Genomic DNA, 67,558 nt, shown 5'->3' on the forward strand with positions numbered 1-67,558 from the left:
CGTCTCCACTTTCTCCCTTGTGGCTGGACATGGCATCACTTCATTCTTCTTTGTGACTGACTGACACTGCCTTGCGTCTATGTGCCGCTTCCTCTGTATCCATTCGTCTGTGCTTCTACACTTCGGCTACTACCATGTCTTAGCTTTGTACCCATGAAACTGATTGATGTCATTTCAGGGGAGCTCTGAAGAGCTCTGGTACCATAGTCCTTTATATTAGCATGGAGAATAATTCAGCAAGAGCAAAGTGGCAGATAGGACGTGATTTATTAAACTAGGATGTTTGCGAGGTTTACAAGCAGGCAGGTGAGAAATACTGCCCCCTGAGAACTAGGCTACAGTTTATAATCAAAGGAAAAGTGGGCAGGGGAAGAAGACCTTCTTTGTCTTTCTTGAGAAGATGGCACATTTCCATCTCAGTTCCTTCCCCAAATAGGGCGGGAAGTTTACTTGTCCCTCCATATATGGTCAAGAAGGCTGAGCACTGAAGAACTGATGCTTTTGAACTGTGGTGTTGGAGAAGACTTGTGAGCCCCTTGGACAGCAAGGAGATGCAACCAGTCCATCCTAAAGGAAATCAGTCCTGAATAGTCATTGGAAGGACTGATGCTGAAGCTGAAACTCCAATACTTTGGCCATGTGATGCGAAGTACTCACTCATTGGAAAAGACCCTGATGCTGGTGAGAGGGTGACAGGCAGGAAGGCCAGGGGTCTCAAGCAGAGGAAATAGGCTGCAAGTGTCAGACATTTTTCTCTCTCTTAAGCGGCAGGAGGAAACAAACTATTTTTTTTCCTTCTCTATACAAAGTTAAAAGGAGGTTTCTCTTAAAATACTGTGTAGCCATAATGACACCTGATTTCACCTGAAGTTAACTATTCTCAAACCTTGAGTTAACCAATGCATTTTTCTTATGGAAATGTTTGTCTTAAGCTATGTTAATGTACTATGCATTTACCCCAGACTCTGTCTTCAAGTCGGTTCTGCCTAATGGCTCAGAACCTACTTGACAAACCAGTATGTTATACTCAGATATTGTTCCTCTAATCTATGTAAACTATTTGTATGGTAATCTGCCCTTCTACAAGATTCAAGTTAATCTTTTTATGGCCCGGGATGAATCCTCTGGTGCCAAGATTATCCCAAAATGCATCTTATGGATGAGAGGCCTGGTGCCATTCTGAGTTTTAAAACATTCCTTTCTTTCATAAACAGACTGCTAGTGACTATATAACACCCAGCTGAAGACTAGCACTCTTTCTGCCCCCTTCTGATGCCTATGTCAGAAGCTTTCTCTATCTCCTTTATACTTTAATAAAACTTTATTACACAAAAGCTCTGAGCGATCAAGCCTCATCTCTGGTCCTGGATTGAATTCTTCTCCTCCAGAGGCCAAGAATCCTGGAGTCTTTTCGTTCAGCAACAACCTTTCACTGGGAAAGATTGAAGGCAGGAGAAGAAGGGGATGACAGAGGATGAGATGGTTGGATGGCATCACCAACTCATGCTGGGAAAGATTGAAGGTGGGAGAAAGGGATGACAGAGGATGAGATGAAAAAATATTTTCAGGTCTCAGTATAAGGAGGGTTTTTCATTTTGAAAATTCACCTTCCCATAAATGATTTTTGTGTGTGTGTGAGTGCACAGCGCCTCTTTTGGGGGCCATTAATTTATTGGGCTCACTGGAAAGGATGTGGGTCTCATGCCACCATTATTTTATTGTTTTGGGGACATCTCCCATGCTTCTGTTGCAAGGTTTTGTTGCTAAGCAAGCCTGGTTTCTTGAGTAATCATTAACTTAAAGGAGTTTCCCATATTTTTTTTACTTATAATCCTTTAGTGGGATTAACTCTTTAATCAACTGTTTTGTCCATTCTGTCCCTCTCAGTTAGTGCTGTCGTGATCATTAGGGAGCAGTTGTCTTTTAAAATTCTGGTTACCTCCAGATCTATGCCCAGGTATGGGGTTGCAGAGTCATTTGACACTTCTGTGTTTAGTTTTTAAAAGAACCTCCCTACTGTTCCCCATAGCAAATGTACTAATTTACATTCCCACCACTGTGGGAGGGTTCACTTCTTTCAACACCCCCTGTGGCATTTATTGTTTTACATTTTTTGAGATGGCAATTCTGACTGGTGTGAGGTGATACGTTGTTCAACTTTTGATTTGCCTTTCTCTTAAGAGAGACACTTTCTTTTCCACTTCCCACGTGGCTCAGTGGGAACACACCTGCCAATGAAGGAGACACTAGTCCAACCCTGGGGTCAGGAAGAATCCCTCAAGGAAATGGCAACCCACTCCAGTGTTCTTGCCTGGAAAACCCTGTGGAGAGAGGAGCCTGGCAGGCTACAGTTCAAGAGATGGTAAAGAGTAGTGAAAACTTTGGGTAGTGAGCTGTGAATGCATCTGATATTTGTGACCTTCTGAGGAGAGGATTTCGATTTGGGGCCAGAGATGAGGCTTGATCATGCAGAGCTTTTGTGTAGCAAAGATTTATTAAAGTGTAAAAGGGATAGAGAAAGTTTCTGGTATAGACATCAGAAGGGGACAGAAAGATTGTCTCCTTGCTGATTTTTTAGCAAGGCATTTCATACTTGATAGCAAGCTGCTAATCATAGATAAAAGAAACACCTCAAGGCTGAGGGTTGCACAAGGCTCCTCTCCTAATAAGCGTTTTGATGCAGCATCAGCACAAAACAATTGACATGAGTCTTGAAGAAAGGCAGATTCCCAAGCAAATACATAGTATCATTAACATTGCTTAAGAGAAACATTTCCATGAGTAAGGCAAACACATTGGCTTGTTGAGCCATTAGCAGCTCAACCTTTTTCTCAAGGTTTGAGAAAAAATTGGTTTCAGGAGGAACCAATTTGAAGAAAAAGAGATTCCCAAGCAAATACATAGTGTCGTTAATGTAGCTTAAGAAAAGCATTTCCCTGAGTCAGATGCATTGTTTTGCTGAGCTCTTAGCAGCTCAGTTAGTTTCAGGCAGAACCAAATGTTGTCATGGCAACACAGGATTAAAGGCGCCTCCTTTAATCTTGTAAAGAGAAAAAAAAAAAAATGCCTGCCACTTGCAGTTTAGTTCCTTTTGGGGACCCTGACCTCCCTGAAGCCTACCTAATCCTTTCAGTGGGAAAGGATTTAGTGACTAAGGAACCAACAGCAAAGACTTAGGGATGGGGAGCACTTTTTCATGTGCTTTATGACACCTGTATGCCTTCTTTGGAGAAATGTCCATTTAGACCTTTGGTCCATTTTAAAAACTGGGTTGTTTGTTTATTGAGCTGTATGAGCTGTTTGTAAGTTTTGCAGACACATTCCCTATGGGTATCTTCATTTGCAAAAAGCTTTTTCCTATTCTGAGAGTTGTCATTTTCTTTCATTTATAGTTTCCTTTGAAAACTATAGTTTTAAAGTTTGTTAGGTTCCATTTGTTTATTTTTTATGATTCTGAGAGGTGGGTCAAAAAAGAACTTGCCGGGGTCCAGCCCCAGCTGATCCAGGGTATTCGAAGGAGAGACGGCTAGGCGACCTATTCAAATGTTAATTAGAGATAATAAAGAAGAATAGAATGAGGATAGCTCAGTAGGAAAATTCAGTGGAGAAAAGAAGCTGAGTGGCTTGGTTTACGCGGAAAATCAATATAACCCGTGACACCAGGTTAGCTCTGACCACGGAGGCCGCAGGCGCCCTCTCGAATAGCGGAAGGTGCCCCACCTTAGACACCTTCTCGAGTGGGTCTTAGAAGCCCAGGCAAATAAATGGTCGCAGAGGACATCCACGCTCCAGATGGACACTCAGCTGGAAGTTAAAGGGAAGAATGACATGGGGAGACCAAGCGTTGGTGAGCAAGGCCCATAGCTTTATTTTCAACAGGGGCTTTTATACCCTAAGTTACACATAGAGGACAATAGGGGATGCAAAATCAGCAGTCTTTGATGCTTATCAAAAACCAGGGTTTCTTTCCTGCAGATTTATCGTATACAAATGGTTTAGGTGATTTACATCATCTTCTGGCCAGAGGCCTATTAACATTTTATGACTCTTGACAAGGACTTATCAACAAAGACTTATTTTCTCTAAGAGTAATTATTTTAAGGTTTTGGCGCCATCCTCCGAAGATAAGATTACGTTCCTATAGGGTGGATGTGCAATGGGTTTACAAAGGAAAGAATTTACTACCTTAAGGGTCTAAAGTTACTAACACCAAGGCCACTACTTATTTTTTCTACATACCAACTATATTAATTAATGCACATTCAAGGATACAATTCAGGGGATGTGAAAACTTGGCAACAAACATTGGCTCATCAATGAAATCTTTTACTAGTTTTATTCTGACAGTTTCTAATTCTCTGAGAGGCTCTAAGCTATTTGAATATCTTAAGCTTCCCGTGCCTCTGGAGGCTGGGAGACTGTAAACAATCGTATGCATAGCTGTAGGTGTCCGGGTAAACTTGTCAGGCGAGTTAGAGAGCCATCTGAGGGGTTTGGATTTAAACACTCCTAATTGCCCAGGAACTTTATTAATTGGAGCTGTAAGTTAACTCTTTGACAGAGAGAGTGAGGTGGTGGTGGGGGACAGCCCCCAGTAAGGTCAGAGGTGAGAGCACAAAGCAATAAAGTAGGCAGACTCTGGTTTTTTGGGGGGTAGATGCTCGAGAATATCCGGGGGCACTCCCGAGGCTCGATCCCGCCTTTGCGTATGCCGAGCCCCCTTCCTCATGACCTTTGTCACGAGTGGCATGTCTCTCGCCGGCTCCCGGCAAGAACTTGCTGCAATTTATGTCAAAGCATGTTCTGCCTATATTTTCCTCAAGAATTTCACAGTATCTGTCCTTCCATTTTGATCTTTAATGTATTTAGGGTTTATTTTTGCATATAGTGTTAGGAAGTATCATAATTTCATTCTCATATCCATAGTTTAAGGAACCTCCACATTGTCTTCCAGAGTGGCTCTTCCCAATTTACATTCTCAGCATCAATGTGGAAGGGTTCCCTTTTTAGCAGCTGAGTACTTTTCTATTCTAAACTTGTACCACTTAGTCTTCATTTTTCAATCCATGGACATTTTGATGATTCTACGTCTTGTCTGTTGCAAATAGGGCTGCCCTGAAAATAGGGTTGCTCATGACATTTCGGGTTATGATTTCTCCAGAACTAATGAAGGGGTATGATTGCCAGATCATATGGTAATTCTCTGTTTAGTTTTAAAAGAACCTTCATATACTTATCAATAGTGGCTACACCATTTACATCCCAACCAGTAGTGTGGGAGGGTTCCCATTAACCCACAAGCTCTGCAGCGATTATTGTTGGTAGATTTTTCTGATGATGCCTTTCCGGCTGGTATGAGGTGATAGCTGCTGTAGTTTTGATTTGCATCTTCTACAAACAGCGACGTGGAGACTCTTTCATGTGTTTTGTATTTTACACACTGTGAGCGCCATTCATTTCCTCTACAAACAGCGACGTGGAGACTCTTTCACGTGTTTTGTATTTTACACACTGTGAGCGCCATTCATTTCCTCTACAAACAGCGACGTGGAGACTCTTTCACGTGTTTCGTATTTTACACACTGTGAGCGCCATTCATTTCCTCTACAAACAGCGACGTGGAGACTCTTTCACGTGTTTCGTATTTTACACACTGTGAGCGCCATTCATTTCCTCTACAAACAGCGACGTGGAGACTCTTTCACGTGTTTCGTATTTTACACACTGTGAGCGCCATTCATTTCCTCTACAAACAGCGACGTGGAGACTCTTTCACGTGTTTCGTATTTTACACACTGTGAGCGCCATTCATTTCCTCTACAAACAGCGACGTGGAGACTCTTTCACGTGTTTCGTATTTTACACACTGTGAGCGCCATTCATTTCCTCTACAAACAGCGACGTGGAGACTCTTTCACGTGTTTCGTATTTTACACACTGTGAGCGCCATTCATTTCCTCTACAAACAGCGACGTGGAGACTCTTTCACGTGTTTCGTATTTTACACACTGTGAGCGCCATTCATTTCCTCTACAAACAGCGACGTGGAGACTCTTTCACGTGTTTCGTATTTTACACACTGTGAGCGCCATTCATTTCCTCTACAAACAGCGACGTGGAGACTCTTTCACGTGTTTCGTATTTTACACACTGTGAGCGCCATTCATTTCCTCTACAAACAGCGACGTGGAGACTCTTTCACGTGTTTCGTATTTTACACACTGTGAGCGCCATTCATTTCCTCTACAAACAGCGACGTGGAGACTCTTTCACGTGTTTCGTATTTTACACACTGTGAGCGCCATTCATTTCCTCTACAAACAGCGACGTGGAGACTCTTTCACGTGTTTCGTATTTTACACACTGTGAGCGCCATTCATTTCCTCTACAAACAGCGACGTGGAGACTCTTTCACGTGTTTCGTATTTTACACACTGTGAGCGCCATTCATTTCCTCTACAAACAGCGACGTGGAGACTCTTTCACGTGTTTCGTATTTTACACACTGTGAGCGCCATTCATTTCCTCTACAAACAGCGACGTGGAGACTCTTTCACGTGTTTCGTATTTTACACACTGTGAGCGCCATTCATTTCCTCTACAAACAGCGACGTGGAGACTCTTTCACGTGTTTCGTATTTTACACACTGTGAGCGCCATTCATTTCCTCTACAAACAGCGACGTGGAGACTCTTTCACGTGTTTCGTATTTTACACACTGTGAGCGCCATTCATTTCCTCTACAAACAGCGACGTGGAGACTCTTTCACGTGTTTCGTATTTTACACACTGTGAGCGCCATTCATTTCCTCTACAAACAGCGACGTGGAGACTCTTTCACGTGTTTCGTATTTTACACACTGTGAGCGCCATTCATTTCCTCTACAAACAGCGACGTGGAGACTCTTTCACGTGTTTCGTATTTTACACACTGTGAGCGCCATTCATTTCCTCTACAAACAGCGACGTGGAGACTCTTTCACGTGTTTCGTATTTTACACACTGTGAGCGCCATTCATTTCCTCTACAAACAGCGACGTGGAGACTCTTTCACGTGTTTCGTATTTTACACACTGTGAGCGCCATTCATTTCCTCTACAAACAGCGACGTGGAGACTCTTTCACGTGTTTCGTATTTTACACACTGTGAGCGCCATTCATTTCCTCTACAAACAGCGACGTGGAGACTCTTTCACGTGTTTCGTATTTTACACACTGTGAGCGCCATTCATTTCCTCTACAAACAGCGACGTGGAGACTCTTTCACGTGTTTCGTATTTTACACACTGTGAGCGCCATTCATTTCCTCTACAAACAGCGACGTGGAGACTCTTTCACGTGTTTCGTATTTTACACACTGTGAGCACCATTCATTTCCTCTACAAACAGCGACGTGGAGACTCTTTCACGTGTTTCGTATTTTACACACTGTGAGCACCATTCATTTCCTCTACAAACAGCGACGTGGAGACTCTTTCACGTGTTTCGTATTTTACACACTGTGAGCACCATTCATTTCCTCTACAAACAGCGACGTGGAGACTCTTTCACGTGTTTCGTATTTTACACACTGTGAGCACCATTCATTTCCTCTACAAACAGCGACGTGGAGACTCTTTCACGTGTTTCGTATTTTACACACTGTGAGCACCATTCATTTCCTCTACAAACAGCGACGTGGAGACTCTTTCACGTGTTTCGTATTTTACACACTGTGAGCACCATTCATTTCCTCTACAAACAGCGACGTGGAGACTCTTTCACGTGTTTCGTATTTTACACACTGTGAGCACCATTCATTTCCTCTACAAACAGCGACGTGGAGACTCTTTCACGTGTTTCGTATTTTACACACTGTGAGCACCATTCATTTCCTCTACAAACAGCGACGTGGAGACTCTTTCACGTGTTTCGTATTTTACACACTGTGAGCACCATTCATTTCCTCTACAAACAGCGACGTGGAGACTCTTTCACGTGTTTCGTATTTTACACACTGTGAGCACCATTCATTTCCTCTACAAACAGCGACGTGGAGACTCTTTCACGTGTTTCGTATTTTACACACTGTGAGCACCATTCATTTCCTCTACAAACAGCGACGTGGAGACTCTTTCACGTGTTTCGTATTTTACACACTGTGAGCACCATTCATTTCCTCTACAAACAGCGACGTGGAGACTCTTTCACGTGTTTCGTATTTTACACACTGTGAGCACCATTCATTTCCTCTACAAACAGCGACGTGGAGACTCTTTCACGTGTTTCGTATTTTACACACTGTGAGCACCATTCATTTCCTCTACAAACAGCGACGTGGAGACTCTTTCACGTGTTTCGTATTTTACACACTGTGAGCACCATTCATTTCCTCTACAAACAGCGACGTGGAGACTCTTTCACGTGTTTCGTATTTTACACACTGTGAGCACCATTCATTTCCTCTACAAACAGCGACGTGGAGACTCTTTCACGTGTTTCGTATTTTACACACTGTGAGCACCATTCATTTCCTCTACAAACAGCGACGTGGAGACTCTTTCACGTGTTTCGTATTTTACACACTGTGAGCACCATTCATTTCCTCTACAAACAGCGACGTGGAGACTCTTTCACGTGTTTCGTATTTTACACACTGTGAGCACCATTCATTTCCTCTACAAACAGCGACGTGGAGACTCTTTCACGTGTTTCGTATTTTACACACTGTGAGCACCATTCATTTCCTCTACAAACAGCGACGTGGAGACTCTTTCACGTGTTTCGTATTTTACACACTGTGAGCACCATTCATTTCCTCTACAAACAGCGACGTGGAGACTCTTCACGTGTTTCGTATTTTACACACTGTGAGCACCATTCATTTCCTCTACAAACAGCGACGTGGAGACTCTTTCACGTGTTTCGTATTTTACACACTGTGAGCACCATTCATTTCCTCTACAAACAGCGACGTGGAGACTCTTTCACGTGTTTCGTATTTTACACACTGTGAGCACCATTCATTTCCTCTACAAACAGCGACGTGGAGACTCTTTCACGTGTTTCGTATTTTACACACTGTGAGCACCATTCATTTCCTCTACAAACAGCGACGTGGAGACTCTTTCACGTGTTTCGTATTTTACACACTGTGAGCACCATTCATTTCCTCTACAAACAGCGACGTGGAGACTCTTTCACGTGTTTCGTATTTTACACACTGTGAGCACCATTCATTTCCTCTACAAACAGCGACGTGGAGACTCTTTCATGTGTTTCGTATTTTACACACTGTGAGCACCATTCATTTCCTCTACAAACAGCGACGTGGAGACTCTTTTCATGTGTTTCGTATTTTACACACTGTGTGTACCATTCATTTCCTCTACAATCAGCGACGTGGAGAATCTTTCATGTGTTTTGTATTTTACACACTGTGAGCACCATTCATTTCCTCTACAATCAGCGACGTGGAGAATCTTTCATGTGTTTCGTATTTTACACACTGTGAGCACCATTCATTTCCTCTACAAACAGCGACGTGGAGAATCTTTCATGTGTTTCGTATTTTACACACTGTGAGCACCATTCATTTCCTCTACAAACAGCGACGTGGAGACTCTTTCACGTGTTTCGTATTTTACACACTGTGAGCACCATTCATTTCCTCTACAAACAGCGACGTGGAGACTCTTTCACGTGTTTCGTATTTTACACACTGTGAGCACCATTCATTTCCTCTACAAACAGCGACGTGGAGACTCTTTCACGTGTTTCGTATTTTACACACTGTGAGCACCATTCATTTCCTCTACAAACAGCGACGTGGAGAATCTTTCATGTGTTTCGTATTTTACACACTGTGAGCACCATTCATTTCCTCTACAAACAGCCACGTGGAGAATCTTTCATGTGTTTCGTATTTTACACACTGTGAGCACCATTCATTTCCTCTACAAACAGCCACGTGGAGACTCTTTCATGTGTTTCGTATTTTACACACTGTGAGCACCATTCATTTCCTCTACAAACAGCCACGTGGAGACTCTTTCATGTGTTTCGTATTTTACACACTGTGAGCACCATTCATTTCCTCTACAAACAGCCACGTGGAGACTCTTTCATGTGTTTCGTATTTTACACACTGTGAGCACCATTCATTTCCTCTACAAACAGCCACGTGGAGACTCTTTCATGTGTTTCGTATTTTACACACTGTGAGCACCATTCATTTCCTCTACAAACAGCCACGTGGAGACTCTTTCATGTGTTTTGTATTTTACACACTGTGAGCACCATTCATTTCCTCTACAAACAGCCACGTGGAGACTCTTTCATGTGTTTTGTATTTTACACACTGTGAGCACCATTCATTTCCTCTACAAATAGCCACGTGGAGAATCTTTCATGTGTTTTGTATTTTACACACTGTGAGCACCATTCATTTCCTCTACAAATAGCCACGTGGAGAATCTTTCATGTGTTTTGTATTTTACACACTGTGAGCACCATTCATTTCCTCTACAAATAGCCACGTGGAGAATCTTTCATGTGTTTTGTATTTTACACACTGTGAGCACCATTCATTTCCTCTACAAATAGCCACGTGGAGAATCTTTCATGTGTTTTGTATTTTACACACTGTGAGCACCATTCATTTCCTCTACAAATAGCCACGTGGAGAATCTTTCATGTGTTTTGTATTTTACACACTGTGAGCACCATTCATTTCCTCTACAAATAGCCACGTGGAGAATCTTTCATGTGTTTTGTATTTTACACACTGTGAGCACCATTCATTTCCTCTACAAATAGCCACGTGGAGAATCTTTCATGTGTTTTGTATTTTACACACTGTGAGCACCATTCATTTCCTCTACAAATAGCCACGTGGAGAATCTTTCATGTGTTTTGTATTTTACACACTGTGAGCACCATTCATTTCTTCTACAAATAGCCACGTGGAGAATCTTTCATGTGTTTTGTATTTTACACACTGTGAGTACCATTCATTTCCTCTACAAATAGCCACGTGGAGAATCTTTCATGTGTTTTGTATTTTACACACTGTGAGTACCATTCATTTCCTCTACAAATAGCCACGTGGAGAATCTTTCATGTGTTTTGTATTTTACACACTGTGAGCACCATTCATTTCCTCTACAAATAGCCACGTGGAGAATCTTTCATGTGTTTTGTATTTTACACACTGTGAGCACCATTCATTTCCTCTACAAACAGCGACGTGGAGAATCTTTCATGTGTTTCGTATTTTACACACTGTGAGTACCATTCATTTCCTCTACAAATAGTGACGTGGAGAATCTTTCATGTGTTTTGTATTTTACACACTGTGAGCACCATTCACCTCTTCAAACTGGCTTCTTGAAAGTTGACTCTGGCTTGAATTTTTTCTGATGTTTTATCTCAGGAGGTTTCATGACAGTAGACATGTGACTATTAAGAGCCCATCAGCATCATTTTAAAGTTGCTGTTATGAGAAATGGCCACGAGACTGAAACATTTCTTCAGGCAGATCACTTTCTTTTTTTGTGTGATTTAATTTATATTTTATTCTGTACTAGAGTTGATTCCCTGGAGAAGGGAATGGCAAACCACTCCAGTATTCTTGCCTTGAGAACCCCATGAACAGTATGAAAAGGCAAAAAGATAGGACACTGAAAGATGAACTCCCCAGATCGGTAGGTGACCAATATGCTACTGGAGAAGAGTGAAGAAATAGCTCCAGAAAGAATGAAGACATAGAGCCAAAGCGAAAATAACACCCAGCTGTGAATGTGACTGGTGATGAAAGCAAGGTCCAATGCTATAAAGAGCAATATTGCATAGGAACCTGGAATGTCAGGTCCATGAATCAGAGCAAATTGGAAGTGGTCAAACAGGAAATGGCAAGAACGAACGTTGACATTCTAGGAATCAGCGAACTAAAATGGACTGGAATGGGTGAATTTAACTCAGATGACCATTATATCTACTACTGTGGGCAGGAATCCCTTAGAAGAAATGGAGTAGCCATCATAATCAACAAAAGAGTCTGATATGCAGTACTTGGAGGCAGTCTCAAAAATGACAGAATGATCTCTGTTCATTTCAAAGGCAAACCATTCAATATCACGGTAATCTAAGTCTATGCCCTGACCAGTAATGCTAAAGAAGCTGAAGTTGAACGGTTCTATGAAGACTTAGAAGACCTTCTAGAATTAACACATATCCTTTTCGTTATAGGGGAATGGAATGCAAAAGTAGGAATTCAAGAAACACCGGGAGTAACAGGCAAATTTGGCTTTGGAGTACAGAATGAAGCAGGGCAAAAGCTAATAGAGTTCTGCCAAGAGAATGCACTGGTCATAGCGAACACTCTCTTCCAACAACACAAGAGAAGACTCTACACTTGGACATCACCAGATGGTCAACACCAAAATCAGATTGATTATATTCTGATAAACAGTGGAAACAGTGGCAGACTTTATTTTGGGGGGCGCCAAAATCACTACAGATGGTGACTGCAGGCATGAAATAAAAAGACTCTTACTCCTTGGAAGAAAAGTTATGAACTACCTAGACAGCATATTAAAAAGCAGAGGCATTACTTTGCCAACAAAGGTCTGTCTAGTCAAAGCTATGGTTTTTCCAGTAGTCATGTATGGATGTGAGAGTTGGACTATAAAGAAAGCTGACTGCCGAAAAATTGATGCTTTCGAACTGTGGTCTTGGAGAAGACTCTTGAGAGTCCCTTGGACAGCAAGGAGAACCAACCAGTCTATCCTAAAGGGAATCAGTCCTGAATGTTCATTGGAAGGACTGATGTTGAAGCTGAAATTCGACTACTTTGGTCACCTGATGCGAAGAGCTGACTCATTTGAAAAGACCCTGATGCTGGATAAGATTGAAGGCAGGAGGAGAAGGGGACGACAGAGGATGAGATGGTTGGATGGCATCACCGACTCAATGGACATGAGTTTGAGTAAACTCCAGGAGTTGGTGATGGACAGGGAGGCCTGGTGTGCTGTAGTCCATGGGGTTACAGAGTCGGACAAGGCTAGCAACTGAACAGAAACATGGGGACAGGATCATAAACAAGCAGACTGCCACCACGAGGGACAATTACATAAATCGCACTCCCACACACTGGCAACTGTGCAGCTGAGTGCAGAGAGGGAGCCTGTTGGTGTGTGAGGTGAGTGGTGAGTACCAGTTGGTAACCAGGGGGAGTGGCAGTATAGCTTTGTGGTTTGAATCTGTAGCAGCTTTCAATCCATTACAAGGGTTTGCTCACCTCATCACCAGCACAGGCTCAAGGGGTGGCTGTCAGAGTCCCCATGTCCCAGGGGCCGAAGCTGAGGTGCAGAGGGGCTGTGTGCTGAAACACCTTCTGGTGTGGGACACAGAGGAGTGATGCCAGGACCACGTCTGGGGCGAGCAGTGTCAATTGATCATTTTCACTCTGCAATCTTCCCTTCTGGGCTTCCGTGGTCACTCAGCTGGTAAAGAGTCCTCCTGCAATGCAGGAGACCCTGGTTTGATCCCTGGGTTGGGAAGATCCCCTGGAGAAGAGATAGGCTACCCATTCCAGTATTCTTGGACTTCCCTGGTGGCTCAGATAGTAAAGACTCTGCCTGCAATGCAGGAGACCTGGGTTCAATGCCTTGGTTGGGAAGATCCCCTGGAGGAGGACATGGCAACCCACTCCAGTATTACAGACTCAAATGTCAGAAGCAAGCCACCAAAAACAAGAATCAAACCTTTTTTGGTGGCTGCCTGTCACCCCCTCTGTCTAGAGCCCTGACGCCTTCTCTGCCCCAAGAGGAAACCTAGTCCTGGGAGAGCACGAGGCAGGGCAGGACAGGGCATCACCACAGGTGCTTCTGTGGCCTCACCAGGGCCCCTGCCCATCCTGTGGGCTTCACCTGGAACCTGAGAGGGCAGTGGGCTGACTAAGAGCAGGCAGGGGGTCCAGCTTAAGAGTGCCAGGGCCAGCCTTGCCATGCTCACCATGTGACCCCCTAATGGTAGCTGGCATACAGCACCTTCAGGCTCCTGGGAGCAAAGTGCAGCTCTGCTGGTGGGCCTGCTCTCCTCCTCCCACTCCCTTCTGACTGTGTGATGTGATGCTGGAGGCACAGCAGCCTCTGGGTACCAGGAGGGCACAACTCACGCCAAGGAAGACATGAGACGCTGAGCAGGACACAAGCAGCTCCCTTCCAGGTGTTGTCCCTGGGCCTCCTGGCAGGTGGTGGGGCCTTTTGTCTCTGGATTGTGTTACCTTGAGTGACCTTAAACTATTCCTGTTGATTCTTCCAAGCGTGTAGCCCAAAGCGTTCTGCTGAGGGAGTTGAGATCACACAGGTAAAACGTGTAACAGCACACAGGGAGCTCAGGACCGTAGAACTGACAGCTCTTCCTGGGCAGCCACGACCCTGAGCAGCGATGAGAGCCTTGCCCCTTCGTGGTCCCAGGGAGAAGGAAGCTGGTCTGCCTGCCGTCTGGTCCAAGCCGGTACTGGGAGGTCCCTGCCTACCCTGACCACTGAGTGGCCCAGGTGGGCCCACCCTCTCGGGCCCCACCGAGCCCCTGCTCCGCACCCATCTGGAGAGTCCTTCCAGGCTGCCGTGACGGGAATCTGTGGTGAGAACTCAGCAGAAAGGGTGTGAGGGCAGCTGGGACCTTCCTTCACTGAGGTCGTGACATGGCCAGGTACGCTGAGGTGATGCAGATGGCGAGGCCATTTCAGATGGTGGTATGTGCATAGGGCACGGGGGGCGGGGGGGCGGTGCAGGGGCTGACGGGTGGCAAGTCCAGAGAGGCGCCTCCTTGGAGGAAGGGGGAAGCTCAGATGGAACTGCGTCTGGGGCTGGAGCCCCAGCAGGGCCGGCTGGTGGCTGAGCAGGGCTCAGCTGGGGCTTGGCCACAGGAGGGGTGCGTCTGGTCTCTGGTAGAGTTTCTGCTCCCCAAGGACTTGGGTTATTGTCTGTCTGCTCACGGCTGTCCCCAGCCTGGAACACGACCTGGCCAGAGGCAGGTGCTAAGCAAATATCTGTGAATGAGTGGATGGTCTGAGCATGGAGATGCACAGGACAGGCGGCGGCAGGCTGCAGAGTGGGGGTTAAGTAGATTAGGAGGCAGAGACGGGAGAGAGGCATATAGGGTTTCTAAGTCTGGACTCCCAGCCCCCTTGGGCTCAGCGCCACCCAAGCCCGTCTGTTCCCCAGACACTCTGCTTTTTATGGTAAATTCCATCTGGCCTTCGCTCACCTGCGTGTCCTGCCCTGCATTACTTAAAGAGCAGCTCCAAGTCTGTTCCCACCATCTGTCCCTGAAGCCTCTTTATGCTTAAGCTGGGGGATCCTGAGGGTGCCCCCTGAGATGGGGCCCCTTCCCTGCCCAGGGATGGCTGCACCTTGTCTGTGCTGTGGACTCTGCTCTCTGCAGTTGTCTGCCTATTCAGGATTCTGCCTGACCCTGGGCCGGGAGTGTTCATGGGTAAGCGTGTCCCTGCTGATTCTAGCAATCCGCCAGGCTGAGTCCTGCTGGCCTGCATCGTGACACTGCCATTTACTGGTGACATGGAGGCCACCCTAGAGCACAGCTTACAACGTGTCCACTGGTCTCTGCTGGACCTCGCAGTTGGGCCAGTGGCCAGGTGGTCGGTGCTGTTGGTGCCTGTGGGCATGGCTGCCGTCACAAGCCTTCACCTCGGGGCTCAGCCGCTGAGCCCCCAGGATGTGCGCAGAGCGTGCTGCAGACTGGCACAGGGGGTCAGCACTGGGCCTCAGCCAGAGAGCGGAGGCACCAGACGTGGAGGCCTGCCGTCCATTAGAACATTTTCCGGCCTCCTGGACTCTGTTTTGTCCGACCTTCGAGGAACGGGCTGAGCTGCTGCGCTCATCCTGGCCCACCGTGCTCCAGAGGTGCCCTCACAGACCTCCCTGCATTGGGATCTGACCAGTACATTCCTGGTCCCAGCACCAAGCCAGGGCGTCCTGGGGCCCCTTCAGTTAAGGGGTCAGGGGAAGCAGAGGCACTTCGTCTTGAGCTGGAGGAGGAGTCGTGTGGGTAGAGTTCTCATTTCCTCCAGCGGCACTTGTGGCTTATGGTGCCCAGGGCTCACAGCCAGCCTGTGGGCTGCTGTGCAACCCCGTCTCTTGTTGGCCCCTCTTCTGACTGGTTGGTCCGTGTTCTGACTGCTTGGGACTCTGTGCTCCTGGGTTTAGTATCTGTTGTAATTGGGTAGGGTCTGTTCTTGTTTTTTTTTAATCAGTATTTTTTTTTTTTTGAAGTATAGTTTGTTTACAATGTGTTAATTTCTGCTGCATAGCTCAGGGATACACTTTTACATGTATATACATTCTTTTTTAAAATTACTCTTTTATAGTTTATCATTGGATACTGAATATTGTTCTCTGCTATGCAGCAGGACCTTGTTTATCCAGTCTACTTATAAAATCTACATCTGCTGACCCCAGCCTCCCACTCCATCCCTCCAACAACACCCCGCCCCCCTCCTTGAAGAGCCCCAGGCTGTTCTCTCTGTCCCTGAGTCTGTTTCTGTTTCATGTGTGTGTGCTCAGGTGCTCAGTTGTGTCTGACTCTTTGTGACCCCATGGACTGTAGCCCACCAGGCTCTTCTGTCCATGGGATTCTCCAGGCAAGAATTCACCACTGGGTGAGTGCAGGCTTGTGGTCACTCTGGCCTGTCACAGACCTCTCAGAGGCTGTCCGCTGAGTGAATGCATGCTTGTGGTCACTCTGGTCTGTTACAGACCTATCAGAGGCTGTCTGCTGTGTGAGTACAGGCTCATGGTTGCTTTGGTCTGTCACAGACTTCTCAGAGGCCATACACTGGGTTAATGCAGGCTCGTGGTCACTCTGACCTGTCACAGACCTCTCAGAGGCTGAGGCTCTCTGCTGTGTGAGTGCAGGCTCATGGCTGCTTTGGTCTGTCACAGGCCTCTCAGAGGCCATCTGCCAGGTGAATGTGGGCTTGTGGGCACTCTGCTGCACAGTCTCCGCGGGGCTGTCGAGAGGTGCTGTGTGGCTGCCCCAGTTGGGGGCCACTTATTGCACTCTTGCTGCCCCCAAGCTAGGTCTGGAGAAGGCTAACCCCAATGAGAAGCTACTTTCAGACTTCAGCTCATGTCCCAGGAGCTAGTCTTCCAGCCTAAGCAGGTCACTCCTGTGTTAGTGCTCACAGCTCACACTACCCAGATAGTGGGCCGGATCTGGGGACACATGTCCTCTGCTGCTAAAGTGACATTAGACTGTGCTCCCAGGGATGGACCACAATGGGTGATGGGAGAATGTCTGCCCTACCTGCTTGGAGGCACTGTGCCCCCAGCGCCTGCCTTTTCCCCACTCAGGTATGGAATGTGGGAGAGCAGGAGGGGGAATCTGGGTCCCCAGTGAGACCCAGACCCACTCAGTGAAGCTGGGCCTGGGTTGGGCTTGGAGGATGTGACTGAGAGTTTGATGGACAGGACACCACATTTAGAGGGCCTCCTGCAGTGTAGGTTTCAGGGTTATATAGCAACTAAGTACAGAGCATGGTGGCTGAGCTGATGGCTATGGATCCTGCAGACTGAACGCTGATCCCTGAACATTGGAAGTTGTCTGGAGTCACAGGACGTGCTTACTCTTTCTGCTGAGATAATCTCAATGGGGACCCAGGTTCCCCCTCCTACTCTCTAGAAGCCATCAAACTGAAACCACTTCTCATGGTGAACCCTGAGGAAACTCAGGAAGGAAAAGAATACCTGCTTTCCAGCAGCCATCAAAGTGCAGCCACTCCCCACTGTGAGCCCCGAGGAAACTCGGGGAGGAGAAAACCTTCCCTCTAGAAGCCACTTCTCCTGGTGAGCCGTGAGGGAAGGAGAAGAATACCTGCTTTCTAGCAGCCATCAGACTGTAGCCACTCCCCACAGTGATCCCTGAGGAAACTCGGTAAGGAGAAGACAGGATGCTGGCCCCAGATGGTGAGGTGTGTATCAAAGGGGATGATGACAGTGAGATGGCTGGCGCATCTTCCCACACGCAGGGAAGTGCTGAATTCCATAACTTGAGGTGCTGCTTCCCGGTTTTGAAGTCCTAGAAGATTCTTACTGAATAACACATAACTCTCAACACCTAGATTATAAATATTTTTATGTCTACACATATGAAGTAGAGACTTTCCAAAGAGCAACAAAAGATAAATCTCAACATTCAGAACACTGGCCCAGTGGTGGGCACTCCCCAAAAGATGCAACTAGTGGAGCAATTAGAACAATCAGGTCCCCCTTTTCCATAAGATTGTGGAATGGACACCGACAGTGCGAAACTGGTACAGGGAAGAACAAAATATGACTGCATGTTGGATGTTTTACTTTAACCTTTGCTTCCTGTTGGTTTGTTTGCTACAGGGATACTGTCCATACATAATGGCCTGCTTCAGGAAACCCTGCCCCTCTGCCTTTGCCCAGGACCTGTCCACCTGTGGGTGGCTACAGGAAGGGAGCAAGTAACACGTCTCCGCCTGAGGCTGGCCATTCCAGGAGATATTTTCCAGATTAAAGGCCTTTTCACTTTATTTCCTCACCTCCCAGCTCTGTGTTCTATAAAAGACACTGGCATCCAGACCCTGAAAAGATGGTTTATTCGAGTTATTAGTCTGTTATCTTCTCAGTCTGCCGGCTTTCCAAGTAAAGTTGTATTCCTTGCCTCAGCACCTTGCCTCTGATTTATTGGCCTGTTGTGAGGCAAGCAGAGTGAGCTTGGACTTGGTAACAATCCCACATGCCTTGCAGTCAAAAAATCAAAACATAAAATGGAAGCAGTATTGTAACAAATTCAATAAAGACTCTGAAAATGGACCATATCAAAAAGATCTGAAACCAAAAACCAAAAGGAACTCAGTGGTTGTCTGAAAAAAAAAAGGAGTTAGTGCCCCTCTTGCCTGTACCCCCTGAAGCCACACTGGACAGTTAGGCTCTGTCCATTCAGGACACCCTCTCCAGACCCCAGGTGGAGGTGCTCTGCCCCTAGTGCCCACCTGGGTGTCAGGAGGTAGAAGAGACACAACCTAGGGGGTCTCTTTTCTGGTCCAGGGGAGCGTCACACCAGCCACCATGTCTCCCTGCCCTAATAAATAAGGAGGGTTGTCGGCACCTAGGCGAGTGATGTTTGGGCACCTCGACTGCCTTGTCCATGTGATTTGATGTGAAGACAACACAGGAGGAGAACCAGCCAAGAATGATCCAGTCAGCAGTAAAGCCCTCTTCACAGGGACCCTGTGAGACCCAAGAACTTGCTCTGCCCACCCTGCTCTGACTTTTGGGGACTGGCCTTTGTCATTCTCTGGGCAGGAAGTGGGAAGGACAACCTGATCTCTCTTCCACCTCCTGAGACCCAGGTGGGCACTGGGGACAGCAGCACCTCCACCTGGAGTCCAGAGAGGGTGTCCTGAATGCACAGGGCCTAACCGTTCAGTGAGGCCGGCCCTTGTGCACAGTGCACTGCCCTGCGGCAGGGTCTTGGGTTTCCTGGCATCCAGCTCACCCTTCGTCAACCCCAGCTTGGTGTCTTGGGAGCCCCTCACTGGCAGGTACCCAGGAGGTGAAAGCTGCATGCCCAGTGAGAAGGAGGAGAAGCCAGTGGGGCAGGGGTCCAGCATGGAGTGTCCAAGGCCCCTCTGCTCCCCCAAGAACACCCAGCCCCACCTGCCGTGGCCTTTCTCCTCTTCAGTATGTGTCTTTGTGGCTGATGTTGCCAAACACCTTCCTCTGGAAGAGAAAGCTCCATGACTGTGGAAGTGGTGGAGGTGAGGAGGCGCTGTAAACCTAATCCCAGGAAGCTTGAGGACTAACTTCCCTGAGCCCTGAACATACTGCCTGTTAGATCTGTACCAACCGAGGCCAAGATCCAGAGAGATTCTCTGTGGAAACACTTTTCATGTCCAACAAGAGGACCAACTGAGGTCAAGATCTGGGCACGTTCTCTGTGGAAACACGTTTCGTTTCCAACAAGAGAAACAACTGAGGCTGAGATCCAGGCAGATTCTCTGTGGAAACACTTCATGTCCAACAAGAGAACCAACTAGGCCAAGATATGGGCAGATTCTCTGTGGAAACACTTTTCTGTCCAACAAGAGAGGATTTGTTAACCCACAGTCGAGCCCCGAGACGTGGGATGTGCTGTAACTGTGGAAACTGCAGGGAAGGTGTTTGAGGAGAGGCTTTTTCCCGGGTGCCTCCCCTGAGGCCCCTGGAGTTACTGGACCCAGAGGGGGAGCACTCGCACTTTTCTCCTCACTGCAGGCCAGACCGTGCCCCCAACCTCACAGCCCTGCTCCCCTGCCTCCCTGAGCTCAACAGAAGCCCCCCTCAATCATGAGGCCAAAGCGTAGTCTTCTTGGTGAGCAGAGCAGAGGCCGGTGGGAAGAGGGGTGGAGGCTGAAAGTTTTCGTAGAAGAAAAACACACTTGTGTCTTCCCGTGTGTGGTGGCCAGTTGCTGCAGTAATTGGTGTTCCCTACACATTTATGGGTGGGTTTTAGTTTCTGTATTTTCTAAATTTCTTTTTTTTCTTAAACAGCTGCATATTATGAGAAAATTTTTGCAATCAACCACGAGAACTTGCAAAATAAGATCTTTGTTTTCTTTTCTTTCTCTAAAATGTTTCAGTTTTCTATGGTGACAGATGAACAGCCTCCTACCTTTGAATATTCATTTAATTGGCTGCGCTGGGTCTTAGCTGTGGCATGCAGGGTCTTCAGTTGCAGCATGTGGGATCTAGTGCCCTGACCAGGGATTGAACCCGCCCCCCCTGTGTTGGGAGCTCAGAGTCTTAGCTTCTGCACCAGCAGGGAATGCTGCAACCTCCTACTTAAAAAAAGATTATTTACTTTTGGCTGTGCTGGGTCTTCGCTGCCATGCGGGCTTTTCTCTGGTTGTAGGGCGTGGGGGCTGCTCTCTCGTTTCTGTGCGGAACTTCTCACTGTGGTGGCTGCTCTGGTTGGAAGCACAGGCCCTGGGCGCCTGGGCTGCAGTAGCTGTGCACGGCTTAGTTGCTCCACTGCACGTGGGGTCTTCCCAGATCAGGGATTGAACCCGTGTCTCCTGCATTGGCAGGTGGATTCTTAACCACAACACCACCAAGGAAGTCATTCCCCTCCCCTCTTCCTGCCAACATCCCACTTTAAAAAAAGACTAAAAATAATCTGTTTAGTAAATTTTCAGGAGTCTGAGCTCTGAGGTCAGCGTCTGTGGTGTCATTCTCCCAAAGGCATTTTGGCTTCAGATACTGGTTGGGCTCATGAGTCTGGTGACCAGGGCGGGTCTGACAGCTGAAGGCAGGCTTGGCCTCTGGAGCTCTGCCCTCACTGACTCACCCAGGGTCCCTGAGTCCTGGGAGCCAAGCAGAGCCGTGTGCAGGCGGGACTGGTACAGCCGTGGGGCCGCTGCGGTCAGAGTGGAGTATGCAGCAGAGGCAGCTGCCTGTCCATCCCCGTGACTGCTGCACTCCTGTGCCTGTGCAGGGCAGTCACGGTGTCAGGTGAGGCCTGGCCACCATCGCGGGGACAGGATGGGATCTCAGACAGCTCACATCCGCACTCCCCCAACTCCACCTCAGATCGTGGCTTGTGGCTGCTGGCAGCTCCCTGGGCTGGGCGGCTATGTAAAACACCAGCCCTGTTACTCAAGGTCAGCTGAGACCCCCAGCTCTGGGGTCACACACCATATCTGTTGCCTTGTAGGTCGTCCTACTTCTGTGAGGGAGGAGCTTGCAGGGTGTGGGTGATGGGGAATTTTGGAGTGTTGTGGGCTGGCCCACGAGTCAGCTTTTTGAGGGGAGGAGAGGGGAGGGAGGAGAGGGGAGGGAGGGGAAAGAGAAGCTTTGACCTGCTCAGCCTTCCAGGGGATTCCAGGCTCAGCTCTGGTGGGAGGTGCAGGTGAGGAGCTCCTGCAAGTTTCTGGGTCCCCACTGTTTTTCAGATGAAGCCCCTCTGCCTGCACCACCCCTAACTCTCCGTCCCATGGCCCCTGCCTAAAGCCACAGAAGATGTGGAGTTTATGTGGCTTCCCTTCATGGATTGCAGCCTAACAGGCTCCTCCGTCCATGGGATTTTCCAAGCAAGAGTACTGGAGTGGGGTGCCATTGCCTTCTCTCTAGGAAAACCAAGCCACAGACAAACGTGTTCCTTTAAGAAAGCATGAAAGAAACAAGAAAATAACAGTGGGTGGTTATTACTGACACGGTTCATGTAGAGACACTTTGGAAGCCTGGCACAGGGAGGGGACTGAGGGCCGTTGCCCCCAGCCCTGGAGTTTGCACCCTCCCCCACCGCCCCGTGGCCCACTCTCCCCTTGGTGTCTTCTGGTGACCGGGCAGACTTCAGCCTCCTGAACCCCTTCTGGAAGGATCAGGACAGGGCAGAGGTCATTCACAGGGGGCAGGGTGTGTCGGAGCTCAGTTCTGGGTCTAAGCAAGCATGGCATCCTGATGCGGTCCCCACCTTCACTTACCGGGGGAGGACTTTGTGTCCACCTTGTCCCCACGTGCAGCCTGGTCACCCCGGGACCCGTGCTGTGTGCATCTTCTCTGCTCACAGCACATCCCATGGTCCATCAGACTTCACTCATAAAAGGGAAATGTAAGGATGAAATATTCCCTAGTTAAGAATTTCAAGGTTGCAACAGCATTGACCAGAGCACGTGGGCACAGGTGTGAGGCCCGTGCATAGAGAAGCTGTGGTGTGGGCTTCGAGGACCCTCTGTGTGGGGGTGGGATGGGGGCCGGACAGGGATTTCCTGCACACACTGCTCCAGGCTCTGTTCTCAGGAGGGTGGACGACTGTCGGCCCTGCCTGTCTGTGGAGGGGCTCTGGGGCTGCCCAGCTCAGCAGGAACGGCAGTGGTGGGAAAAGAGGTCGCCCTCCCTTAGCACTTCTGACCTCACACCCCCTCATCAGGGCAGCCGAGTGCCTAAACGGCCCCTTCCCTGTCTAGCTCTGAAGACCTGGATGGTGTGGGGGCTGAAGGACACACAGAAAACAAAATTCTGTAAAGCAATTATCCTTCTATTAAAAAATTAAAAAAGATTAAAGAAAAAACCATACAGAACAGCAGAGGCGGGGCTTGCATTCTCAGCCAGCCTCTGCCAAATTCCGCCTGTGCTTATGAAAAGACCAAGATTCTAGTGCTCCGACCCTCTATCACAGATGAGAATAGAGACTCAGACAGGTTGAGCATCTTGCCCCAGGTCACATAGCTGCTGAGGGCAGGGCTGAGAACTGGACCCCTGTGGTCGAATCTGGAGTCCAGATGCTGTGATGACCCTGAGGGAGTGGCAAAGACCAGGTGGCCCACGCTGAGCCAGGCACGCACACGCACACACACTCACGTGCACGAGGCCTTCACTTTGAGGCTACAGAAGTCAGAGGAAGACAGAGGGCAACCAGGAGAGGCCAAAGGAGAGTTGAGGTCTATAAGGAGGAGAGACCACACTTTCCAGGAGGCCAGGGAATTCTCTTCCCTGGTGAGTCTGTCTCAAACTCTAGATTCCTCTCCCTGGACCCAGGAACTGACTGTCCAGTGACCTAACTGAGTTGGCTCCAGAATTATGCCTTCCCAGGGCTTCAGCTACCACTGGACCCCACTGCTGTCAGTAATAAGGGGGAAATGAGTACATAGTCTGGGGTTCAGATTTGTTTAGAGACAAAATTTATTAGGAGTACAAAAAACCACGAAGGCAGTTGGCATGAATATCTCCAGAACACTTAAGAGACCCTCTGCTGTTTATCTACCTCCTCTCCTGTCATGAAAGTGGAAGGTCTATCTAATCAAGTAATTCTGTGCTTATTACACTCTTTCTTTAAAATATTTATTTATGTATTTATTTATTCAGCTGTGCTGTGTCTTAGTTGCAGCATGTGGGAGCTAGTTCCCCAATCAGGTATTGAACATGGGTCCCTGAATTGGTGTCTTGGCCCCTGGACCACCTGGGGAGTCTCTCCTCATACTCTTGGTGACTGTAACAGGTCACAGACCTCCTCTGAGGCCCCCCTTAGAGCTGAGGCATGGGGTGGCTGCAGTAATTCTCCTGTGACTAAAATGTAGTTTGTTGGTCATGATTCACTCACACTCCCTGCAAACATAGGGCTTCTCCCCTGTGTGTGTCCTCTGGTGTCTGATGAGGACTGACTTCCGACTGAAGCTTCGCCCACACTCCCCGCAAACATAGGGCTTCTCCCCTGTGTGTGTCCTCTGGTGTGTGATGAGGACTGACTTCCGACTGAAGCTTCGCCCACACTCCCCGCAAACATAGGGCTTCTCCCCTGTGTGTGTCCTCTGGTGTCTGATGAGGACTGTCTTATGACTGAAGCTTCGCCCACACTCCCCGCAAACATAGGGCTTCTCCCCTGTGTGTGTCCTCTGGTGTGTGATGAGGACTGACTTCCGACTGAAGCTTCGCCCACACTCCCCGCAAACATAGGGCTTCTCCCCTGTGTGTGTCCTCTGGTGTGTGATGAGGACTGACTTCCGACTGAAGCTTCGCCCACACTCCCCGCAAACATAGGGCTTCTCCCCTGTGTGTGTCCTCTGGTGTGTGATGAGGACTGACTTCTGACTGAAGCTTTGCCCACACTCCCCACAAACATAGGGCTTCTCCCCTGTGTGTGTCCTCTGGTGTGTGATGAGGACTGACTTCTGACTGAAGCTTTGCCCACACTCCCCGCAAACATAGGGCTTCTCCCCTGTGTGTGTCCTCTGGTGTCTGATGAGGACTGACTTCCAACTGAAGCTTCGCCCACACTCCCCACAAACATAGGGCTTCTCCCCTGTGTGTGTCCTCTGGTTTGTGATGAGACTTGACCTATCCTTGGATCCTTGCCCACACTCTCCGTACTTGACTTTTATAATCCCTGAGACCCCTGCCCCCATGAATAATTTGCCTGTGTCTTCTGGATTCGGTTTCTGGCTTGTGCTGGGCTCTTCTGTGATTCTCTCATGTACCCCAGAAGCCCCCATTTGTCCTCTGGGTGAGTAGGAGGAGGCCCTTGAAATCCTCTTCAGCATTATGCTTTTCAGCAAAGGTTGGGGCCTGTCCTTGACCTCATGACCCTCAGGTTTGTCACTTGGGCTGTGTGGATCGGAATATCGCTGCTGCTGATTTTGATTGCCTGGGCAGGGATCCTCTGATTGGAGGTGGTCTCTTGCAGATGGTCTCAGGAGGGTCTGAGAGGGGTGATTGTGTTGGACATGTTGGCTGAGGAGCTTCTGACTGGCGAAGGCCAGAGAGCAGGAGGCACATGGGTGGATCTTGGGCTTCGGTTCTGCTGAAAGAGGAAGCTTTTGGTCAGGTAGCGGGTTTGCCACGATAAGGCCGCCCCACTGATCATCTAAGTGTTGATGGTGCACGATTTGTCTCCCATCAAGTGTGTCTTTACAGTCCACTTCTCCATTCCATTCTTATTCTCTACATCTACAGAAATCCAGGAAGCTTGTGTCAAGGGCCTTTTCTACATATCACCCAGACTGGGGACCTTCCAGCAGCATCAGAGGCATCGTCTCTCCTGATAGAGGTGGATCTATAGGAACCTTTCCCTGCGTGTAAGTATCTGAAAAGTCATGTCACAGTGGCCATGTGACACTGAGAGATAAGACTTGATGACTTAAGGGGAATCCTCCTGAGCGGCTCCCTGGGAGGGGAAAGGGTCTATTAAGTTAGGGGCACCTGGCCTGGAGCTCTCTGCATGTGGGAGGCAGCACAGGGGGTGGTTAGAGCAGGTTTGAGTACAGCTGAATTTATGGCTCCTTGTTCAAAGAGCAGCCTTTGTGTCGATCTCTGCAGGAAGTGGGTTTCAGACTGGGTGAGACCGAGCGGCCCAGATCCCACTGACTACAGGTCTCTGGCTCCTGCTGCCACAATTGGTTCATAAATTGCTCCTCTCTCCGTTTTCCATAAATCATAAAGTAAAGGCATGTCCTTTCTCCAGCCTCACCAGTATTCACACTTCATTTATTTCACTCAGTCTTAGCCCATTTAACATGCACTAGGAATCCCTGTTTAAAAATACATCTCCAGCCAGACTCCTCACACCCTCACTCCCAAGCATCTTTAGCCAGCCCACTCTCCCCTCATGTCTGGCAATGAACTGACCTCTGAGGGGACTCCCCGCTGCTGTCTCTTCCCAAAAATGAACCAAAGCATTGTCTTAGCACAGAGAACATGCCATTTGCAGCTGAAAGCCTCATGGTTGTTCTGTGTCACCCAAGAAGACCCCTGGGGCCTGCACATGGACATGGGCCCTGAGGCTTCTGTGTCCCATCCAGCCTCCTTCCTCTCCCTCTGTGCTTCCTCCTGCCACCACTGGCATGGCCTCTATTCCTGGCCCTGGGGCTGCGGCACTGGCTGCTCCCCTGCCTGGAATCCTTTCCCACAGGTGTTATCTCTGCAGAGACCCTGCCCCACCATCCTGCAGCACACCCCACCCTCTGCTCACGCTGATTGGAGGCACTTTTCCTGCACTGGTTTTCCTCAGAGCACCAGCCCCCATCTGGTATGAAGCCCATGCTGCCCCAGGGCAGTGGTTCTGTCTGTTTTGGTGCATGGAGCCCTGTCTGGCACAGAGCATGAACTCACATGACAACAAACTGAAACAGTAACTGAATGCAAATCACTGCACATGTGTCACTTAGAAATGGGAGGAAATGAGGAAGAAACAGGTAAGGGGAGAGAGCTGGTAGGTGCTAGAAAACTTGCTTTTTGCTTCTAAACCTTTCAGCAGAAGGTGATGTTACATATTTTTTTGCATGAAATATTAAAAATTAGCGCTAACATTTTTAATATAAAATTTTTTTCTAACAGTCATATGAAATGAATCAAATTCTGAGGCATTTTAATTGCAACTGGACTGACTTTGGACTGGATTGTACTCTGCTTCGGAGTTGGACCAGGGAGGCTCCCCAGGATGGGGTGGGGCGCTGGAAGAGGGGTGGCGCTCACCTCTTGGGGCCGCGAGCTTGCTTTTCCTGCTGCTTTCCCGCTTGATGCCGAGGTCCTGGCCATACTCATCCCCGTACCAGACCAGCAGCTCACAGCCCGGCCTGACTACCTGGCAGGTTCGGTAGAAGATCTGCCCATGATACTGCAAGGCCACCAGATTCTGCTCCTCGTCGTCCCGGGCACAGTTCACATACCTGGGGTTGAGGCCAGAAAGGGAAAGAAACCACAGGTGATGAGTCCCCTCCACTGTCGGGCCATGCCCAGCTCCTTGCCTTCAGGCTCTGAGGCCACCATGGCTCCCACCACCCTTCATGGGGATGGACCTTCTGTTCACACATTCGACCAGGCCGTGTGAATTCCCATTTCCAGATCCTGTTTTCAGTCCTCTTCCTGGCTGGAATGCTTTTCTCTCCTTTCCTAATTAGCCATTTTATAGAGCCCAGTTCCAGACTCGTCTCCACCTGGACTGTCCGTGAGGCTGGTGACGTCCAGCTCCTCTAAACTCTGAATTAAGTTCTCTTTCATTCCACAGGACTTGGTGCTCCTCTGCTAGCATGCAGCCCTCAGCACTCACCCCAGCCTGCCTTCTCTCCCAAGGCTTTCCTCCAATCTCCCCACGTGTATCCAGGGTAATATTCACTTGCCCACCCCCTCCCATGGAAACTTGGAGAGTGCTCTGACATAGCTTGAGACCCAGAACAGTGATAGTTTATTCACTTTCTGCCTGCCCTGATGAAAGGAGCGGCCCTCAGAGAACGGCCCTGCTCATGGCCATCCTGCCCCCCATTCCTTCTGAGGCCTCAGGGTCCACTTCTCACTGGAACCGAGCCTGGGGAGGTTGTTGCCTGCATAGACTCAAGGTCTCCCATGTTAGGTTATCCTGGTGCTGTGCAGTTACTCAAAGATAGAAAAATTAAGGTTACTGTTCCTGAAATCAATTGGCTAATGTCTGTCTGCAGTTGTTCTCCAAAAGGACATGGGACGTGTGATCTGCCTCAGTAATGAAGTTCATGGTCTAAACTGGAACATAAAATGCTTGGTAAGTGTCAATTAAGTGAGTTAAAGTGACCCTGGTGAATCTAGACTCAAGTTGTTTTCAAGTCCCCCAGTTTTGTTCAGCATATAGATCTGAATTTTGAGGGCACTATATTTTGAGGGCACAATATATGCTATATTTTTATTTCCTTCTTTCTAATGTCTTTTGAAATGAAAGACCATGATATGGAGGGAAAAGAGGGAAGAAGATGTGAAAGCTATTGAAGGGGATGGGTTGAGAAGGAAAGGGGTGTGGGCTTGAGGGAAGAGCAACATCTACAAACTGCAGACTCACTGCACTCACCTCATCCAGTTGGCCAAAGACGTGTCCTTTCCATCCACATACTCATAGCAGTTTCTCCCTTTGGTGATCTGAGTGTCAGAAAAGAGATACAAGCTTTCCTCTCTCTTTTATTTTTTTTGATAGGAAGTAATAGAAGAACTATTTCCCTCTGCAGTCATTGGTGCTCTTCAGCCTGCATGGATTCAACTGCCAGTCGGACCAAATGGTAAGCTGCTGAATCATCATTCAAAGTCTGAGTCTCTTGGTTCACTGAAGGCAAGGGCTCCACAAGGGAGGAGTCACCTCTGTGTGTCTGTACCACTGTCTCCCACCTGTCCTCTGACCTTTAGATAGAAGTCCTGCCTGTCTGTACACTGTGGTCCCACCTCTCCTCTGACCTTTAGATGTTCATGCCCAGTGCACACAGTACACAGGGCTGCCCGTGTCATTGCTGACCGTGTCATCACCATGTGCATTCTTGCATGTAGACATGAAGCACCCCTCACCACACACAAGCAATTCAAGGCCAGAGAACAGGGAAACAGGGGTGTTTCTCACCAGCCAGGAGTATCCACTGTTGGCGGCCTCTTCATCGTCTGTGATCTGGCCCTCATAGGGGCCAAAGTGCAGGCCCAGCGGCAGATCAGACACCTCGTTCCACACTCCAAGCCCAGCCTCAGGGATGCTTGACTCTCTGATACTTAACCCAGGGGGCAGAGTGAGGGCTGAGCGGTTGGCATGCCCCTTTTCCGCTGCACAGTCCTTTACAAAGGTTGGGGGCCCGTGGGCAGCACAGCTGTCGATGAAGAAGTTCTGACACTCCTCACAATCTGGAGGTGAGAGCAACAGGGATGAGGGGAGGTACAGTGATGTTGCTGGTCATAAAGACCTTCAGAAAGAACTGGGGCACTCACGGCACGTGGCCTTGATCCTGCACCCCAAGTCATAGAGGAAGGGGATGATTGGGGGGCCAAATGGTGAGGTGAAGTTATTGGACCAAGGCCTTGTAGCCCCTTCTCCACAAGTGGGCCAGTGGGGGCACTCACAGAGGTAGTCATCATCCTGTGGCTCGCCGACCTCTTGGTACACATGCCCCTTTCTTTCTCGTAGACTGTACCTCTTCACTCCAGTCTCCTTTCTTCTGAGTTCTAAGATGGAGAACAGAAGCTAAGCAAGGCTGGTGGGGTTTGGAGAGTTAGTCCCTGTTTTATTGGAAAGTGTGAGATCTCCTACCTGTTCATTTATACACTTTGTTAAAACTAGTTTACATGTATTTTTTAAACTTTTACTTTTGTAATTTTATGTTTTAATGTTACATTATTTATTTCTTGGCCAAGCTGCATGGCTTGTGGGATCTTAGTTCCCCGACCAGGAATGGAACCTGCACCCCCTGCAGTGGAAGCATGGAGTCTTAACCACTTAACCACCAGGATATTCCTTTTATATACCTTGTTTCTTCTCCCTTTAACTCCTGGTTCAGGAGACTGAGGCTCCTCACTGACCACAGATGCCCAGTTCAGTGTTAGCTTCCTGCACTTCCCATTAGTAGGATTAACTTCCCACCTTCTTACTTAGGAAATAGTTCACTGACACATGTACTCAGAAAACATACGTTGAGAGCATATGACATGTAAGGCATTGAGCAGAGGTCTGGGCATAAACACTAACGAGGCATGGTCCCTATCATCACAGCTGGATTTATTGAACTACTTTTAGCTCAAAAAAGTGTCAGCACTTTTGCATTTAATGTAAAGCTTTCAAACACTGTATGAGTTATGTATCCTTATCTTCACTTTACAGATGAGCAATCAGGACCTCAGAAAACATATAAGAGTTTCCCAAGGCCCTAGTGCTAACTTCATGTCTCAGATCAGTCCAGCTTAAACCCAAGCCTACCCAAAGTCCACGCCACACACATAGTCCATACTTACTAGCTTTTCTATAGGGATTAGAGGAACTAATTAGAGGAACTCCCCAAATTTTCTCTTACCGACTTTTTGTCTGGGGTGCTGTCCAGGGGTCCTTGCTTTTCTGGGAGGGGGCACCGGTTTCTGAGCCTGCTTGGAGCCACTTGTCTTCAGCAATTTTGCTGCTCCCGGCAATTCCTTCAAACTAGATTCCTTACTTAATGGTGCTCTGGACATTGCCTTCCACATGAATAAAAGACAACATGAATTTCTTTAGTTCTTTAGGACTTTATGAAGTGTTTTCACATGCATGACTTTAGCTAATACTTTGACAATTCTTGGAAATACCTGGTGGAGGAGGGGTCTGAACACTGGAGTGTAAAATAAGGACCTAAGTGGGTAGTGAATCAAAACTAGAATTCATATCTTAAGGTTCTTTCCCTTCAACTTTCTACAGAAAAGTGAGAGCAAGGCAAGGAGAATAGCTGGAGGTCAGGTAAAGAAGGGGGTAAGGGCTCATAGAGAAATCCGGGGGGTTTTCTATTAATTAGTGGCCCTTTGATGGACGAGGAAGTATGGAAAATTACAGAGGGGACAAAACACATCTGGAAGATAAGGTGACAAAGCAGTGAGATTGAAAAGAGAAAAGACAATCGGCAGAAACACATTTAGACAATAAAGAAAATGAGCTGAAAGTTGCAGGTTGCCATGTCCTCTTAGAGACAATGTTTGGAATTAAAGTAGCTGACCTCATCAATTCTGCTTGAACAAGGCTGTATGACTAGCTGGTTCTCCTCAGTTTCCTGATCCATAAATTGGTATACATGCTAATTCTTAATGTTACAGTGGACATGAAATTTAATAACATTTCAACAAATCACTGTGTGAGCTATTTAAAACAGTATGAATGTGAGTGTACATCCCTGCCATCAATTTATCCCTTCAACTGTCTCTATATTTGAAGTCTAGCTCACAGATACTATCTTCAGCATTCTTTGATCTTCTTACTCTTAGATGAATGTTTAAATGTGGAGTCACTCATTCACAAAACATTCAGGGGGCCCTCAGGGGCTTTAAGCTGGGCCTGGACTTCTGAGAATTAATGGGTATGGGCTAGGCTCTCAAGGCTCACAACACAGGGCAGGCTAAACAAATGATTCCAAACATGAGAGTTGCCTAATCATAGCTCAGGGGAAGGACTTGTTACTTCCTCCTGCAAGAATGAGCATTTGAAATGATGCCCAGATGATGAATTTCTACTCAAAAGTGGGTAACCTATGTGAAGTCCTTCAGTTATTTTCTTATTTGTTGCTTTTCAGTCATAAACCTGAGGCTTGTCAGGGTTGCGAGTTGCTTCCTCTTATTGGACTGGGAGGCTCTGAAGTAGGGATCCTGTCACTTTCATCATCCTGGACTGTCCACTCTACACACTGCCCAGCAAGTCCTTAAGCTTCCCTTAGTCAGATGTCTTAGCATATCCCTCCCTAGCACAGCACAAAAGAACTGAGGTTGAAAACATCTCTCAGATGAATGATATAAAGATGTATGAATAAACTTCATAGAACTATGGAAGTTTTAATCATTTTGTAAGGAGTTTAGAAGAAGTGCTTTGGATTAGATTGCACTACCAGTGATACTGTGATCTCAGGCATATAATCAATCATTTTTTTTACCTCAGTTTTGTGATCTATAATGGTGATAGCTATATACCTACTTATAGGTACTGTGGGATTGTTTTAAGGTTTAAGTAAGTTTATTCACATAAAATGCTTAAAGTCTGAAATATTGTGAAAATAATGTAACAACATAACAGCCTACTATTGTTCTTGTTCTTACTAACTATAAAGATGGTAATGATATCAGACATTGTGCTAAAGATTCAGGACAGGAAGGCAGCAGTCTCCAGGATCTCTGTGTTTTCTCCTATTCTCACCTGTGACTGGATCCATGAGGAGGATATTTTGGCAACAGGATTTGGGAAATACTCACATTCTGGTGTTTATTGTGCTCCACTCTGAAGGCCATCGAAGAAAGTTTACCTAAAAAATGATGGGAATCAGTGTTTTGGTTGGTAAATGTTTCCAAACTCTGGGCATTCTAATTAAAGACACATAATTCTGAGCCAGAGAGTGACAAGGACAAGGATTACCAAAGGAGGAATGGAAAATAATTTCTGTATCATCAACTCCTATGCTTCCACTGGGAGCATTACATAATTTTATTAAAAAAAATATGAAACTTCATCTGTGCCTCATCTGATGTCCATAAAGTATCTAATAAATTTACTAGCCTTTCATGGCAAAAATACTCAACAAAATAGAAATAGAAGGAAGTGACTGTAATATAATAAAGGTCATATAGGAAAAGTCTACCTCTAACATCATAGTCATCAGTTAAAAGCTGAAAACTTCTCTAAGAGCCAGAAAAAAAGGCAAGGATGCCCATTCTCAACATTTCTATTCACCATAATGTTAGAAGTCCTAGCCAGGGCATTAAGTTAGAAAAGGAAACAAAAGGCTTCTATTTGGAAAGAAACAAGTAAAATTAAGTCTGTTCACAGAGGACATGATTTTATGTACAGAAAAATCTTTAAAATTCCACACATACACAAAAACCTACACAGAAAGTTGCATGGTACAAAATCAATATTCAAATATCTTTCCATGCATGAATGATAACCATTCCAAAAAGGAAAATAAGAAAACAATCTTATTTATTTTTCATTTTTTAAAAACTATAGTCAAGATCTAAATTTAAATTAAAAAAATATTTATTTTTATTTATTTATTTGTGCCAGGTCTTTGTTGCAGCATGTGGGATCTAGTTCCCTGACCAGGGACTGAACCCAAGTTCTCTGCATTGGGAGTGTGGAGGCTTAGCCTCTGGACCACCAGAGAAGTCCCAATAATGTTATTTGTAATAGCATCAAAAAGAATGAAATACTTGGGAGTAAACTTGAGGAGATGAAAGACTTATACATTGAAAACTACAAAGTATTGCTGAAAGGAATCTGACACAAGTAAATAGAAAAGCATCTCATGTTTATGGATTTGGAGACTTAATATTATTAAGCTGTTCATACTACCCAAAGCAAGTTAAAGATTCAATGCAATTCCTATTAAAATCCCAATGGAATTTTTTTCTGATATATAAAATCCATCCTACAGTTAATACCGAATCTCAGAGGACCCCAAATAGGCAAAACAATCTTAGAAAGAACAGCAAAGCTGGAGGCCTCTGATTTCAGAATATATTACAAAGTTACAGGAACCAAAAGAGTATAGTTTTGGCATAAAATTTGTGCTTAGTTGCTCAGTCTTGCTGACTCTTCGTGACCTTTTGGACTGTAGCCCACCAGGCTCTTCTGTCCAGGGAATTTCTCAGGCAAGAATACTGGACGGGGTTGCCATTTCCTTCTCCAGGGGCTGTCCTTTTTTTTTTTTTTTTTAATTTTATTTTATTTTCCAGGGGCTGTTCTTAACCCATGGATTGAACCTGCATCTCCTGTGTCTCCTGCATTGAAGGCAGATTCTTCACTTGCTGAGCCACTGAGGAAGCCCGTTAGCATAAAGACAGACATGTCAATCAATGGAACAGAATAGACAACCAGAAATAAACAGAAATACATTCTTGGATACATGGTCTAATGATCTTCATCAAGGGTGTCAAGACAATGGGGAAAGTTTAATCCCTATAACGAATGGTGCTGGGGAAACAAAATATCCATATGCAAAATAACAAAGATCTTACATCATGAGGAAAAATCAACTCAGAATGGATTCAAGACCTAAATGCAAGACTTGACAAGACTCTTAGAGGAAAACAAGGGTGAAGCTTCATGATACTGAATCAGCAATGATTTCTTAGATATGGTACCAAGTACACAAGTATTAGTAACAAATTAAAAATACACAAATGAGATTACATCAATCTTAAAATCTTTGTGCAGCAAAGGACACAGTGAACGGAGTGAAAAGGCCACCTATGGGACTGTAGAAAATATTTGTAAAATATGTATCTGATAAGGGGTTAATAAGCATACACCAATATGAAGCCTACCTATAAGTCAGGAAAAGAACCTGATTGACCATGATGGCACTCTGATATCAAACTTTCATGCTTCAGCATTGTAAGAAAACAAATTTCTGTGGTTTAAGGCATGCAGTCTGTTTTGTTATGGCAGTCTGAGCTGACTAACACAGTGGGAGAAGGAATTCAATAGACATTTCTCCAAAGTAGGTACACAAATGGCCAAAAAATATATGAAAAGATGCTCAACATTACTAATCAACAAGGAAATACAAATTGAAACCTTCTGTGATGGGCAATATAAATAAGAAGACAATAGCAAGTTTGGTAAGGATATGGAGAAATAGGAACCCTTATACACTATTGTTGGAAATGTAAAATGTTGCAACCTTCATAGAAAACAGTATGGAGTTTCTTCAGAAAATTAGAACTGCTGTATGATCTAGCAATCCAACTCAAGAGTCTATTTCCATAAAAAATTGAAAGGAAGATCTTTAATAAATAGTGTGCACATCTATGGTCATTGCAGCATTATTCCCATTTGGTGAGATGTGGAAGAATCTAAATGTTCATTGGTGGATAAACAGATAAAGATTATATATAAGATATATCTTATATTTGTTATATACACAGGCACACATGGGAATGTTTTTAAGCCTTAAAAAAGAATTCTGTCATATGCTACATCAGGGATGGGCCTTGATGATATGCTAAGTGAAATGAACCAATCCAAAAAAGACAAATATTGCCTGATTCCACTTCTATGAGGTATCTAAGTTAATCAAACCCATGGAAACAGAAAATATAATCATGGTTGCCAAGGGCTATGAGGAGGAAGGATTGGAGAATTGTTCCTTAGTGGGTGAGGGCTTCAATCACGCAAGATGGAAAAGTTCTACAGATTTGTTGTATAGCAATGTGTATATATATCCCCAGTGGCTCAGCGGTAAAGAATCCGCCTGCAATGCAGGAGATGCAACAGATGCAGGTTCGATCCCTGGGTTGGGAAGATTACCTGGAGCAGGAAATGGCAACCCACTCCAGTATTCTTGCCTGGAGAACCCCATGGACAGAGGAGCCTGGTGGGCTACAGTCCTTGGGTATGCAAAGAGTCAGACATGATGGAGCAATTAACACTATGGCCACTAACACTAATGTGTACATAGTTAGCAAGAGAGTACTATACACTCAGAAATTCTTAAGGTAAATAATGATGTGCAGAGGTATGGTGGACCGTGGCATATGTATTCCCTATGAAGAATCTCTCTTCATGTCAAAACCTTTGCAGACAACCAAATGTTTGATTTTCATGTCCCTTTCACTAGTTTTAATAACCTAAGGGAACAGAGGGACTTCCCTGGTGGCACAGTGGATGAGAATCTGCCTGCCAATGCAGAGGACACAGGTTCGATCCCCGGTCCAGGAAGATTTCACTTTCTTCCGGGCCACTAAGCCTGTGTGTCACAAACTGCTGAGCCTGCATGTGCTCTGAATGAGAAGCCACTCACGCAACCAGAGAAAGCCCAGCACAGCCACGAAGACCTCATTGCAACCAGAGAAAGCCCAGCACAGCCACGAAGACCTCATTGCAACCAGAGAAAGCCCATGCACAGCCACGAAGACCCAGTGCAGCCAAAACTAAATAAATAATTTTTAAAAATCTCGGAGAACAGAAATCTATAGATGGAGAATCATAGAACTATCTAAATTGTTTGCTCCAGTCTAGGCAGATTAACTCCTCTAAGCTATCTGAGCAGCAGAAGAGGAAGTGAGCTGCTCACTTCTATTTTATAATGAGTGTACTTCATTTTATTTACCTGATGCTGTCTCTGGTCAGTGAAATGTGGGAAAGATCAGGGAGAATAAATAGTTCTCTCAAACCCTTTCCCAGAATTAAAACAAAGAATTAATTTCATCTTAGGGTAAGAAGATCGTGTGTTGTTTTATATACCTACATAAATAATGTATCTTGACATAATATGTTAATCATTTCCTCTTCTAAGAGATTTTATCCAATAACCAATTATGAGATTAGTATTAAATCTCTTTGGTGAATTTATTTCTAAGGTTTCTTTAACTGCCTTTCATTAAGAATGTTTAGCAAAAATAATTCTTTTTAAAAAGAATGATAAATTTTAAACATAAAACTTTTGAGAATTACACTGGAAAACCTATACATTCATCTTCATTCAGGCTTATGTCAATATTCAGCCACAACCACTTTGGAATGCTGAAAATTATGTTTTCTTTGCTAATGGCTGAGATATAGTTGAGACCTAAGCCCAGACTGGTTTCAGGAAGACACCTCTAAATCCTCCTGGCCCCTCACCTTGCTGCCTTGGTGTCCATTCTTCATCAGAATCCTCAGTGTCATCTACCTGGAGTTTGATGACCTGCCTGCGGTGATGCATGAATGCTGGTCGAGTGGCTCTGAAACCTGGAAAGAAGCAAAATATATGTTATAAGAAGGAGGAACAAAGCACAGAAGCAATGGAAAGTGTCACAAAGTTAGGGAAATCAGTAGGATGGGCTGGGAAAATCTAGAAAAAGGCAAGAGGTGAGCTCTGCACTGCAGGGTCAATCTCCCTTTAGTACAAAACAATAAATATTTCCTCCAGGTTAGTCTCCACACAAAAGGGAACTGTAAGCAAATGAAGCCACCTAAGAGAGGGCCAAGTGAACACCAAGGGTGAAGACCTGTTCCATGTTTCCAGGCTCACAGGCACCCAGCACTTCCTGTTACCTATAGCAATCAGCGCTTCGTAGTTCCTTTTCACATTCCTATATCGAATTTTTTCCCATTCTCCCATCTCTTCCCATTCTTCCTTGGAGAAGTATACAGAGATGTCTTTGAAAGCATCTTTGGCCTAAGGAAAATAATAGATTTCATCAGTGATTTACTAATATAAGTCAGACCTTAGAGCTGGGTCTTCTCCACCTTTTGTGCAGGGAGTAGCCTGAAGCTACTGGATGGTCTCTGTGAGACAGGGATGAAGACTTTCCTTCCCTACTGTGTCCTGCTTAACTGAACACACACTGAGCATTTTCCTAACTCTCCCTGGACACAAAGCAGTTGACAATGCTAGTGTCCTGTTTTGTCCCACTCCACCCCACCATCTCATACGGGACCAGGCATTCCCATCCTGTGTACGGGTCATAGAGAAGTTCACTCAGCTAACCAGGCAAGCCGTCTGTGGTCCTTCAGGGACCAGCGCCATGTCCTTCCTATAGAGCTGGCTTAGAGCCCAGCTTTGCCGCCTCTGCCTCTCACCTTGGGCTTCCACTCTGTTCTCCCAGCATCTCCCTCAGTGCTCTCCTCTGGAGACCTGTTTGGCCTCATGGCCATTGGAGTGCTCAAGGCCAAGGTGCCTGTGGAAGAAGAAGGTGCTGAGATAGCCCAGAACACTGTCCAGAGCCTGGTCTGTCTTCCTTGGGTGGAGTGTCCAGGGCAAGAAGGTGAGGGGAATGTCGGGGTGAGGGTATTGGTGGGATGGACAGATCCCGACTAGCTATGACAGACAAGCCTAATGTGAACTAGAGTTGGTTTCTTTGGTTTCCCTACAATTCAGCCCCTCCGAGGAAAGGCACTGGGTGGGACATTCTGTGGGTGACGGAGGGATTCCTGAGGAGACCTGGAAGCCCCTAACTGCTGGACTGGGGTCTGGCTGAAATCAGGGCTCTGTTCCAGTGCTGCTGCTAAGTCGTTTCAGTCGTGTTCGACTCTGTGCGACCCCATAGATGGCAGCCCACCAGGCTCCCCTGTCCCTGGGATTCTCCAGGCAAGAACACTGGAGTGGGTTTCCATTTCCTTCTCCAATGCATGAACGGGAAAAGGGAAAGTGACGCGACTCCTAGCAACCCCATGGACTGCAGTCCACCAGGCTCCTCCGTCCATGGGATTTTCCAGGCAAGAGTACTGGAGTGGGTTGCCATTGCCTTCTCCACTGTTCCAGTGCAGGAGAGGGAATATTTCTCCAAGAAGGGTTTTGAGGATCTCATCCTGGGGACTCAGAAAAATCTGGGCATAACGTGGGTTCTACGTCTAAGGGACAGGTCACTCGGCTTGAGGAGATCTGGGTCACACGGGCTGAAGGAACTGGGGTCTTCAGACAGAGGGGACTGGGGATCTTTTGGCTGATGTAGAATGCGCAGGGTGAGAGAGCTTGGGATCTTGGAGGCTGATGAAATCGGGGGTTTCTTATTAAGGTGCTTTAGGTCTCTGACAGGCAGGACAGTGGGGGTCTTGAGGATGAAGAGTTTTAAGAGCTCCTAGGCTGAGGTATTCAGGGTCTCCGAGGTTAAGGAAATTTGGTCTATCTGCGGGTGCTATTTTTAGGGTCCCTCAGGCTGAGGGGAACTGGGGTTACTCTAGGTATTTGAGGGTCGCAGCACTAGGGGGTTTGGTGTTTCTGAGGGTGAAGGGACTTGTAGTCCCTGAAGCTGACGAGACGCAAGCTTCCTTCAGATTAGGACTCAGGTTCCTCAAAGCTGACGGGATTTCGGGCCTCCCACCCTGGAATTTGAAGCCGTCAGGCTAAGGGTTTATGAGGGTTGCGCAGGGTGTGTTCCCATCAGTCTCCTCGCTGTCCCGCGGCGCTGCCCAACTCCGCCTGGGGCCCGCTAGCACCACAGGGACGTCCAGTCCTCTTGCGCTGAGGCGAAGCGAAGGGCGAGCCGCCGGCCTGTACCCTGTCAGGCACAAGCGACCAATCGGCGTTGCGGCAGAGGCAGTCTGGCCAATAGGCGCTGGGAGGGTGCGGAGCGCAATGGAGGCCCCGCCCCACCGCTCGGGGATTGGCTGCTCTGGGGGCGTGTCTGTCAAGAAGCCTCAAGTGCGCAGGTGCATCTCCGCCGTTTTCTTTGCTTGTTTTCAGGCATGGCCTCTTAGGCCTGGATCCTCAAGTGGGCAGGTTGTCCTCAGGCTCGATGTTTCCTTCCAGTGCCCTCAACTGGAATCTCGGCTCCACCAGACTGTAGTCGTGCTCCTGGACTTTCTCCTAGGCCCACCTGTGCTCTCCCTTGTCAAATCGAGTTTTGGCAAGAACTCTATGCGATGAGTAGTGCATTATTCAGGGGAAAACGGTGTAATTAAAGTCTGATGAGACACAGGATAAACAACATATGGTCAAAGATTTAAATGCAAGGCATGGAATAAGTATGTTAGAAAAAACTTGGAGGATTTTAAACCTCAAAGTAGCAGTGGCACTGATGAGTCATCTGTATATTTAATGTAGGTATTAAAAGCCTTCAGAAATGAGGCATAAATAAAACCTCAAAGCCTTGCAAGTATTTTCTGTAAAATGAGGCATCGAACTGGAGGAAAAAGGATCCACAGAGCTCAGTTTGCTTGACACCTACTGGCTTCACAAGATAAAACAGGGACACTGTTTCTGGCCCTTAGCTAGATTTGTTCACAGAAAAATAACGTGATTTCCATGTATTGGAAACAAGACAACTGACTGTAGAATTAGTATCAAGTGGTGGTTGGGAGTCTGGGTGGAGAAATGTTACCAGGAAAGTGAGTTTACCTTTTCATGGGTGTTGAGCCAGAAGATACAACCCAGACAAAGCTCATGGGAAGGAAAAGTGTATTAGTTGCACAACTATGGAGAACACCATCGAGCTTTCCAGAGGAGTATCTCTCTCTAAACCACAAAGTTGGGGAAGCTTTAATCTATGGGTACAGGCATGTTCAGGCTTTCATGGTGGCTCAGACGGTAAACAGTCTGCCTATGCCAGAAGACCCAGGTTCAATCCCTAAGTGGGGAAGATCCCCAGAGGAGGGCCTGGCAGTCCACTCCAGTATTCTTGCCTGGAGAATCCCATGGACAGAGGAGCCTGATGGTCCATGGGGTTGCAAAGAGTCAGACACGAGTAAGTGGCTAACAGATTAACTTTACAGGCATGATCATTAAGGCTCTTGGGCTGTGGCAGACTCCAAGCTTCCGTTGATTGAAGTCTTTAGAGTCAGAACCAGTCACCATCAGCATCCCTTACATTCCAGCTGGTCTGGTATAGATTTAGATATCTATTCTTGATATAGATATCTATTCTTCTTCATATTCTTTCCCCTTATCAGTTCAGTTCAGTCGCTCAGTTGTGTCTGACTCTGTGATTCCATACTGCAATACACCAGCCTTCTCTGTCCATCACTAACTCCCAGAGCTTGCTCAACTCATGTCCATTGAATCGGAGATGCCATCAACCATCTCATCCTCTGTCATCCCCTTCTCCTCCCACCTTCAATCTTTCCCAGCATCAGGGTCTTTTCAAATGAGTCAGTTCTTCACATCAGGTGGCCAAAGTATTGGAGCTTCAGCTTCAGCATCAGTCCTTCCAATGAATATTCAGGACTGATTTCCTCTAGGACTGACTGGTTGGATCTCTTTGCAGTCCAAGGGACTCTCAAGGTCTTCTCCAACACCACAGTTCAAAAGCATCAATTCTTTGGCACTCAGCTTTCTTCATGGCCCAACTCTCACAACCATACATGACTACTGGAAAAACCATAGCTTTGACTAGATGGACCTTTGTTGGCAAAGTAATGTCTCTGCTTTTTAATATGCTGTCTAGGTTGGTCATAACTTTCCTTCCAAGAAGCAAGTGTCTTTTAATTTCATGGCTGCAGTCATCATCTGCAGTGATTTTGGAGCCCAAGAAAATAAAGTCTGTAACGGTTTCAATTGTTTCCCCATCTATTTGCCATGAAGTGATGGAACTGAATGCCATGATCTTTGTTTTCTGAACGTTGAGCTTTAAGTCAGCTTTTTAACTCTCCTCTTTCACTGTCATCAAGAGTCTCTTAGTTCTGCTTCAGTTTCTGCCGTAAGGGTGGTGTCATCTGCATATCTGAGGTTATTGATATTTCTCCTGGCAATCTTGATTCCAGCTTGTGCTTCATTCAGCCTGACATTTCCCATGATGTACTCTGCACATAAGTTATGTAAACACGGTGACAATATACAGCCTTGATGTACTCTTTTCTCAATTTAGAACTAGTCCGTTGTTTCATATCTAGTTGTAACTGTTGCTTCTTGACCCTCATACAGATTTCTCAGGAGGCAGGCTAGGTGATCTGGTATTCCCATCTTTTGGGAATTTTCCAACAGTTTGTTGTGATCCACAGTCAAAGGCTTTGGCGTAGTCAATAAAACAGAAGTAGATGTTTTTCTGGACTCTCTTGCTTTTTCTATGACCCACTGGATGTTGGCAATTTGATCTCTGGTTCCTCTGCCTTTTCTAAATCCAGCTTGAACATCTGGAAGTTCTTGGTTCACGTATGTTGAAACCTCGCTTGGAGAATTTTGAGCATTACTTTGCTAGCATGTGAGATGAGCGCAATTGTGCAATAGTTTGAACATTCTTTGGCAGTGCTTTTCTTTGGAATTGGAATGAAAACTGACCTTTTCCAGTCCTGTAGCCACTGCTGAGTTTTCCAAATTTTCTGGCATATTGAGTGCAGCATTTTAAGAGCATCATCTTTTAGGACTTGAAATAGCTCAGTTGGAATTCCACTTGCTTTGTTTGTAGTGATGCTTCCTAAGGCCCATTTGACATCACATTTGAGGATGTCTGGCTCTAGGTGAGTGAAAACACCATCGTGATTATCTGGGTCATTAAGCTCTCTTTTGTATAGTTCTGTGTATTCTTGCCACCTCTTCTTAATATCTATTGCTTCAGAAATGGTCCATACCTTTTGTGTCCTTTACTGTGCCCATCTTTGCATGAAATGTTCCCTTGGTATCTTTAATTTTCTTAAAGAGATCTCTATTCTTTCCCATTCTATTGTTTCCCTCTATTTTTTTTTTCCACATTGTTCACTTAAGAGATTTTTCTTATATCTCCTTGGTATTCTTTGGAACCTTGCATTCAGATGGGTATATCTTTTTCCTTTTCTCCTTTGCCTTTAGCTTCTCTTCTTTTCTCAGCTATTTGTAAGGCCTCCTCAGACAACCCTTTTGCCTTTCTGCATTTCATTTTGATGGATGGTTTTGATCATGGCCTCCTGTACAATGTTAGGAACCTCCATCCATAGCTCTTCAGGCACTTTGTTTATCAGATCTAATCCCTTGAATCTATTTGTCACTTCCACTGTATAATCATAAGGGATTTGATTTATGTCATACCTGAATGGCAGGTATAACATACTTTCTTCAATTGAAGTCTGAATTTTGCAATAAAGACGTCATGATATGAGCCACAGTCAGCTCCTGGTCTTGTTTCTGCTGACTGTATAGAGCCTCTCCATCTTTGGCTACAAAGAACATAATCATCTGCTTTTGGTATTGAACTTCTTGTGATATCCATGTGTAGAGTCTTCTCTCAGGTTGTTGAAAGATAGTGTTTGCTATGACCAGTGCATTTTCTTTGCAAAACTCTGTTAACCTTTGCCCTGCTTCATTTTGTACTCCAAGGCCAAACTTGCCGGTTACTCCAGGTATCTCTTGACTTCCTACTTTAAAAAAAAAATTAATTTATTTTAACTGGAGGCGGATTACTTTACAATATTGTGGTGGTTTTTGCCATACGTTGACATGAGTCAGTCATGGGTGTACATGTGTCCCCCTGTCCCAAAGCCCCCTCCCACTTCCCTCCCCATCCCATCCCTCTGGGTTGTCCCAGTACACCAGCTTTGAGTGCCCTGTTTCATGCATCAAACTTGGACTGGTCATCTAGTTCACACATGGTAATATACATATTTCAATGCTATTCTGTCATATCATCTCACCCTCATCTTCTCCCACAGAGTCCAAAAGTCTGTTCTTTACATCTGTGTCTCTTTTTCTCTTGTCTATAGGGTCATCGTTATGATGTTTCTAAATTCCATATATATGTGTAAATATACTGTATTGGTGTTTTTCTTTCTGACTTACTTCACTCTGAATGACAGGCTCCAGTTTCATCCACCTCATTGGAACGGACTCAAATGTGTTCTTTTTCATAGCTGAGTAATATTCCATTGTGTATATGTATTACAACTTTCTCATCCATTCATCTGCCTATGGACATCTAGGTTGCTTCCTGTCCTGCTAAGTCACTTCAGTCATGTCCGACTCTGCGCGACCCCATAGACGACAGCCCACCAGGCTCCCCCGTCCCTGGGATTCTCCAGGCAAGAACACTGGAGTGGGTTGCCATTTCCTTCTCCAGTACGTGAAAGTGAAGTCGTGTCTGACTCCTAGTAACCCCATGGACTGCAGCCTACCAGGCTCCTCTGTCTGTGGGATTTGCCAGGCAGGAGTACTGGAGTGGGTTGCCATTGCCTTCTCCTGTCCTGCTTCCTGTCCTAGCTATTGTAAACAGTGTTTCAATGAACATTGGTGTACGGGTGTCTCTTTCAATTCTGGTTTCCTTGGTGTGTATGCCCAGCGGTGGGATTGCTGGGTCATATGGCAATTTTATTTCCAGTTTTTTAAGGAATTTCCACAGTGTTCTCCATAGTGGCTGTACTAGTTTACATTCCCACCAACAGTGTAAGAGGGTTCCCTTTACTCAACACCATCTCCAGCATTTACTGTTTGTAGAATTTTAGATGGCAGCCATTCTGACTGGCGTGAGATGGTACGTCATGGTGGTTTTAATTTGCATTTCTCTGATAATGAGTCATGTTGAGCATCTTTTCATGTGTTTGTTAGCCATCTGTTTGTTTTATTTAGAGAAATGTCTGTTTAGTTCTTTGGCCCATTTTTTGGTTGGGTCATTTATTTTTCTGGTATTGAGCTGCATGAGCTGCTTGTATATTTTGGAGACTGAGTCTTTGTCAGTTGTTTAATTTGCTATTATTTTCTCCCATTCTGTGTTTTCACCTTGCTTATAGTTTCCTTCATTGTGTAAAAGCTTTTAAGTTTAATTAGGTCTTGTTTGTTTATTTTTGCTTTTATTTCCATTACTCTGGGAGGTGGGTCATAGAGGATCTTGCTGTGATTTACATCAGAGAGTGTTCTGCCTATGTTTTCCTCTAGGAGTTTTATAATTTCTGGTCTTAAATTTAGATCTTTAATCCATTTTGAGTTTACTTTTGTGTATGGTCTTAGAAAGTGTTCTAGTTTCATTCTTTTACAGGTAGTTGACCAGTTTTCCCAGCACCACTTGTTAAAGAGATTGTCTTTTCTCCATTGTATATTTTTGCCTCCTTTGTCAAAGATAAGGTGTCCATAGGTTCGTGGATTCATCTCTGGGCTTTCTACTTTGTTATGTTGATCTATATTTCTGTACTTGTGCCAGTACCATACTGTCCTGATGACTGTAGCTTTGTAGTATAGTCTGATTCACTTCCTGCTTTTGAATTCCAGTCCCCTATGATGAAAACCACATCTTATTTTGGTATTAGTTCTAGAAGGTCTTGTAAGTCCTCATAGAACCATTCAACTTCAGCTTCTTTGGGATTAGTGGTTGGGGCATAGACTGGGATTATTCTGATATTGAATGGTTTGCCTTGGAGACAAAGAGAGATCATTCTGTCATTTTTTAGATTGCACCCAAATACTGCATTTTGGACTCTTGTTGACTATGAGGGCTACTCCGTTTTTTCTAAGGGATTCTTGCCCATAGCAGTAGATGTAATGATCATCTGAATTAAATTCTCCCACTCCAGTCCATTTTAGTTCACTGATTCCTAAAATGTCAATGTTCACTCTTGCCATCTCCTATTTGACCACATCCAATATCCTGTGATCATGAACCTAATATTCCAGGCTCTATGAGAGTTGGACTGTGAAGAAAGCTGAGCACCGAAGAATTGATGCTTTTGAACTGTGGTGTTGGAGCAGACTCTTGAGAGTCCCTTAGACTGCAAGGAGATCCAACCAGTCCATTCTGAAGGAGATCAGCCCTGGGATTTTTTGGAAGGAATGATGCTAAAGCTGAAACTCCAGTACTTTGGCCACCTCATGTGAAGAGTTGACTCATTGGAAAAGACTCTGATGCTGGGAGGGATTGGGGGCAGGAAGAGAAGGGGACGACAGAGGATGAGATGGCTGGAAGGCATCACTGACTCGATGGATGTGAGTCTGAGTGAACTCCGGGAGTTGGTGATGGACAGGGAGGCCTGGCGTGCTGCGATTCATGGGGTTGCAGAGTCAGACACGACTGAGTGACTGAACTGAACTGATGCAATATTGTTCTTTACTGCATCAGACTTTACTTCCATCACCAGTCACATCCACAACTGGGCACTATTTTCACTTTTGCTCCATCTCTTCTTTCTTTCTGGAGTTATTTCTCCATTATTCTCCAGTAGCATAATAGTTGGGCACTGTTGACCTGGGGAGTTCATCTCTCAGTGTCATATCTTTTTGCCTTTTCATACTGTTCATGGGGTTCTCAAGGCAAGAATACTGAAGTGGTTTTACAATACTGAAGTGGTCCCTTCTCCAGTGGACCATGTGTTGTCAGAACTCTCCACCATGAGCCTTTCGACTTAGGAGGCCCTACACAGCATGGCTCATTGTTTCATTGAGTTCAACAAAGCTGTAGTCCATGTGATCAGTTTGGTTAGTTTTCTGTGATTGTGGTTTTCATTCTGCCTGCCCTCTTATGAATAAGGATAAGAGAGTTATGGAAGCTTCCAGATGGGAGACAATGACTGTGGGGAAAACTGGGTTTTGTTCTGATGGGCGGGCCGTGCTCAGTAATCTTTAATATAATTTTCTATTGATGGGGGAGGCTGTGTTCCCTCCCTGTTGTTTTGCCTGAGGCCAAAGTGTTGACCCACACTTCCACCAGAGACTCCTGGACTCTCACAGGGAAGTCTAACTCAGTCACTTGTGGGGAGACTGCTCCTTTTTCCTGGCTCCTGGTGCACACAGGTTTTGTGTGTGCACAAAAGCCAAGAGCCAACAGCCAAGAGCCTGTTTCCCAAGTCCTGTGGAAGTTTTGTAATGAAATACCACTGGCCTCCAACGTCTAATTTCCTGGAGGTTCTCAGCCCCTTTGTCAGATCCCCAGGTTGGGAAATCTGTTGTGGGTGCTAGAACTTTCTTAACAGTGCAAGAATTTCTTTGGTATAATTGTTCTGCAGTTTGTGGGTTGTCTGCTTGGTGTCTCTGTGATGGGTCTAGTGGCAACTTCCTCCAAGAGGGCTTATGTCACATGCTGTGTGACCCAGGTCTGCTGCAGCCAGAGCCCCTGTCCATGTGGCAGCCCACTGCTGACACTTGCCTCTGCAGGAGACACTCAAACACTCAAAGGCAGGTCTGGTCAGTCTCTGTGGGGCCCCTGTGTCCTGGTGCACACAAGTTTTGTTTGAGCCCTCCAAGGGTCTCTGGAGGGCATGGGGTTTGATTCTAAATGCAATTTTGCCCCTCCTACCATCTTATTGGGGCATCTCCTTTGCCCTTGGATGTGGGGTATCTTTTTTTGGTGGGATCCAACATTCTCCTGTAGATGGTTGTTTCACAGAGAGTTGCAAGTTCTTGCAGGAGAAGATGACCACATGTCCTTCTACTCTGCCATTTTCCCCCTTATAAGTTATTACAAAATGTTGAGTGTAGTTGCCTGTGCTCTACAGTAGGTCCTTGTTGACTATTTTACCTTAATTTTTAAAAATGTTGATTTTACTTGTTTATTTTATTTATCTATTTTTGGCTGAACTGTCTTTGTTGCTGTGCATGGGTTTTCTCTAGTTTCAGTGAGTGGGGGCTATTCTTCCTTGTGATGTGAGGGCTTCTCATTGCAGTGTCTTCTCTTGTTGTGGAGCACAGGCTTCAGGGTCTGCGGGCTTCTGTGGTTGCAGCACATGAGCTCAGCAGTTGTGGCTCCCAGGCTTTCGAGCACAGGCTCAACAGTTGAATGACAAGCCCTCACACTGCAACCAGGAGAAGCCCACACTCTCCTCAACTAAAGGAAAGTCCACACAGCAGCAAAGACCCAGTGCCACCGAAAATAGGCAATAAATAAAAAAATAAATAAAATTATAAAATAACAACAGCAATAAACCCCCACAAAAATCAGAGCTGGTATCAGGTAGCCGGGTAATTAGGTCTGTTCATCTCTGGTTCATTGCACTGCTGCTTTCTTTCTGAAATGCAAAAAGAAGGAAAACTGCAAGGGGTGGTCCGTGGGAAAGGCAAGCACTAGGGTGTAAGTAGCATGGGGTTAGAGGAGAATAGGTGCAGGATGTAGCTCAAGCAGAGTTAGGGAGCAGAAAAGTAAACTTAGTTACAGAGTACAGATTAGGAGCAGTGAAGGAAAATCTAGGAGGGATTCAGCCTGCTCACTGTTCTTTTTATCTTCTTTGTTCTCAGGAAAGAAGAGAAAGTAATTTCTTTTTTTTCCTTTTCACTACAACACTGATAGAAGAAACTTAGATGAGAAGGAGTGGCCTTCAGGAGCCCAGCCTCTTTCTCCAGTTCCTGTATAAAAGCAGTGAGTTTGAGACATCACCAGGAGAAAAGCAGACATTTAATAACTTTTATACCTCCTGCATATAGGGGAACTATCCAGGAAACCCGAGTCACTCCCTGAAATGTCCAAAGCCATCACCTCAAGTACGATCTTTAGAGAAAAATAAAAGAAAGACCTTGGGGAAATGGGGAAGCCTGTTGTGACAGGTTATCATGCAAACATAGTAAATAAATGTATGATTGTTGCAGATTTAAGTCAGGACCTCTCCATTGATAAGAATTACCCGAGAGTTACTAGTCATCTGCTTCTAGTGCCAAGAGGGATAGCCCTTAAATATGTAGAGTTCTCTGTTGTAAATGTCCTTCACTAAAGGGCAATTGCTACTTACTTTTATGAGATTTCTGTTTTTTCTTTTTTAAAAGTTAGACTGAAATAATCCTTATGCCAGAGATGCATATTTTGGGGTGGCATATTCTACTCCTCTTATCATGGAGGAACCCCACTTTGCTTATGCTTTCATGTATTGAAGGATATCATGATTTTTTTTCAATTTTTTAGCTATTATGAATAGTGCTGCTGTGCATAATTGCATCCTTGTTTAAATTTGGTATAAAATTTCAAAGCAGTTGACAACACTGAACACATGATTGTTGGATCCAGTGTTTTCACTTTGGAAAACACTGCCCAGCTGTGTTATAAAGTGGCCGTACATACATCCCACCAGCAGTGAGGGAGATTTCTTGTTCCTCATCCTCCAGCAGTGGATATTGTCATGTATATGGAGTTTAGTAGTCCTAATAAGTGTGATGTGATACCTCATGATTTTCACTCAATGTTCCCTAGGTCAGTTCAGTTCAGTTCAGTTGCTCAGTCACGTCTGACTCTTTGCGGCCCCATGCGCTGCAGCAGGCCAAGCTTCCCTTTCCATCACCAACTCCCAGAGCTTGCTCAACTCATGTCCATCGAGTCAGTGATGCCATCCAACCATCTCATCCTCTGTCATCCCCTTCTTCCGCCTTCAATCTTTCCCAACATCAGGGTCTTTTCAAATGAGTCAGCTCTTCTCATCAGGAGGCAAAAGATTTGGAGCTTCAGCTTCAGCATCAATCCTTCCAATGACTATTCAGGACTGATTTCCTTTAGGAATAACTGGTTGGATCTCCTTGCAGTCCAAGGGACTTTCAAGAGACTTCTACAACACCACAGTTCAAAAGCATCAATTCTTTGGCAGTCAGCTTTCTTTATGGCCCAACTCTCACATCCATACATGACTATTGGAAAAACCATAAATTTGACTAGATGGATCTTGGTCAGCAAAGTAATGTTTCTGCTTTTTAATATACTGTCTAGGCTGGTCATAGCTTTTATTCCAAGGAACAAGCGTCTTTTAATTTCATGGCTGCAGTCACCATATGCAGTGATTTTGGAGCCCAAGAAAATAAAGTCTCTCACTGTTTCCATTGTTTCCCCATCTATTTGCCATGAAGTGATGGGACTGGATGCCATGATCTTAGTTTTTTGAATGTTGACTTTTAAGCCTACTTTTTCACTCTCCTTTTTCACTTTGATCTAGAGGCTCTTTAGTTCCTCCTCACTTTCTGCTATAAGGGTGGTGTCATCTGCATCTCCGTTTATTGCTATTTCGCCCGGCAATCTTGATTCCAGCTTGTGCTTCATCCAGCCAGGCATTTCTTGCGATTTACTCTGAATGTAAGTTAAATAAGCAGGGTGGCACTATACAGTATTGACATACTTCTTTCCCAATTTGGAATCAGTCCAGTGATCCACGTCCAGTTCTAATTGTTGCTTCTTAACTGGGATAAAGTTTTGCAGGAGGCAGATAAGGTGGTCTCGTATTCCCATCTGCTTAAGAATTTTCCACAGTTTGTTGCTATTCACACAGTCAAAGGCTTTAGCACAGTCAATGAAGCAGAAGTAGATGTTTTTCTGGAATTCTCTTGCTTTTTTATGATTCAGTGGATGTTGGCAATTTGATCTCTGGTACCTCTGCCTTTTCTAAATCCAGCTTGAACATCTGGAAGTTCTTGGTTCATGGACTGTTGAAGCCTCTCTTGGAGAATTTTGAGCATTACTTGCTAGCATGTGAAATCAGTGCAGCTGTGTGGTAGTTTGAACATTCTATGGCATTGCCCCTTTTTGGGATTGGAATGAAAACTGACCTTTTCCAGTCCTGTGGCCACTGCTGAGTTTTCCAAATTTCCTGGAATATTGAGTGCAGCACTTTAACAGCATCATCTTTCAGGATTTCCAATAGCTCAGCTGGAATTCCATCACCTTCACTAGCTTTGTTCATAGCGATGCTTCTTAAGGCACAGCTGACTTCACACTCTAGGCTGTCTAGGCGAATGATCAAATCATCATGGTTATCTGGGTCATTAAGATCTTTTTTGTATAGTTCTGTGTATTCTTGCTGCCCCTTCTTAATATCTTCTGCTTTCATTAGGTCCATACCATTTCTGTCCTTTATTGAGCCCATCTTTGTGTGAAATGTTCCCTTGGTTTCTCTAATTTTCTTTGCACATATTCGAGTATTTTAACTGGGATGGGTGGAGAATGTTCAGGAGCAGCTAGCCTAGGGATCAGGCAGCATTTACTTCAAGATGCCTCTGTGTGGTCCCCCAGCTTCCCACTGAGAACCCTAACCCTTGTGGGAGTGGGGGTGGGGGGTTAGGAGGGTAGAGGAGGGGGTCAGAAGTGTGGAGGAGGGGGTCAGGAGTGTGGAGGAGGGCCGGGAGCCGGTGTGAGGCGCTCCACCCGTGGCTAAAGTCATGAGGAAGGAGGCTCGGCATACACAAAGGCGGGATCGAGCCTCAGGAGTCCCCCTGGATATTCTCTAGCATCTACCCCCCAAAACCAGAGTCTGCCTATTTACTGCTTTGTGCTCTCACCTCTGACTTTACTGGGGGCTGTCCGCCACCACCATCTTGCTCTCTCTGATAAAGAGTTAACTTACAGCTCTGGTTAATAAAGTTCCTGGGCATTAGGAGTGTTTAAATCTAAACCCCTCAGATAGCCCTCTAACTCGCCTGACAAGTTTCCCTGGACTTCTACAGCTATGCATACGATTGTTTACAGTCTCCCAGCCTCAAGAGGCATGGGAAGCTTAAGATATTCAAATAGCTTAGAGCCTCTCAGAGAGTTAGAAACTGTCAGAATAAAACTAGTAAAATATTTCGTTGAGCCAATGCTTGCTGCTAAGTTTCCACATCCCCTGTATTGTATCCTTGAATGTGTATTAATTAATATAGTTGGTATGTAGAAAAAATAAGTAGTGGCCTTGGTGTTAGCAACTTTAGACCCTTACGGTAATAAATTCTTTTCTTTGTTGTAAACCCACTGCACCTCTGCCCTATAGGAATGCAACTGTATCTAACACCTTCGGAGGATGGCGCCAAACCTTAAAAAATTACTCTTAGAGAAAATAAGTCTTATGGTTGACAAACCTTTGTCAAGAGTCATAAAATGTTAATAGGCCTTCTGGCCAGAAGATGATGTAAATCACCTAAACCATTTGTATACGATAAATTTGCAGGGAAGAAACCCTGGTTTCGATAAGGATCAAAGACTGCTGACTTTACATGATTTCACATCCCCTATTATCCTCTATGTGCAACTTAGGGTATAAAAGCCCCTGTTGAAAATAAAGCTGCAGGCCTTGCTCACCGAAGCTTGATCTCCCCGTGTCATTCTTTCTTGTTTCCTTTTCCTCCTTTTCTCTTCTGTTCTTCCTTCATGCCAAAATAATCTGGAGCACGGGGGTCCTCTGCGACCACTTATTTGCCTGGGCTTCTAAGACCCACTCGAGAAGGTGCCTAAGGTGGGGCACCTTCCACTATTCGAGAGGGCGCCTGCTGCCTCCGTGGTCAGAACAAGTTTGGTGTCATGAACTTTATTGATTTCCCACATAAACCAGTTATTATTGAGCATCTAATAAATCTCTCAGCCTTTGCTATCCCTTAATTGCTGACGCCGTCATCCTGAGGGAATCCCTGGATGCAACCGGGGCTGGACTCCGACAGAGGAGGGGTGGGAGAATGGAAGGGCTGCTGTCTGCACTTAATTCCCCACCCCTGACTATCTTCAGAATTGCTCACTGGTGTAGCAAGCATCCTAATTGGATTTTCACCTGTGTAACTGGTGTGTTTTTAATGATCAATGTGAACAGTGACATTAAATGTCCTCAGTCAGGACTAGATACTACACCACACGAACAGGTGTAAGAACCTGGGGAGGCATGTGCAGCCAGTACCCCTAGGGACAGGGTTCAGACTTCACCCCTCAACATTTTGGGGTCTAGCCACTGCTTTAGCATTTATGAGGGCCCAGTGCTGACTCTAAGGGTTCTGTAATCCAGCCTCCATCTGCCTTTAGTGAGACCCACACTTCTAGGATCCTACAGAGCAGGGCCTGTGTGAGTTCTCTGTGGCTTCTCTAACAGACGACCACATGTTGGGTGATTTAAAACAGCAGGAGTTCATCCTCCCCCAGTCCTGAAGACCAGACACCTAAGATCAAGGTGGCACAGGGCTGAGGTTCCTCCAGAGGCTCCATGATAGGGTCCTTCCTGCCTTCTCCAGCTTTGGGGCTCCAGGGGTCCCAGGGCTTGTGGCCCCCTCCCTCCCATCTCTGCCTCCATCCTCATGGGGCTTCTCATCTGTGTCCTCTTTCATCTCTTATAAGGACTCTGTCAGTTGGATTGAAGGTCACCCTAACCCTACATGACCTTAACTTGAGATCCTTAACTACATCTACAAAGACCCTTTTCCCAGATATGGCCCTGTTTCCGTGTTCTGGAGGGGGGGGCACATCTTTTGGGGCCACCATTCACCCCATTATCTGTATATAAAATAACCCTCATTTTAGGAGATCACCACAGGCCCATATAGACAGGCACAGACAGCGGCCACACAGGTGGGGTCTGGGGAGAATGAGGATCCTGGAGTCACCTGGGACGGATCAGGCCTGGCTTCATCAGGTGAGGGGAATCACAGGGAGGAGCGGGGCATGGGCTTGTTCAGGCTTCAAAAAGACCATGTTGAGTGAGATGTGAGATGCACTGTGAGGGCAGGGAGCTTTGTCAGGGCCTGATGGAGGGATTAGGCTTGGGCAAAGGCTGAGGGTGTAGAGGGGAATCAGTGTGGGGGTTGGCCATACACCCTGGAGAAGGAGCTGACAGTCCCTGGGGCACAAGGAACTGGGAACCTGGGAGGCTTCTGTGTTACTGAACCAAGTCCACACACCTGAGTGCAGTAAAGCCAGTCGCCTGACACCAGGCTCAGTAAAGGAAAGTGCAGCATTAATTGTAAAGGCACCAATACGTGGAGACAGGTAACTCGTGCTCTAAACCCTGAAATCCCTGAAAGGCTTCAAGAAAGCAGTTTTATGGGCCACATGAGGGAGGGGATGTGGGTCACAGAGTATGTGATTCACTGGTGCACGGTTCTCTGGTTGGTGAGGTAACAGGTGGCTAACCTCACAAATCCTCAGGCACTGGACACCCTGGGGGTGATGTGTTCATGCTCATCAAGTAGTTAACTTTCTTCCACTCAGTGGGGCTTTTAGCAGCAGTAAAACAACTCCCTGAGTGTGCCTCAGATACTATTATCTCTATACTTCAGAGAGGAGTTACAGCAGAGGATACAGGACGGGGTCTGTCCTGGGAGGGCCCCATAGGCTCCTGCTCGGTTACACCAGGTATCTGGGCTCAGCAGCTGGAGAAGTTGGGGCTGCTTCCTGGGCATGGAGAGCAGCAGGATCACAGTCCTCGAGGGGCCTGTTAGTTCCCAGGATGAGATGGGGAGGCCATGAGATGCACCTGGCCTGGGAGAGGGGTGCAGGCTGGAAATGTCACTGGAATCATCACAGAGAGGAAGGGGAAAGGCCAGAAGGGGGCAGGTGGGTTATAGTACCTATGTGCAGGTGATGGTCCTGTTGGGCACAACTCAGAGCCATAAGGAGTGGTGGTCAGGGGCTCAGCTTCATCCTCTTGTTCTTTGTTTATCTGTAACTTCCGACTCCTGCAGCGAGGAGCCTGGCCCCCACCATTTGCATTTGTCAGCTCTTTTCTCCTCTTCAGGTTATGTGTACAGTGGTCTCAGAATTGCTAGCTACTGCACTCTGGAAGGATCTCTATAAAATGAAGCTCAGTGTTTATGTGCAGGCCATTTTGCCTTTTGTGTATCGATTCATTCATTTCCAAAGTCAACACATTTTGCCCCATTTCCTACAGTGAGATATCTTTTTAGTGCATTTCTAATGTGATTAGGTTTTGTTGCATTGTGTATTCTGTCCTGCAACTCTCCTACACTCTAAATAACTATACTTGAATAGATTGTTTGATCCCTTGGGCTATACAAATCGATGAGCATAGACAAATGCATAATGATAGATGTCTATCCTAAAGCATCACAGGGAATACTTCAACCCTCTTCAGCAGATGATCTGCTTATCATCTATGTAGCTTTGCTTTTCCTAGAATGTCATAAATGAGGTCATACTGTGTGCTGTTTCTCCAGACTGTATTCTTTCACTGAGTGATATGCACATGAGATTTAACCATACTTTTCAAAGTTTGGTGGTTCATTCCTTACTACTGATGAGTAATACTCCATTGCATGTGTATGGGAGGAAAAACAATTTTCACTCTGCCCTTCCATAATAAAAGACAAATTACCAGGAGAAAAAATAGAAGCATACCTCCTCTATGCTTCCCTGGTGGCTTTGTGGTAAAGAATCTGCCTGTAATACAGTGCTGGGGTCCAGCCCCAGCAGAATCCAGGGGCACCCTCAGGATGACAGCGTCGGTGATAAGGAAAGTAAAAGGGGAGAGAAAGAGGCTGGATCTTCCTTGGTTTACACAGAAAGCCAATAAAGCTCCTGTGTTCCAAGGAGTCATTCTGAAAGAAGAACAGAGAGAGAAAGAAAGAAAAGGAAAGAGAGAATGACACGGGGAGACCAAGCTTCAGTGAGTGAGGCCCATAACTTTATTTTCAAAAGGAACTTTTATACCTTGACTTGTACATAGAGGGAAATGAAAGATGCAAAGTCATGCAGAGTCAGCCCAAACATTACATCTGTTTTGTCTTTATTGAAACCAGGATTTTTTCTGCATACCTTTCCCATAAACAATGTTGTGTACATTATCTTCTGGCCTTGGAGGCCTGTGGACATTTTATGATTCTTTTTTGATAAAGGCTGCTCAACCAGAAAACTTATTTTCCCTTGAAGTGTTTTTTTTTTCTTTATATTTCTAATCTATGTCAGCCTCAGAAAGTGCTAAACAGAGTTACATTCTCACGGAGCAAAGCTGCAGGGAGTTACAACAAAGAAAGAACCAATTAGCTCAAAGGTCTGATGTGGTTAATTCCAAGGCTACTACTTGTTTTTCTTACATTCCAACTATGTTAACTAATGCACTCCCAGGTGCACAATGGATAAGGGATATGAGAACTTGGCAGCAAGCATTGGCCCAACAATGAAGCCCTTTACCAGTACTATTCTAATAATTTTTCACCCCTTAAAGGACTCTATGCTCATTAGGACTTTTAGAATGTTTTGGCTTCCCCTGCCTTTCAAGGTGGGGAGTTGTGAACAATCATGTGTGTTAATTGCAAGAATATGGATAAACCTGTCAAGCAAGCTAAAATGTCAACAGAGGGGTTTGAATTGAAATACTCCTTTCATGCCCAGGAGACTTATTAATTAGAGCCATAAGTTGATGTTTTCCAGAGAAAGGTGGTCGGGGATAGCCCCCTGTTAATGTCAGAAGAGTTGGTGAAAGGCATAATATAATAAACAGTAGACAGACAGATTTTGGTTTTGGGGTAGATGCTCGAGCAGGTCCAGGAAATCCCTTGAATCCTGATCTGCCTTTGCCTGTCAGGTCCTCTCCTCATGACCTTTGTCATGGGCTGGATCTCCCGTGGTAGCTCCTGGCAATACAGGAGACTTGGGTTTGACCCCTGGGTTGGGAAGATCCCCTGGAGAAGGAAATGGCAACCCATTCCAGTATTCTTGCCTGGGGAAGCCCATGGACAGAGGAGCCTGGCGGGCTACAGTCCATGGGGTCACAAAGAGGTGAACATGACTTAGTGACTAAAACAACAAATAGCTTCTGTATACAGGGGAGCTACCAAAGGAACCCGACTCACTCCCTGAAATGTCCAAAGTCACCACCTTAAATGCCATCTTCAGCTAAAAACAAGACCCTGAGGAATGGGAGAAGCCCATTATGGAAGGTAATTACACAAAACACAGTAAAGAAGGGTATGATTGTTTATAGATTTAAGTCGGGACTTCTCCATTGATAAGTTACTTGAGTTTTAATTATCCTTTTATTTCTGGTGCAAACAGGGACAACCCTTAAATGCAGAGATTTCTCTGTTGTAAATGTCCATCACAAAATGGCAATTGCTACTTAGTTTACTGAGAGTCCTCCTTTTTTTTTTTTTCCCATGGAAGTGGACTTAAGCTATCCTCACAGCAGAGAGACATATTTCGGGGTGGCATGTTCTACTTGCTTTGGCATGAATATACCCCAATTTGATTATGCATTCATCTATTGAAGGATACCCTGATTACTTCAAGCTTTTAACTATTATGGGTAGTGCTGCTGTGCCTAAGTTCATCTTCGTTTGCGTTTGGGCATGGATTTTTCAAAGCAGTTTCCTAAATACTGGAAGTACGATTGTTGGATCCCAAGGTGAGGTTTGTTTAGCTTCGGAGAAAACTGCCCAACTGTGTTACAAGGTGGCTGTGCATGCATCCCACCAGCAGTGAGGGAGCGTTCCTGCTATTCCTCAGCATCCAGCAATTGGTATTGTCATATAGTTAGAGTTTAGCAGCCTAATATGTGTAGTGTGATAGCTCGTGACTTTAATTTGTAATTCCCTAATGGTGTATGATGTTGAGCATGTTTCTATTTTGTACTATCTGTATAACTTTTTTTTGTCTGGGTGTCTGTTCAGATCTTTACTTATTGTTTATAGGGTTTTTCAATAGGTCTTTGTCTATTTTGTGTCTAAATCCTGTATCAGATATGAATTTTGCAAATATTTTTCTCCCAGTTTGTGGCTTGTATTTTGATTTTCTGAATGAGGTTTTTCAGAATAGACATCTTTATTTCTATAAAGTCAACAATATTTTTCTTTTGTGGACTGACAGCTTGTGTGTTAAAACTCAAAGCTCATGATATACAGACCAAACCCAGGGTCATGTAGATTTTCTGTGTTTATGTCCACAATTTTGATAGTTTCAAAATTTAAATGTCTGTTAATAAATTTGAGTGAATTTGGTGACTACATTTCATTCTAAACAGTTTCAAGTTAATTATTCCTTAACTATTTTGGAGAAGTTTTGCATATTGGCAATATTTCAGTTTGAATTTCCATAGTTTAATGGACCTAGCAGAACTGCCCTGAGGGGTGGAGTCTCCACTTAGCTGTGCCTGCGCGAGTGAGGGAGGCTTGATCTGCAGTTTCCATTGGCTGGCAGAGAGCGAGGAGCTCGCCTCCCGGACCCACCCCCACCCCAAGCAGAATTCCCGCTCTGCCTGAGCACCTGGCTGCCTGTGGCTGCTGACGGGAGTCTGGTCTCCTCAGGACCCACTGGGGCTTCAGCTTTGGGACGTTGTGGGACTCGGTTCAGGAAGACAGGGAGTCTGGTCTCCTCAGGACCTGCTCAGGTTTTGGCCTTGGGACATTGTGAGGTTCACTTCAGGCTGACAAGAGATGGGTCTCCTCAGGACCCATTGGTGTTTCGGCTTTGGGACATTGTGGGATTGTGAATAGGTGTCCTAAAGCACCAGGAATAAACATGATACCCCAGGAAGCTGTATCATAGACACTCTGTTTTGCATCCCCCGTGCCTGGAACTGGGGCTGTGCATGCTCCAGTTAGAGACATGTGTAGGCATGTGGTCCTTGGAGTTAATTAGAGCAACTAAACGGAAAAACGAGCCAAGTAACTCCCAACACTGCCAGTGCGGTTGTGGAAGGGAAAGGCTTGAGCCGCATTACAGGACCGGAATACGGAAAGTGTGTGCTAGCTTCCTGCACTCGCGTTCCAGAACACTTCAGAAGGACCAAGGGGGATCTCCGAGGCCCTTACTAGGAGAACAGAGTCCGTGAACCCGGCGGCCCCGGAGGCGTGGGCAGGCGGAGAAGGCGTGGGCGTGGCCGTCCCTGCGCAGCTGTCTCCTGCCCGTCGCGCAGGGGGCCTTTCCACGGCGAGTTCCTCTGTTTACAAGGAGTGGTGGAGCAGCCCCTCTGAGAGGCTGGACCACAGTGGGAGCTGCTGAGTAGCTCAGGTCCTGGGGATGCTCCTTGGAGCTACATGTCTCAGGGGAAGGAGTCAGGAGGAGACACAGCAGCCCAGAAGGGAGAGGGCCAAGGAAAGGGCCTTAAAAAACCTAAGTTTCAGATTCCCAGGAAACAGGTGTTTCCACTTTAGGTGGTGAATCCATGTGTCAGATGTCTGTCCCGGCGCTTGCACATGGGCTCCTCGAAGCCCTGGGTGGCTGCATGTGGCCCAGGGGCCCCATGTGCCCAGCTGTCACCACGCAGTGACGCTGCCTATGGGTCCACACACCGGACCAGTCGGAGAGGACCCTCCTCCAGGCCCAGAGAGTGGGCTGGGAAGCAGGAGGACTGGGACGGGGTGGAGGCCTTGCTGTACCCCTTTATCTTCTCAGTTTTGGCTTTCTTTGCGCCAAGCAGCCCAGTGTGTGGTTAACCAGTGCTACTCTCCTTGAAATCTGTCCACAGCTCTCATCCCCTCCCGGTGGGGTGGGGGCTCTGCTGTACCCCTTTATCTTCCCAGTTCCAGCTTTCTTTGCGCTAAGATCCTCAGGACCTGCTGGTGCTTCAGCTTTTGTCAGCCTATACCGTCCCTGCCACCAACAAAGCGTGAGTTTTTTCCATGCATTTCTAAGTCATTTAGACTCTGCTGCATTCTGTGTTTCATTCTGTGACACTCTTCTATCCTAAATTACTAAATTTGAATAGATTATGATTTACTAATTGAGGTCTAAAGATCTATGGGTTTATACAAATGCACAGTGGTAGATATTCATCTGTAATGTCAGTTCAGTCGCTCAGTTGTGTCTAACTCTTTGCGACCCCATGGACTGCAGCCCGCCAAGCTTCCCTGTCCATCACCAACTCCCGGAGCTTACTCAAACTCACGTCCATCGAGTCGGTGATGCCGTCCAACCATTTCAACTATAATGTATCAGATGGAATATTGAACCTCCTACCTCATAATGTTTTTCTAAGTCTGTTTTGCCTTTTTCAGAATGTAGTATAAATGGGGTCATTAACCCACTCCAGTGTTCTTGCCTGGAGAATCCCAGGGACGGGGGAGCCTGGTGAGCTGCCATCTATGGGGTCGCACAGAGTCGGACAGGACTGAAGCAACTTAGCAGTAGCAGCTTAGCAGTGTGTAGACTGGATTCTTTCACTTAGCAATATACATGTAAGATTCATCCATGGTTTTTGCTTGATTTGATGGTTCATTCCATTATATTTCCAAATACTATTCCAATGCATGTGTATTGGAGGAAAAATAATGTTCCCTTTATATTTCTCTTTTCCTCACTGAGACTTTCCCCCACAATGAAAGGCAGATGACCTGGAGGAAAACAGAAGCTTATTACCATGCATACCCCCTATATGCTTGTAAGGTACCTAGGAAAACCTGAAATGGCCCAAGCCTGTGACTTATGGGCTATCTTTAGCTAAGAACAAAAGAAAGATATTAGGGGGTGGGGCATGGTGGAATGATTTGGGAGATTTGGAGGCAAAGCACAGTAAACAAGGGTCTGGATATTATGCAGATTTACATCCAGGCCATCTCCATGGGCTAGCTTTTCTTAAGACATAGTTATCCTTCTATTTCTGGTACACAGGTGGAGACAGCCTTACAAGTGGAGATTTCCCTAATAAATGTAAATTTAATTCCTAAAAGGGTATTTTCAAACATTCTCTTGGATCTGCTGTTTTTTAAATGTCAGTCCAGAATTATTGTGATGTCCAAAAGACACAACTTGGGGTGGCATATTCTGCTCCCCTTGATGTATATGTGCCCTAATTTGCTTATGAATTCATTTACAGAGGAACATTCTGATGCTTTCAGTTTTTAACCAATTTTTAACCCAGAATAGAGCTACTGTGCATTATTTTATGCTAGTTTTTGTTTGAACACAGTTTTTCAAAGCTGTTGTCTAAATACAAGAGGTATAGTATTGCATCCTTGATGAGTCTGTTTAGCTTTGGAAAAAACTGTCAGACTGTCTTCCAAAGGTGGCTGTGCACACATCCCACCAGGATCTTGAGTAGGTTTTCTATGGTTGTTTACTATCAGAGTACCCTTTGTGGCCAGGTGTTTCTTATGGTTGTTTACTATCAGAGTACACTTTGTGGCCAGTTGTTTTTTATGGTTGTTTATTATCAGTGTACCCTTTGTGGCCAGGTTTCTGTTTCAGTCTTTACCGATTATTAAGGGGTTTGTTTGCTCTAGAGTTCTTGGTATAATTTGAGTACAAATTCTTTATCAGATATGCATTTAAAAAATATTAATGTTTGGCTGTGCTGGGTCTTCATTGTGTGGGCTTCTGTCTAGTTCTGGCGAGCAGGGGCTACGCTACTTGTGGTGTGTGGGCTTCTCACTGTGGCTCCTGTTGTTGTGGGACACAGGCTCTGGGGCTCATGGGCTCAGTAGCTGCAGCTTCCGGGATCTAGAAGACAGGCTCAGTGGTTGCGGTGCGTGGGCTTAGCTGCTCCACAGCATGGACAGGGATCCAACCTACGTCTCCTGCATTGGCATGAAGATTCTTTAATACTCAGCCAGCATGGAAGCCCTCAGCCATGTTTTAGATTCTAGTTTGCCACACCCATATCTGGTGAGAGAGGCCAGTATCAAGAGGCCTGAGAGCTGGGAGTGCTCAGCCACAGTTCTGGCTGTGCCATCAAAAGCTTTGGGGCCTTTGGTGAGCTCCTCCACTTTCCTGGGACTGTTTCCTCTGTTCAAAAATGCCCTGCTGTTGGACTGTAGCCCGCCAGGCTCCTCTGTCCATGGGATCTCCCAGACAAGAATACTGGAGTGGATGCCATTTCCTTTTGCACAGATACACATTTGGAAGATATTTTCTCTTGGTTTGTGATTTTGATGCAGGAAGGGGGAACCCCTTCCACGGCCTGAGAGCAGGCTCTTGTCTGACACTTGGAAATGAATTGTCCAAGGAGACGTGTGCTGTCAAAGCAAGAGATTTTATTGGGAAGGGCTGCCTGGGTGGAGAGAGGAGGGTGAGGGAAGCTGAGAGAACTACTCTGCCACATGGCTCACAGTCTCAGGTTTTATGGGCATTGGATTAGTTTCTGGTTTGTCTCTGGCCAGTCGTTCTGAATTGGGGTCCTTCCTGGTGGCATATGCATCACTCATCCAAGGTGGATTCTAGCAAGGAGGATCCTGGGAGGTTGGTAAGACCTACGGATTGGAGTCTCCTATCTCCTTTGACCTTTCCTGAATTCTTCTGTTTGGTGGTAGCTTGTTAGTTCCTTCAGATGACACCGCCCTTATGGCAGAAAGTGAAGAGGAACTAAAAAGCCTCTTGATGAAAGTGAAAGTGGAGAGTGAAAAAATTGGCTTAAAGCTCAACATTCAGAAAACGAAGATCATGGCATCCGGTCCCATCACTTCATGGGAAATAGATGGGGAAATAGTGGAAACAGTGTCAGACTTTATTTTTTTGGGCTCCAAAATCACTGCAGATGGTGATTGCAGCCATGAAATTAAAAGATGTTTACTCCTTGGAAGGAAAGTTATGACCAACCTAGATAGCATATTCAAAAGCAGAGACATTACTTTGCCAACAAAGGTTCGTCTAGTCAAGGCTATGGTTTTTCCTGTGGTCATGTATGGATGTGAGAGTTGGACTGTGAAGAAGGCTGAGCGTGGAAGAATTGATGCTTTTGAACTGTGGTGTTGGAGAAGACTCTTGAGAGTCCCTTGGACTGCAAGGAGATCCAACCAGTCCATTCTGAAGGAGATCAGCCCTGGGATTTCTTTGGAAGGAATGATGCTAAAGCTGAAACTCCAGTACTTTGGCCACCTCATGGGAAGAGTTGACTCATTGGAAAAGACTCTGATGCTGGGAGGGATTGGGGGCAGGAGGAGAAGGGGACGACAGAGGATGAGATGGCTGGATGGCATCACTGATTTGATGGACGTGAGTCTGAGTGAACTCCGGGAGTTGGTGATGGACAGGGAGGCCTGTAGTGCTGTGATTCATGGGGTCGCAAAGAGTCGGACACAACTGACCGACTGATCTGATCTGTTAGTTCCTTGTTCCTTACCCAGGACCTCTTGTTGTAAGATGACTCCTGCAAGTGGTTTCTCTTGTGCCTGGCAAAGATGGGCAGGTGGTTTTGGTTAGTGGTTCCCCTAACACTTTGTCCTTTGGTTTTCTTGAGTAAGGTCCTTTACAGAGTAAATGCATACAGTTTTAAAAGTCAGCGTTTTAATTAATTTATTTGAAACATTTTGTATATTGGCTTTTTTGTTGTGTTTTAGAACTCATCACCAGACTCAAGGTCATGTAGATCTTTTGTTGTTTTCTAAAATGTTTATAGTTTTCAATTGAAATGTGGTGTCAGTTGCAAAGTTTGTTTATGTTCCTTTCATTACGTATGTTTTTTAATCAATTGTTCCCTGGCCGTGTGTTGAGCAGGGTCATGGAGATTTTTGGCTCCATTTCAGTTTGGGTTTCCAGTCTGAGTGCTCACAGCAAAGCTGGTTCTGGGTGAGCCCTCTGGGGTCTGTGAGCGCGGGGTGCCCGCTCTTCTCTGGCGGCCCGCAGGGGGCGCCAAACCCCGCTCTGACCCGTGGGCACAGGACATTTGCCTTCAGACTTGGCTTGGTGACCAGCTGGCAGGAGCTTTGTCTCCTCAGGATCGTCAGGGCTGAGGCTTGTGGATAACGGGGCTGTGTCCAGGCTGAGAGGAGCGGGGTTGCCTCAGTGCTCGCCAGCAGGGAGGCACTGCAAGAGGGGAAAATGAGGACAAAGTAGACGTTTCCTGTGTCCAGCTGAACACTGACCAGAGGTCCATCTCAGAGGACTCGGGGTGAAAGAGCTCCATGTGCAAAATGGCGGGTTTTTAGTTAGATTTCTGTATGATCTAGAGGATGGCCAGTGATGTTCTTTGGTATAGGTGGCCAGTTTTCCTGTCACTGTTTCTTGAAAGGACTGTCCTTTCCTCTTTGCACGTTCTTGGCTTGATTTTCATGAACTGTCCACATACATGTGGCTTTATTCCTGGGCTCTCTATTCTTTCCTCGAGTCCCTGTGCCTGTGTTTGTGCCAGTTCCTCACTGTTGTGGTTACTACAGCTCCGTGATGTAGTTTGAAGTCGGAGAGGAAGATGCCTCCAGGTTCATTCTTCTTTCTCAGAGTCTTTTTTGCTCTTCAGGGTCCTTAGTTGTTGCAGAATATTGCTAGGAATATTTCTATTTCTATGAAAAATGCCATTGGATATTACATTTTGAGTGCAGTACATTTGCTGATGGCTTTGGTTAGAATGGACATTTTAATAACTCATTTTTCCAGTGCATGAGCATGGAATATTTTTCTGTTTATTTATGTTTTCTTTGGTTTCTTTATCACAGCTTTCTAGTTTTCTGACTACTGGTCTTTTCTGTCCTTTGTTAAGTTTTTTCTTAATTTTTTTTTCTGATTGTTATTAGTGTATAGAAACACAACTGATTTTCGTATATTGACTCAGATTGTAAATTGTAGTATTTTATATGATTGTAAATTGATCCCAAATTATTCAACTTTACTGAATGCATTCTAACAACTTTTTGTGAAGTTATGTGGGAAATTTTATTTGTAAATTCCATGTGGACTCCTACAAGGACAATGAGCATCACAGCTTCCCTTGAACTTGATCTGGGTAAGTCTTGGCCTCTGAGAAAGTTTCAAGCCTGTCTGATCTGATTTTCTTTTGTGGTATTGACATGGTTGTGTGCAGAAAACTCTTAATAATGGTAAAAAAGTACTCACATTTGCCACATCATCTAAAATACTCCATGTGTTTTATCCAAAATGGGTGCATTCTCCTGTGGAACCAGCACATAATCTCCAAAATCAGGAAATCATATAGTTTCTACATTATAATGTAATCCACAGCCCCACTTCCACTTTCAGCAATTCTCCAATTGTATGAATATATCTTTTTTCCCATCCTCATCCAATTTTTTTTAGACTATTACTGAGATTTTCAGTCATTTGGACAAACTTGGTGGATGTAAAGCAGACATGGTGAATATGGGATCTGGGTGGCCTTTTCTATATGGATTTTTTTCACAACAGATGTTTTTAATGTTTATTCATTTTGTAACATGTATCAATACTACATTCTTTTCCCCCCCATAGTAATTAAAAATAAATAACATGCCATTTACCATTTACATATTTGTAAGCATACAATGTTGTAGTATGAACTACCTTTCCTTGTTTTGCAAACCAGTTTAATAATGTGCACCTTGTGCGTGCTTTGGAGAAACTCAGGAAACTGAGTCAGTGACTGAAATGGCCCAAGATATCACCTTGGATACTGCCTTCATCTAAAAACAAAACAGGGGCTTCCTGGTGGTCCAGTGGCTAAGACTGGACACTCCTTAAGAAGGAGGCCCAGGTTCCATCCCTGATCAGAGAACTAGCTCTCCCATGCCACAACGAAGAGTTTGCATGCTGTAGCTAAATATCTGGCTTGCCTCAACGAAGGTCCACCTGGTGCAGCCAAATTAAAAAAACAAATAAATATTAAAAAATAAAACTAAAGGAAAGGAAGGGTATAGTTGTTGTACAGATTTACGTCTTAGCTTTCCCTATTGATAAAAAAAAAGCTTCATAAGACTGTCATCCTTCTATCTGATATATACAGAGAATTCCTTTGAAATGAGAGTTCTCTTGTAAATGTGACTCAGAAGAGCCGCCTTGAACTTGGGTTTCAGAGATGATCATATGTCCTCTTAAAAAAAAAGTTAATTAAGTCCAACTAATTCTAATGCTGAAGGGGTATATTTTGGGGTAGCATTTGCTCCCCTTCATTTTGGATGTATCCCAATTTGCTTACACAGTCGTCTGCCGAAGACATCCTGATATTTGAAAGTTTTTAGCTGTTACAAGTAGAGCTCCTGTGTATAATTGTGTGATAGTTTTTGTCTGGACACTTTTTAAAAGCTGTTTACTAAGCACCAGACATGTAGTGTTCAGGTCACAGGTGAGCCTTGTTTAGCTGAGGAAAAATCCAGCCAAGTTTCTCTGTGGGATCATCCTGAGTAAGGGATCGAACTTGAGTCTCTTGCATTGTCAGGCAGATTCTTTACCACTGAACCACCAGAGAAGCCCCACCCCACCCCCACCCCCTGTTTTTGAGATTCCTGGATCTAACAGGTGTGCAGTGCGACTTCATTGTTGTTTTAGTTTGTAATTTCCTAATGATATATGATTTTGAGTATTTTTGGTATGCTGATTTACTATCTGTATATTTTCTTTGGCCAGGTGTTCAGATTTATACATTTTTAATGAGGTTGTTTGTTCCAGATTTTTTGGTATAGTTGGAGTACAATCCTTTATCAGATATGTATTTTGTAAATATATTTTTCTGTGGCTTGTGTTTAAGTTTTGTGAATAAGGTTTTTCACAGTTTAAATTTCTAATTTTTTAAAGTTCATAGTATAAATTTTATATCCTCTTTTGAATAGACTTTAGTTTTTTTTTGTTAAATTTCATAAGCAAAACTGTGGTACTGTAGATACAATTTTAAGGAAAACTGAGGTACCATAGATATAGTTTTGCCTTTTGTCTGCTGAGAAGTTTGAGTGGGGTTGGTGTAAATTGTAAAATTATGTCTACATTCATTTGATTGGATATGGCTTCCAATTATTTGTATAATTGGTTTTGGAGATATCATGAGAAGTCAGTTTACCCAAGGGAAACTGGATGGGGTCCATGAAACATGAACTGTCTTCGATCCCTGGGAATCACTTTCTGTTTTTCTGGCTTTGGGTTTGACTTGTTTGGATATCTCATACTAGTGGAATCACGAAACGTTTGTCCTTTTTTGGTCTGGTTTATTTCACTTAATATAATGACCATGAGGTTCGTCCACATTGTGGCATTGTCAGAATTACTGACTTTTAAGGGCTGAATCATATTTCATTGTGTGTATACCACAGTTTGTTTATGGAATTGGCTGCCATGGACACTTAGATTTCTTCTGTTTGTTGGCCAGTGTGAATCATACTATTGTGAATATGACTGCAGAAATATGCATTTTTTTCAGCCCATTTTCCCAAACCTTTTGAATACATAGCATGAATTAGAATTGACATATATATTTATTCCATGTGTTAGATTTGGAGTAATTTCTGTAATTTCTTGTGCAGTGGCAGCACCATTTCAGTTTATCTTTTTGTATGGTAGAATACTGTTCAAGCTTTTGAATATACCCTGTGTTGCACATTCATTCACCCACCAGTGGACACTTGAATGGGTTCTACCTTTGGGCTATTGTGAATAAGGTTGCTATGAATATTTGTGTACCAGTTTTTGTTTGAATTATTAACAAATACATAGTACTATATATGCAAGAAACCACAAGGACCTACTGTACAGTTTAGGAAACTGTATTGAATATCTTCTGATAATGTATAATGGAACAGAATCTCAAAAGGAACATATGAAAAAGACATAATAACCATGATAATTATTGTGCCAACCCTATGAGTTATCATAGCACTACTCAATGTGTATTTAAGCATGCCACTAAAATATTCACATCTGTAAGTATATTTCACTGATTGATTATATAAAAAATCGAGAATTCAAACAGAGACTAAATAAACTTCCTGTCATTGCTCATCATCATTTATTCACTATTACTACCTGTAACACTCATTGTATAAGTGCCAGACTAGGAATTTACATTCGTGTAAACCAAGAGATTGTGAAGGTGTAAGGAAGCATAATTTATTTAATTCTTTAATAAAGGATTATAGAACTCTATGTACATGAAGTGAATGAAAGTCAAACAGTTTAATTGAGCCACATTCTTACTAGAGTGATGAGCTTCCACCCCACCAAATGTTAGTTCACAATTAAATCCTGAAGTCATCTGGCGTCAATGTCTGCTTCCTGCCATCCAGAAAGAAAAGGTGAGGAAGTCCTGACAAAATTGATGTTATTTTTCTTTTTTTGATTTGTATTTTATGGCAGGGCTTGGCAAAAAGAGGGCCTAACCTGTTTTTTGAGTTCCATCCCAAGGGTTACTCTGGCATGTTACATATGTTGACAAACTGTGGATTATTTTCAACAAAGGACAATGATCTGCACTTCACTATCTGTTGCTTGAGCTGGAATGGCAGGCATCCCTTGAATGCAGTCCTTCATGCTGAAGTAGGCACACCTGAAGCAGTAGCATAAGAGGAACACATTTATCATGTAGACATCGCATCCCATGAATTTGTAATAATTTTTCAGTTATACCCATCATCATTGGAGGAACTGACTTGTCCCAGTAATAACTGGAGTACCCAGTATAACAGTTCCTTGACCTATGAGTACTTCTTATGGGTACTTCTTTCAATGTTCTTTCTCCTACTTTGGTCATGAACAGTAGAAACTGATGGCAGTGGTTCTTGAAATGTATATTGCTTCCAGGTGGCACAGTCGGTAAATAACCTGCCTACCAGTGCAGGAGATGGAAGTGATGTGGGTTTGATCCCTGGGTCAGGAAGATAACAATTCATACACTTGTTTTATGTGAACAAGTTGGATACTCATGAGTTTTTTTCTGCTGTATACAGAAAAGCAAATGCTGTTCAAGGACACTGAAAGAACCCTGATGTTGAAAATCAAATCTGTATTGTGAGCAATGCTTAGAAATCCATGAGTTGAAG

At 45.3% G+C, this 67,558-nt stretch overlaps 1 protein-coding gene and 1 long non-coding RNA gene across 2 annotated transcripts; one reads left to right on the forward strand and one right to left on the reverse strand.

The window, feature by feature from the left end:
• Positions 1-12,958: 12,958 nt before the first annotated feature.
• Positions 12,959-18,876, forward strand: LOC123335096. Its single transcript, XR_006553428.2, has 2 exons — positions 12,959-13,180; positions 18,399-18,876. It is a non-coding gene; the product is annotated as an uncharacterized LOC123335096 (long non-coding RNA).
• Positions 18,877-23,750: 4,874 nt separating this feature from the next.
• Positions 23,751-37,575, reverse strand: PRDM9 (PR/SET domain 9). Its single transcript, XM_025294312.3, has 10 exons — positions 37,507-37,575; positions 36,979-37,102; positions 36,565-36,672; positions 32,196-32,245; positions 30,290-30,446; positions 29,346-29,447; positions 28,858-29,129; positions 28,321-28,388; positions 26,982-27,175; positions 23,751-25,308 (listed from the first exon to the last, which is right to left on the reverse strand). Exons 1-10 carry the CDS (start codon positions 37,573-37,575, stop codon positions 24,107-24,109), a joined length of 2,346 nt encoding a protein of 781 aa, XP_025150097.3. The 3' UTR covers positions 23,751-24,106.
• Between the last annotated feature and the right edge of the window lie 29,983 nt (positions 37,576-67,558).

The sequence above is a fragment of the Bubalus bubalis genome, chromosome 1 (assembly GCF_019923935.1).
Source record: "Bubalus bubalis isolate 160015118507 breed Murrah chromosome 1, NDDB_SH_1, whole genome shotgun sequence".
NCBI classification, from domain to species: Eukaryota; Metazoa; Chordata; class Mammalia; order Artiodactyla; family Bovidae; genus Bubalus; species Bubalus bubalis.

Bases quoted from the DNA above. Each gene is read 5' to 3' on its own strand.
- PRDM9 (XM_025294312.3), bottom strand. From the start codon at position 37,575: ATGAGGCCAAACAGGTCTCCAGAGGAGAGCACTGAGGGAGATGCTGGG. The intron at 30,447-32,195 runs GTGAGTATTTCC...TTCATGTGGAAG, and splicing joins AGCACAATAAACACCAGAAT to GCAATGTCCAGAGCACCATT. The intron at 27,176-28,320 runs GTGAGTGCAGTG...CCTCAACCCCAG, and splicing joins TCTTTGGCCAACTGGATGAG to GTATGTGAACTGTGCCCGGG.